General features: G+C 41.9%; 1 protein-coding gene and 1 long non-coding RNA gene across 7 annotated transcripts; one reads left to right on the forward strand and one right to left on the reverse strand.

Annotated features, from left to right (window-relative positions):
- The first annotated feature begins 4393 nt into the window (after window positions 1-4393).
- On the forward strand, window positions 4394-49487 carry LOC124038076 (mitogen-activated protein kinase 8-like). Of its 6 annotated transcripts, none has more exons than XR_006839297.1 (13): window positions 4394-4559; window positions 18011-18189; window positions 19649-19778; window positions 20182-20240; window positions 20665-20803; window positions 21681-21846; window positions 25098-25169; window positions 25464-25646; window positions 25743-25867; window positions 26050-26113; window positions 30955-31032; window positions 31321-31397; window positions 47388-47524. XR_006839297.1 is itself a non-coding variant. In XM_046353509.1 (12 exons), the coding sequence occupies exons 2-12, from the start codon at window positions 18062-18064 to the stop codon at window positions 47507-47509; spliced, it is 1317 nt and encodes a 438-aa protein (XP_046209465.1). In that variant the 5' UTR covers window positions 4394-4559; window positions 18011-18061; the 3' UTR covers window positions 47510-49487. The 6 variants fall into 6 exon arrangements, 4 of the variants coding, with proteins under 4 accessions (XP_046209465.1, XP_046209464.1, XP_046209466.1 ...); XR_006839296.1 differs by having other exon boundaries at window positions 47332-47464; XM_046353509.1 differs by lacking the exons at window positions 25098-25169; window positions 31321-31397 and adding an exon at window positions 24637-24708 and having other exon boundaries at window positions 47337-49487.
- LOC124038077 lies at window positions 34792-37924 on the reverse strand. The gene is made up of 2 exons (XR_006839298.1): window positions 36569-37924; window positions 34792-35860 (listed from the first exon to the last, which is right to left on the reverse strand). It is a non-coding gene; the product is annotated as an uncharacterized LOC124038077 (long non-coding RNA).
- Window positions 49488-52426: the final 2939 nt, after the last annotated feature.

The following is a 52426-nucleotide window of genomic DNA, read 5'->3' on the forward strand; positions in this document are numbered from 1 at the left end:
GACGCTTGTTGTAACATGTATGTTTACATTTATTTTGCAATGCTCTCACGCGCGATGCGAGTGGTGTGGTCAGCATGTAAAACTCCTGAACATCTAATAAAATGGCTACCCAGACTATTTCTATTGCCCCCCCCCTTCTACGCTGCTGCTACTCTCTGTTATTATCTATGCAGAGTCTCTTTAATAGCTCTACCTACATGTACATATTACCTAAGTTAACTATTTTCACTCTAGTGTCCAAAAGTCATTCAAGCTTTCAGGCATTCGTTTGGCAGCTAGAGCCTCTCGGTGGATGCTGCAGTGTACCTAAGTGGCGTCGGGAGCAACTGCTGGCATGTGTGTTATCACTCCATGTCTCCCTGTCATGGCTTTTAACCATCAGTACAGATACCAACACATCTTGACTACCAAAGTCCATTTGATGTCACAAAGCTGTCTGTACTTAAAAAATATCCTCTCCTGTTGTCCTGGTTTCCAACGGTTTGCAGAAGAGCATGTATTCCTTAATTGATCCCCATAAATGTAACGGACATATACCAGGAGCTGTGCCAGGCTATGTCTATTGACTCCATGTCTATTGACTCCTCCAGCTGAAACACATTGAATTCACGGGCTTGTATGCCAAGCAGTAATTGTTTCAGAACATCTCCTGCCATGTCACTGATGCGTTGTGAAACAGTGTTGTTTGATGAAGGCATTGTCTGTATAGTTTTTTGTGCCTTTTACCCCAGCACTATCCTAGCCTATCCGCGGCAGCAGGAAGAAATAAGTCCTCCACAGCTCACCATATAAGACGTTTCTAGCCCCTCAAAAATCTCCTGTGGCTTATTTTTCAAATTGACATGTTTTGTTTCGAAATGTCCGAGCAAGAGTGAAGGTTTTATCGAGTTGTGAGATATATATTTTATATGTGCAAAAGTACTATGTGAATCACATTTTTATATGGCGTGACGGCTTTGCACATACCCCAGGGAATAGCCGATATACATAAATGAGGGATCATAGCTTTCACCTGGACAATCTATGTCATGGCGGTGTTCAGGTGTTCACCATGTTTTGCACACTCAGTGTATATTTTCCAGTCTGCCTCAACAAACAACATATCAACAGATGTGCTTGTGACGACAATATTTTCACTCACATGGAGGTATGCATTATACATAGTCTGACGAATTCAGCGTTGTTTGATTTTTTTTCCCCCCGTATTTTTTCAAGCCTCTATTTGTTCTTTCTTTGTAGTGCTGTGGGGTCCTACCCAAGGATTTGGGTACAGTTTGGACATGTCTTTTTTGTTGACCCCTGAGTTTCTGAAATTGAGGACAATGTGCATCTTTATAATCTATCAATATCAACACAAAAGGCTAATTGTTTTATATCATACTCATACCATCATGTCATATTATGTGAATCATAATTCCAGAATGAGGTAGCACGTAAAGGGTTATTTTGGATATTAAGTTGTCCACGTCAGGAACAAGATCAATAAACTGATTAAGAAGGCTGATTCAGTTATTGGAGTTAGTTATTGGCAGAGAACCAGACAGAAACTGAATATCTGTATAGTACTTCCAATGACTCTGAGTACTTTTAGTAACTGGCTTGTAATGCCAAAGTGCTCAACAGAAAGATTTAGGAGGTCTGTTTTATTTTATGACTATACTTGACGGATAGCCTACTTAGACTGGGTTCCTCCATGTTTGTAAAATTTTGTAGACCTATATTTTATTGTATAGTTGCTATATATTCATAGTAAGATATGATTATTAGGCTCCCACGTCTACCCTAAAAAGTTAAAATGCAGGAACTACGCAATTGTTTTCACTGCCAAATCTAGACAGACAGCAATATCTGATAATCCATGATATATTCTGATCAACTGGCTTGTTATTGTCAGGAAACCATTACAACAGATCAAATATGTTTGACTAAATTTGAAGTTACTTCGTTTTGCCTTTGTAGGGCAGTCTTGCCAAAGTCATATAGTGTTATTGGTTGCTAAACTGTTGGATCACATCCCTGTTGCCCCTGTAGACTTGGACAGTAAGCCTTCACAGTCTCGTCCACTGATGCTGCCGTTGATGCTGTCCCAGTGCACAAACTTAGGCTACAACAGTCATTCTGTGTTTTACCTGATCGTCAATAAAGACAGTGAGCTGTGGGACAATGAACAAACAACACTTTCAGAAAGAGTTTTTATCTGATCTTAAACGGTTCAATCTGGAACCTATATTTAGAGGGTTCCCCTACAGACACAAATGGTGCCCCAAAGCACTTTTTTTCTGAGTCTACTGTGACTAACATCTCAATATACTATCAGCAAGGTTTCCTTGAGCAACTACTAAGGCTCAAATATTCTCATTTTTTCTCTCTTAATCACTTTAATGGTTGTGCAGACAGGACATACCAGTCATTTTTCAGGACATACCAGTAAACAAGCTACACTATCACAGATCTAAATAAAATGCTAAATGCTATTGTTACTTCTATTATTATACATTATATGCAGAGTAATATATGCAGAGTAATTATATTACAAAGGACAACACGGTCAATTCCGGTACTTACGAATCATGGGAGATTGAGTTTCACAGTCCATCAATCACAGCCCGCCACTTAAGTCATGACCCTGAAATAAATAAATATTTTGCTAAAAAGTATTTCCATGTGCTTACACGATTGATATTATTGATTGTCTTTTTACATAAATGATAACAACAGCGAGTATATTTTTAAACAGCTAGCTAAAAGGCCTACACTCTCACAGGAACCAACAAGCTAAGGTTAATGTACAACAACAATGCTGGCCAGAGCAAATAAAAATCACTTCCAGCATACAATATGATAAAGCATTACATAAAACTGATTAAGATAAAATAATAGTCTAGAATTATGCAGGTCGAAACACATAAAATACTAGATTATTATTAATTTCTTATCCAATAACTTATCTCACTTTTACTGTAAAATAGTTAGCTATGTCCAAATAAGCAGTTATGTTTATTTGTACTAATAGCACAAACTCCGAGAGCATTGAGTTAAAGGATTCAGAAAGGGCTGAATGTGAAATGTGGAAGTGCAAAATAGGTGGATGCAGCGGATTGAGACTCATCCAATGCAAAAAGAAACAGATATCTCTAGCTCAAACTGACACATTTTTATTGGGATTTTTGTATTATGCTAATTCGATTTCTGAGGGGGCGCGGACATCGACCTTAGGCAATATGATGTTTAGCCTTGACAAGTTTTAGGAAATACATCTGTTAGTTCATAGTAATTTGCCAAAGGAAGCAACGAAAAGGCCACGCAATGCATGCCACCAAAACCGGAATGTACTATTTATAGCTTTCATTGGAAAGGTTATCAACACAACTCAGATTTTGGAAAGCAGAAATGCCAGGGTGAAGATTATTGTGGATACAGCTACAGAGTTATTAGGGGTGACAGATGTTATTCTCAACAAAATCCTAATTCAGCATGAAGGAGGGAACGTTTGAAGAGGTTGGGGGGGGGGTGGAGGAATGGTTTTGGGGATAAGGGACCGTTTGTTAGAAGTTAGTAGGGATTTATATGTTTGTTATTATAAAACATTTTCTTTATAGTACAGAATTAGGCAAATCATGATTGATCACAAACTCCAGCACAGTAGGTGGCTGCATGCACCTTCAACGTTTGTTGGTGGAGCACCATTATAACGTAGAGGAAGAAGAAGAACCTCCAAATGTTGTCTATTATATTGATAAGATATTCGACTGGCCATTCTAACAATGGAAATGCACGTCCTCAAAGATGGAAGGCAGGCGAGAGGAGGCGAGATCAAGTGTAGCCATTCTGGTCAATGAAAGGGTAGATACATGTGCGAACAACCGGCCATAGAGATGCCCATTCTATCTTAAGTGTACAATAGTCAATTTTCTTCTTCATTGACTGATTGCTTCCAACTCATAGAACTCTCCACCCAGTTAACTAATTTCAAATGGTGGAAGCCCTCAATGGCGATGTCGATACGAAAATATGTTATAAGTTCTCTATCTATTTTTATGACAACAGGCACAACTCCTACATAAAGTCGTTTTTCGGTAAGTTGCCAAAATGCCACGCACGTCCACATATATCAGTGCATTCAGAACTAACAATCTAACCATTACGAAATGTAAATTATATCAAATAAGCCTAATTTGCAAATGATCAATTACATTTTTTGCTGACCAAATTCGACACTTTCTCATTGACTTCCAATACAAAACAATCCTCACTTTGTGGGCTTCTTTTTCCTTGGACCGATTTTGGTCGGAGTGAAACCTCTCGCTTCACCTCTTCCTCTTGGTAGCTCCGCTTTTACCCACACGTAGGGCTTGAGTGACGTGGTACGCATGTCTTCTGCAGTGCGCGCACAGCCTGGCAATGCAGAGAGAGTAGTGCATTCGAGGAGGTCATGTTTGAAGCTGGACAACATAATAGCGAAATTTGTATTATCCTTAAAAATAAACAGAATTCATCGTCAAGGACGCGGACTATTGTGGAGAATCGAGGAGTGATCATTCTGTATTTTGTTGACGGAGGTAAGCGCTAACGTTTTTGCGCCGCTGTCCATGGTATTGTTTAGCTGTGGGGGAGGGTCGTTTGCGGAGAATCGCACGCAACTACAGATGCGGTTTGTTGTCAACATACTATAATGTCTATGATTCAATGTAACAGGGAAGGCTACCACGATATATTCGATTGTTGGATTGGCATAGGATAGTGCTCAAAATAGGCTATCCCGCTATGTGTAGGTTAATAACGTATCGAATAGACTACATACAGGCTGTAAAAACAAGGCTATTACCAAAATGCCTGCTTGGGAATTATAGATATACTTGCTACATTTTTAGCGAGGTTGATATCGTCATATCATCATCATATTGTCAAGGCGCCGGTGTTTTGTTTTACCTGGCAGCTACAGCCACCGTAAGGGGCGTATAACGGTAAAAGGTCGGCTGGCCAAGGTTATTATGACGGTATTAAAACACTGTTGCTTGTCAGGGCCATTTATAGCAATTGATCACTGTTGGTTTTAAACAATCTGAATTGTAAATATCTGAATGGTCAATGTATAGCCTAAGCCTTAGAATCTTTCCTCTACCACTCTTGAAGTCTTGACAACACCATGTCTACAACATTGTTCATTCAGTGTACTGTTAATTAGGTGATAAAGACAGCTATGCCTGGGATATATTTAGGGTACAATAACTGTTGCATAGTGTAGGACTAGTATTTACATATCAAATCAAATTTATTTATAAAGCCCTTCTTACATCAGCTGATATCGCAAAGTGCTGTACAGAAACCAAGCCTAAAACCCCAAACAGCACGCAATGCAGGTGTAGAAGCACGGTGGCTAGGAAAAACTCCCTAGAAAGGCCAGAACCTAGGAAGAAACCTAGAGAGGAGCCAGGCTATGAGGGGGGGGGGGGGCAGTCCGAACATGGCCAAGATGTTCAAATGTTAATAGATGACCAGCAGGGTCAAATAATAATAATAATCACAGTGGTTGTCAAGGGTGCAAAAGGTCAGCACCTCAGTTGACTTTTCATAGCCGATCATTCAGAGTATCTCTACCGCTCCTGCTGTCTCTAGAGAGTTGACACCAGCAGGTCTGGGACAGGTAGCATGTCCGGTGAACAGGTCAGGGTTCCATAGCCGCAGGCAGAACAGTTGAAACTGGAGCAGCAGCATGGCCAGGTGGACTGGGGACAGCAGGGAGACGTCAGTCCAGGTAGGGCTCAGGTCCTGAGAGAGAGAGACTTGAATTCACACAAGACACATAAAGTACTTGCAGCATAAATACTGGAGGCTGAGACAGGAGGGGTCAGGAGACACTGTGTCCCCATCTGAGGATACCCCCGGACAGGGTCAAACAGGCAGGATATAACCCCATCCACTTTTTAATATAATATTAACATTTCAAGAACATTTTTAATACTTATCCCTATATACAGTTAAAGTCAGAATTTTACATATAGATAGGTTGGAGTCATTAAAACTTTTTCACCCACTCCACAAATGTCTTGTTAACAAACTATAGATTTGGCAAGTCGGTTAGGACATCTAATTTGTGCATGACACAAGTAATTTTTCCATCAATTGTTTACATACAGATTATTTCACTTATAATTCACTGTATCACAATTCCAGTGGGTCAGATGTTTACATACACTAAGTTTACTGTGCCATTATACAGCTTGGAACATTCCAGAAAATGATGTCATGGCATTCGAAGCTTCTGATAGGCTAATTGACTGTCATTTTAGTCAATTGTAGGTGTATCTGTGATGTATTTCAAGGCCTACCTTCAAACGCAGTGCCTCTTTGCTTGACATCATGGGAAAATCAAAAGATCTCAGCCAAGACCTCCACAAGTCTGGTTCATCATTGGGAGATGATGATGAATCATTGGGAATTTCCAAATGCCTGAAGGTACTACGTTCATCTGTACAAACAATAGTACGCAACTATAAACACCATGGGACCATGCAGCTGTCATACCGCTCAGGAAGGACACGCGTTCTGTCTCCTAGAGATGAAAGTAACGTGGTGTGAAAAATGCAAATCAATCCCAGAACAACAGCGAAGGACCTTGTGAAGATGCTAGAGGAAAAAGGTACAAAAGTATCTATATCCACAGTAAAACGAGTCCTATATCGACATAACCTGAAAGTCCGCTCAACAAGGAAGAAGCCATTGCTCAAAAACCGACATAAAAAAGCCAGAATACTGTTTGCAATTGCACATGGGGACGAAGATTGTACTTTTTGGAGAAATGTCCTCTGGTCTGATGAAACAAAAACAGAACTGTTCGGCCATAATGGCCATCATTATGTTAGGAGGAAAAAGGGGGAGGCTTGCAAGCCGAAGAACACCATCCCAACCGTGAAGCACAGGGGTGGCAGCATCATGTTGTGGGGGTGCTTTGCTGCAGGAGGAACTGGTGCACTTCACAAAAAATACATGGCATCATGATGAGGGAAAATTACGTGGATATATTGTAGCAACATCTCAAGACATCAGTCAGGAAGTTAAAGCTTGGTCACAAACAGGTCTTCCAAATGGTCAATGACCCCAAGCATACTTCCAAAGTTGTGGCAAAATGGCTTAAGGACAACAAAGTCAAGGTATTGGAGTGGCCATCACAAAGCCCTGACCTCAATCCCATAGAACATTTGTGCAGAAATGAAAAAAGTGTGCGCGAGCAAGTAGGCCTACAAACCTCACTCAGTTACAGCAGTTATGTCAGGAAGAATGGGCTAAAATTCACCCAACTTATTGTGGGAAGCTTGTGGAAGGCTACCCGAAAAGTTTGACCCAAGTTAAACAATTTAAAGGCAATGCTACCAAATACTAATTGACTGTATGTAAACTTCTGACCCACTGGGAATGTGATGTGCGCTATGTGATGAAAGAAATAAAAGCTGAAATATATAATTCTCTCTACTATTATTCTGACATTTCACATTCTTTAAATTAAGTGGTGATCGTAACTGACTTAAGACAGGTCATTTTTACTAAGACTAAATGTCAGGAATTGTGAAAAACTGAGTTTAAATGTATTTGGCTAAGGTGTATGTAAACTTCCGACTTCAACTGTAGATAATGCCACTTGTGAACAATGTATTATTCTATATTAAATGCAGGAGGAATTTTCTATTTAGGAATGAAATCAGATGTGTACTGTGTATGTTCCAGTGTTACTCAATGCTCAGTTAGTTATACTGTATTCATAGTTTGAGATGAGATTAATGATTGTGGATGTTTTGCCAGATGTAAGCTATAGTCAGTTCCCAATGGGTGGGGCTCAGGATTGACTGCCAGTGTTGAGGGGCTGTTTATCATGTTCATTATGAACACAGTTCATCAGTCATTACAATGGAGTGGAGGCTGAAATGGAGGGTCGCTTACTGTAATTGGAGGGCTGTAGAAGTGTACCAGCTGTCCTAACTCACAGGCCCCTTGATAGACTACCCAAGCCTTCTGACTGGAGGGTGGAGGTGGAGAGAGAGAGAGAGCGCAAGAGAGTTGTTCTTGGTGCAGCCAGTCACTGACTGAAATGGAAGCTAAGATACGTCAGTTATAGCCAGTATTCATCCTTTTGACTCATACTGATAACTCACAATTAACAGTTACTGTAAAACATTAGCAGGTGTTACTGTTTACAGGTGACTGCAACTCACAATAACTGACAACACCCAAGAACCAAGCACTTTAGCTCCATTGTTATAGCATAATGTTGGCTACAGAAGGTTATGCTTCATTCATTAACCATTGTGTGTTTGTAAATCATTATACAGCAATTGTTCATTTATTCATTCAGACATACAATATATAGGCATGTTAGTAACTGTAAAGGTGTCCGAGATGAATGTTATGACCCATGCAGGCATATAACCTACAACTAAAAGCAGTAAAGCTAAGTACCACACTCCATCCACCCAGCTAATCCATCTGAACAATGATCTTATGACTGCCTGGCTTCTGTCTTTTTTATTTATTTTTAAATTTTTTATTTTACCTTTATTTTACTAGGCAAGTCAGTTAAGAACAAATTCTTATTTTCAATGACGGCCTAGGAACAGTGGGTTAACTGCCTGTTCAGGGGCAGAACGACAGATTTGTACCTTGTCAGCTCGGGGGTTCGAACTTGCAACCTTTCGGTTACCAGAGGAATGGTGCGATTATACTGTGACTGTGTGTGTGTGTGTTTTGTGTGTGTGTGTGTGTGTGTGTGTGTGTGTGTGTGTGTGTGTGTGTGTGTGTGTGTGTGTGTGTGTGTGTGTGTGTGTGTGTGTGTGTGTGTGTGTGTGTGTGTGTGTGTGTGTGTGTGTGTGTGTGTGTGTGTGTGTGTGTTTATATTGGTTTATTCGGATCCCCGTTAGCTTTTGCCAAAGCAGCAGCTATTCTTCCTGGGGTCCACAAAAAGCACAAAACATGACAACAACAAAAAATACAACAATATACAGTCAATAAAAAGATAATAATACAATACAAAAAATCTTTTTTTGTGTGTTATTGTATCTGTATGCATGTGTTTGTGTGCCTCCCCCCTTACAGTCCCTGCTGTTCTATGAAATGTTGTTTGATAATTTTGAAGGTCATTTTGCTTTTTGCTTGAGTAATTGGAGATGGAAGGGAGTTCCATGCGATTATGGCTCTGTATAATACTGTGCGTTGGACTTGGGGACTGTGAAGAGACTCCTTGTGGTATATCTTGTGGGGTATGCATGGGTGTCCGAGATTAATGTTATTTGATTATGTAGAAATTCTGACATTTTCATGAAAGTAATACTTCTCATTAAAACAAGAAGAGAAGCACACAGTTTGTCTCTCATCAACCCTCAACCAGGAAAGACTGTCATGCATGTTGTTGATGTTAGTTCTGTATGTGCAGTTAAGGGCCTCCTGCTCTGTTTTGAGCCAGCTGCAGCTTTTCTAGGTCTTCCTTTGCTCTACTTGACCATATGACCGCACAGTAATCAATATGGGACGAGACCAGCACCTGAGCAACTGGTACAGTTGATTTTTGTTTTTATAACCTTCCCATCTTTAACAACTTCGTCATCCAATGTTATACCTAGAAGTTTAGCTTCCTCAACTTGCTCGAGGGTCACAGCCTTTATTACAATCCTCCAGCTGAGGTTTTGGTCTTAGAGAATCTTTTGAACCAAATACAATGCTTTTAGTTTTAGATGTATTTAAGACCAATGGGTGGGTGGGTGTGCATTTTGAGTGTGTTTACTTTGTACAAATAAGACTTTAGCAAAACAGATGGGATGTCAGAGGAAACCTAATGGGCTGAATCAGATTTAGCCCTTTAATGATGGACTTATCACAATGCATGTTTCCGTCTTACCTTCCTTGGGGAAATCACAGTTTAGACAAGATAGGTGAAAGTCAGCGGAACCCTTAATGGCTGTTACATTCAATGGTAAGGAAGGTTGTATTTCAAAATGGATGGAAATCGCTGATTTGACATCATACAATAGGTGAAAGATATATAGTGGACCCCTGCTGTTAATTAACTATCCATTGAAATATGTATTTTCAATGTAGTCAAATCGGGCCAATGTTTCTGGGATTTAGTCCGGTCCAGACTGGGCTTAAAAGACAGGAATGAATACTTAGATCAGAGACAGGATGGGAGAGGGGGAAATGAGAGAATGAAAGACAATAAGCGAGAAGGAGAAAGAGACTGCAAAGGAGGGAAAATATACAGCATATCTCTCTCTAATTACTCAAGGAGATAGAAAGAAGAGAAGATTGCATGTCACACATCTGACATCTCATAACATTTTCCCCCATGAGAAGTAACAAAATACAGAAATCACCACAGGGTGACGATCATAAACACCCATTGGGAGGTCAGTATCAGTGTGACCTCATCCGATTGGACCCTGAGCCCTGAAAAATATATTCCTAGGCTGATGGTTCATATATTAATGTGGTGTGAGATATAAACCACTAACAATCTTTGAAAATTTGGTGTCCAATGGTGTTATTTGGCTGTCCCTATTGGAGAACCCTTTTGTATCCAGGTAGAAAGAACCCTTTTGGGTTCCATATACAACCCTCTGTGGAAATGGTTTTACATGGAACCCAAAAAGGGTTCTACCTACAACCATAAGGGTTGTACCTGGCACCAAAAAAGGTTATTCAAAGGGTTCTCCTATAATACAGCCGAAGAACCCTTTCACGTTCTAGATATCACTTTTTTTCCTGAGTGTATGGTTCACACTCAGTCCAGTAGCTTCTGATTATCATGTTTGTATTGTTAAGGGGACATTACACTCAAAATGCACATTTTGTCAGGTGTTTCAGATCACAAAAGTACTCTTATGTCAAGATGAATCTACATCCCATGCCATCAGTTTAGATCCAGCTACAGTGCCTAGTATGTTTTCACATCCCTTGCATAGGTGTCACTTACTGTTGAAGTTGGAAGTTTACATACACCTTAGCCAAATACATTTAAACTATTTTTTTCACAATTCCTGACATTTAACTTCTTTGGGATAGGGGGCGGTATTTTGACATCCGATGAAAAGCGTGCCCAAAGTACACTGCCTGATACTCAGGCCCAGAAGCTAGGATATGCATATAATTGGTATATTTGGATAGAAAACACTCTCTGTCTATAACAGAACTGAAATTGCAGGTGAAACCCCGAGGACAAACCATCCCCCCCAAAAAACATTTTCATCCTACCACTGGCTCTTTTATAACACTGTGAAATGCTCGATTGCAGTTCCTAGGGCTTCCACTAGATGTCAACAGTCTTTAGAAAGAGTTTCAGGATATTTTTTTTTAAATGAGCCAGAAATTGTAGTTTTTCTAGGTGGCTCCCATTTTGGCTGTAGTGTTTCCAAGCGCGCGGATGAGAGCGTGTTCTTTGGTATTTTTCTCCGGTAAAGACCATACGATTCTCCGTCTTAAATGTTATTGTTTATTTGCGTATTAGGGTACCTATTGTTTGATTATAAACGTTGATTGACTTGTTTGGATAAGTTTATTGGTAACGTTTGGGATTTATTTTGTATGCATTTTGAAGGAGGGAAACCGAGTGGATTATTGACTGATGCGCGCCAGCTAAACTGAGTTATGTTTATATAAAAAAGGAATTTATCAAACAAAATGACCATTTGTAATGTAACTGGGACCTTTTGGAGTGCCAACAGAAGAAGATCTTCAAAGGTAAGGCATATATTATATCGCTATTTCTGACTTTCGTGTCGCAACTCCCAGGTTGAAAATGATTTGTTATGCATTTGTGTGCTGGGCGCTGTCCTCAGATAATCACACTGTTTGCTTTCGCCGTAAAGCCTTTTTGAAATCTGACATGGCGGCTGGATTAACAACAAGTTAAGCTTGATTTTGATCTATTGCACTTGTGATTTCATGAAAGTTTAATATTTATAGTAATTTAATTTGATTTTGACTCTGCAACGCTAGCGTCCCACTAATTCGCAAGTAAAAACTCCCTGTCTTAGGTCAGTTAGGATCACCACTTTGTTTTCAGAATGTAAAATGTCAGAATAATATTAGAGAGAATGATTTATTTCAGCTTTGATTTCTTTCATCACAATCCCGGTGGGGCAGAAGTTTACAAACACTCAATTAGTATTTGATAGCATTGCCTTTAAATTGTTTATCTTGGGTCAAACGTTTTTTGGAAGCCTTCCACAAGCTTCCCACAATAAGTTGGGTGAATTTTGGCCCATTCCTCCTGACAGAGCTGGTGTAACTGAGTCAAGTTTGCAGGCCTCCTTGCTCGCATACACTTTTTCATTTCTGCCCACAGATGTTCTATTGGATTGAGGTCAGGGCTTTGTGATGGCCACTCCGATACCTTGGAGTGTTGTCCTTGTTGTCCTTAAGCCATTTTGCCACAACTTTGGAAGTATGCTAGGGGTCATTGACCATTTGGAAGACCCGTTTGCGACCAAGCTTTAACGTCCTGACTGATGTCTTGAGATGTTGCTTCAATATATCCATATACTTTTCCTCCCTAATGATGCCATGTATTTTGTGACATGCACCAGACCCTTCTGCAGCAAAGCACCCCCACAACATGATGCTGCCACCCCCATGCTTCACGGTTGGGATGGGGTTATTTGGCTTGCAAGCCTCTTCCTCTTTCCTCCAAACATAACAATGGTCATTATGGCTAACAGTTCTATTTTTGTTTCATCAGACCAGAGGACATTCTCCAGAAAGTACGATCTTTGTCCCCATATACAGTTGCAAACCGTAGTCTGTGTCATGCAGGTGAAAGAGGACCCAAAAGCGACTTAACAGAAACAGAGTTTATTCAAGTCCAAACAGGGAATAACAGAAATCCTCTAGTCTGTAGAGGGGAATAACAGGAGAAGCGGCCACAGACTGCAGGTCGCTTCGGGTAGGCTCAGGCCGTAGTTGACAGAGACACCTGCTCACACGCAGCATCTGATGAAGGCAAAAAAACACGACAGGACAGGGCGATACACAATCACAGCACGGTGAATTCTAAACAAGGAACCGACAGGACAGGAACGGAACACAAAGGAATAAATAGGGACTCCAATCAGGGGAAAGGATCGGGAACAGGTGTGGGAAGACTAAATGATGATTAGGGGAATAGGAACAGCTGGGAGCAGGAACGGAACGATAGAGAGAAGAGAGAGCGAGAGAGTGAGAGAGGGAGGGGGAGAGAGAGGGATAGAAAGAGGGAAAGAACCTAATAAGACCAGCAGAGGGAAACGAATAGAATGGGGAGCACAGGGACAAGACATGATAATAAATGACAAACATGACAGTCTGGCTTTTTTTTATGGCGGGTTTGGAGCAGTGGCTTCTTCCTTGCTGCCTTTCGGATTATGTCGATATAGGACTCATTTTACTGCGGAATATAGATACTTTTGTACCTTTTTCTTCCAGCATCTTCACAAATTCCTTTGCTGTTGTTCAGGGATTGATTTGCACTTTTCACACCAAAGTACGTTCATCTCTAGGAGACAGAACGCGTGTCCTTCCTGAGCGGTATGACAGCTGCATGGTCCCATGGTGTTTATACTTGCGTACTATTGTTTGTACAGATGAACGTGGTACCTTCAGGCGTTTTTAAATTGCTCCCAAGGATGAACCAGACTTGTGGAGGTCTACAATTTTCTTTCTGAGGTCTTGGCTGATTTCTTTTGATTTTCCCATGATGTCAAGCAAAGAGGCACTGAGTTTGAAGGTAGGCCTTGAAATACATCCACAGGTAAACCTCCAATTGACTCAAATTATGTAAATTAGCCTATCAGAAGATTCTAAGCTATGACATTATTTTCTGGATTTTTCCAAGCTGTTTAAAGGCACAGTCAATTTAGTGTATGTACACTTCTGACCCACATGAATTCTGATACAGTGAAATAATCTGTCTGTAAACAATTTTTGGAAAAATCACTTGTGTCATGCACAAAGCAGGTGTCCTATCCAACTTGTAAAAACTACAATTTGTTAACAGGAAATTTGTGGAGTGGTTGAAAAATGAGTTTTAATGACTCCAACCTAAGTGTATGTAAACTTCTGACTTCAACTGTAAATATAAAAAGGGATTAAATTAGATTTTTTTTTACTGATTTACACAACCTACTCCACATTTTCAAAGTGAAAGAAAAATGATAAAATAAAATATTAAAATTAAGATGTCTTCATTGCTTATGTATTCACACCCCAGAGTTACTTGCTTGAATACACATTTGGCAGCAATAATTAAAGCTGTGAATCATGTTGAATAAGATTTCACTAACTTTGCACGTAAATATCATTTGTGTTTTTGGAAAAATTGCTGAAGCGGTCAATTTGGTTGGGGATCATTGGTGGACCGCAATATTCAAATATTTTCTCAGATATTCAAACAGATTTATGTCCGGACTAAGACTGGACTGCTCAGGAACACTCAACATCTATTAGAAAGTCATCCTGATGTGTCCTAAGAGTTAAAATGTGTGTAATCGTCCCACTTAAATAAAACTACCACAGTGTTGGGTCTTCAAAAGACTGAGGCAGGTTTTCCTCAGTTTTTACATGAGCTTTGCCCCTTTCATATTTATTTTGGGCCTGACAAAACTCCCCAGTCCCTGCCTGTGACAGGCGTACCTATAACTAGGTATGATGCTGCCACCACAATTCTTGAAAATAAACTCAGCAAAAAAAAGAAATGTCCCTTTTTCAGGACCCTGTCTTTCAAAGATAATTTGTAAAAATCCAAATAACTTCACAGATCTTCATTGTAAAGGGTTTAAAAATTGTTTCCCATGCTTGTTCAATGAACAATAAACAATTAATGAACATGCACTTGTGGAACAGTCGTTAAGACACGAACAGCTTACAGACGGTAGGCAATTAAGGTCACAGTTATGAAAAATTTATACACTAAAGAGGCCTTTCTACTGACTCTGAAATACACCAAAAGAATGATGCCCAGGGTCCCTGCTCATCTGCGTGAACATGTCTTAGGCATGCTGCAAGGAGGCATGAGGACTGCAGATGTGGCCAGGGCAATAAATTGCAACGTCCGTACTGTGAGATGCCTAAGACAGCGCTACATGGAGACAGGGCGGACAGCTGATCGTCCTCACAGTAGCAGACCATGTTTAACAACAGATGCACAGGATTGGTACATCCAAACATCCCACCTGCTGGACAGGTACAGAATTACAACAACAACTGCCCGAGTTACACCAGGAACGCACAATCCTTCCATCAGTGCTCAGACTGTCCGCAATAGGCTGAGAGAGGCTGGACTGAGGGCTTGTAGGCCTGTTGTAAAGGCAGTTCTTCACCAGACATCAGTGGCAACAACATTGCCTATGGGCACAAACCCACTGTTAGCTGGACCAGACGGGACTGGCAAAAAGTGCTCTTCTCTGATGAGTCACGGGTTTGTCTCACCAGGGGTGATGGTAGGATTCGCGTTTGTCGTCGAAGGAATGAACGTTACACCAAGGCCTGTACTCTGGAGCGTGATCGATTTGGAGGTAGAGGGTCCGTCATGGTCAGGGGCGGTGTGTCACAGCATTATCGGACTGAGCTTGTTGTCATTGCAGGCAATCTCAACGCTGGGCGTTACAGGGAAGACATCCTCCTCCCTGTTGTGGTACCCTTCCTGCAGGCTCATCCTGACATGGCCCTCCAGTATGACAATGCCACCAGCCATACTGCTTGTTCTGTGCGTGATTTCCTGCAAGACAAGAATGTCAGTGTTCTGCCATGGCCAGCGAAGAGCCCCGATTTCAATCCCATTGAGCATGTCGGGGACCTGTTGGATCGGAGGGTGAGGGCTAGGGCCATTCCCCCCAGAAATGTCCGGGAACTTGCAGGTGCCTTGGTGGAAAAGTGGGGTAACATTTCACATCAAGTACTGGCAAATCTGGTGCAGTCCATGAGGAGGAGATGCACTGCAGTAGTTAATGCAGCTGGTGGCCACACCAGATACCGACTGTTACTTTTGATTTTGACCCCCCCCTTTGTCCAGGGAGACATTATTCCATTTCTGTTAGTCACATGTCTATGGATCTTGTCCAGTTTATGTCTCAGTTGTTGAATCTTACGTTCATACAAATATTTACACATGTTAAGTTTGCTGAAAATAACCGCAGTTGACAGTGAGAAACAAATTCATTAAAAATCCTACAATGTGATTTTCTGGATTTTTTTTCTCATTTTGTCTGTCTTAGTTGAAGTGTACCTATGATTAAAATTACAGGCCTCTCTCATCTTTTTAAGTGGGAGAACTTGCACAATTGGTGGCTGACTAAATACTTTTTGCCCCACTGTACCTCACCCAACAAATTAATGGTAAAGATTAGCCCCGCAGATCTGTAAATTGCATTATGCTTATCTTCTCTAATCATTTTGGAATGTGGCTGTGACGTAGAAGTCCGTCACTGGCCGCGGGCAGCATTTGGTTCTTTAACGCACACACATATTCTTCACTCCTCCCTGCGCCATTATAAGATAAGTTAACAATGTGGGTCGACACACAAATTAACTTCTGTCTTGGTGCATGCATTTCACACCTGTCAGTGTTCATATTTGAGAGATACAATAATTATTATACTTATCAATGTTGTGGATGAGCGCATTGTTTGTTTGTTCTGTTCCTCTCTCTCCATCTCTGTAGCTTCCGGGTATGCTGGAAAAGGACCCGAGCTAAGGGAATTGGGTTGGCTTTATAGTGCCTGTCCCAAATGGCTCAGTAATGCATATGGGCATATTGAAAGATATTGTCAGTAGTGAGGTAATGTTGTAAATGTTATGTTGTGATATTGTTTAAAACCGTGTTGCAATGTATATCCTTTAGTATGTTTAGTTCATGGAAAAGGTAGGTTTGTATTGTTAATTGATTAATTAATTAGGGTTAATTGTTCTGAGGGGAGGGGCTAGCCCTACAAAAGGAGCCTCTCTTTCAGTCATGGGGAGGTTTTTTGTTTTGGATTGAGCTGTGGATGGGGCAGCATTGTTTTTAAGCTGTCCCATAAGGTAGACGTTGATGGCAGTACTGTTGTTTTTTTTGTTCCGGAATCACTTGTAAATAAACACCTTTGCACAGAAGAACTTTTGCGGTTCCGCCATCTTTTTATTTTGATAGAGGTTAGGTTATCCAGTTTAGCCTTCTGGCCTACTCTACGTGACAGTGGCATTTACATTGTAGCTCCTTCTACAAAACAGAATGCCTGGGATATGGACTTATCTGAAGAGAAGATCGCTTTTGAGGTTTGAAAATATAATCTGATTTTGGAGTGTCATGACCCTTGAGCAGTAATTTTGATAGGACTGAGTGGTTTGAGTGGGGAGGAGAGAACTGGAAATGATCTGTTATTGGCATAGAGGTTTGGAACTCGCTTATTGGTCTATTAACTCATTTCCTGCCTGGTGATGTCACCAGCAGGGTTGGGTAGGTTACATTTGAAATATAATCCATTACAGTTACTAGTTACCTGTCCAACTTTTTTTTAAATCAGTAACAGAACTTTTGAATACCCAAACCCAGTTACTTTTAGATTACTTTCACATTAGAAGAATACATAAATTCATTTTACCATTTGAACGACTTCAATTGCAGGATAAATCACTGGTAGATTTGACATAGCTGGCCATAAATGGTTGTTGCATTTTACTTGGGTTGGTTAACTAGGCTTATTCTAACCCATTGCTTTCTATCTTTAATACATATAATAATATTATTAGGCTATATCTTTACAAAATTAAAGTCTGTCAGATTTGCAATGTGATTACCATAACCAAACAAAAACAATAACAAAGGCACTGGGGCGAACAGTGGCTCTTCTTCCCCTAATGCAGATTTGATCTTTAAAGCTAAAAACATATGCACTTCAGAACATACGTAGCTACCTGTGTTCTGTATCATAAAAATATGTTCTCTCTCTCTTTCTGTGTGTATGTGTGTGTGTGTGCATGCGTTTGTGCATGTGTGTGCGTGCATGTGGGTCAATAGTCCAGAGAGCATAGTTTGGATGCCCAGAAAGCAGCTCCTTGAGGTTTCATCATGAATAAAAACAAGCGAGGAGAAGAGAGGGAGCTCTACAGTTTAGATGTCGGAGATTCCACCTTCACTGTTCTGAAATGCTACCAGAATCTAAGGCCCATCGGCTCAGGAGCACAGGGAATCGTCTGGTAAGTGTAATCACTATGCAATTACTAGTTACTGAGAAGAAAAAACAATGTGCTGGTTTAAAAAACTATATGGCCATAGGGACTTGGTACAAGATACTTTTTGAAAAGGGTAGTCTATGACTGGCAGAAGTGGTCACCTCTTAGTAAATGAAAATATTGGCATAGTATTTTTTTTCTATATATTTTTTATTTATGCTATCTTTTACATTTATGTTGCTACTTTTATTATTCATAAATAATTTACTTTAGGTTCACATCGCTGTTTCATTTTCATATGTTGTTATTTTGTTTATGTGACATGTTTTCTTATTGGTTATTGTGCCACCCAAAGGTGATTTATAGAGCTCCCATGTGGACACTCAAATCTTTAGGCCTTGATGAAGGCGGACACAATGCCAAGATGCATTGGGGTTTGTTTGTCATGCTTATATTTATTTTTGGATTTTGTTGTGAATTTTACCCCAATTTCGTGAAATCCATTTTCGAATCAATTATGATCTTGTCTCACTGCTGCGGGAGAGCCAGGTCAAGTCATGCGTCCTCTGAAACATGACCATCCAAACCACACTCCTTAAGCCAGACACACTGATGTGTCAGAGGAAACACTGTTCAACTGACGACTGAGTCGTTCAACTGGCACCCGGCCCAACTTAAGGAGTCGCTAGAGCGCGATGAGCCAAGTAAAGCCCCCCTGGCCAAACCTTCCCCTAACCCGGAGGACGCTGGGCCAATTGTGCGCTGCCCTATGGGACTCCCGGTCACGGCCAGTTGTGACACAGCCCCGGATCGGGTCTGTAGTGACACCAAAAGCACTGTGATGCAGTGCCTTAGACCACAGTGCTACTCAAGAGGCCGTTTTTATCTATTTCTAACGAAATGCCCCAGAAAATACCAGCCCAGAAATTAAGTTCATCCCTCCGTTTGCCTTGATGGGCAAAAGTCAACCCCACGATAAATGTTTCTACATTTTTCATTAACTAAGTGGTGGCCTTCATACCATTTTAGTTTTTTCTGCCTGTCATATACTAGTTAATTACTGTTTTAACAGTGGGTTGTACTAGGTAATTACCAGTAAACAATACAAAATAAAGTGTCACCATGTATTGTTTTCAAATCCTTTTTGCTTGAGGTTTTCGTCTTCTTTTTGTTGCCCCATGAAATACTTTTTTTTCCAGATTCAACTAAATTCATTAAAATGAAATGCTACATAGCAAAGTACTCCAGTTTTAATTTGTCTAAATACTGTGGTGCTTAATCAATGGAGGAAGGTTGATGCCAAAGCTGGTCCATCAATGGCACAATGGACCATGGAATGTTTCAAGGTCTCATGCTGTAAAACATCCAATGGAAAGAAACACAAATTAGACATCCATTTAAATTCCTATTTCCTACGGTCTCTATCACCCTATTGTTAGGTATGTGTTCATGTATTGCCATGCTCTTCGTCTTGCCTTTTCAGTTCAGCGTATGACCACAACCTTGAGAGAAATGTGGCTATTAAGAAGTTAAGTCGGCCGTTCCAGAACCAAACGCATGCCAAGAGAGCGTACAGAGAACTGGTGTTAATGAAATGTGTCAATCACAAAAATGTAAGTCTGCCTACCAACACTGGTCAATGACTTCTTCCTGCTGTTTTATTCTATTCCAGGTATGACTCTGACAATTATCCTCAATTATGTTTATGAATGGCCTGGCTGGAAATAGAGAGAAACTCTAAGAATATTATTTTATGAATGCATAATGGTACTTCAGAAGGAACAGTAAACAGGCATTTGCTTTGGTAGCCCATATAGTTAATATACACACAGCTAAAATGCAGATTCATTCAACCAGCATCCAGAACTACAGTTACCCGTTTTTATTGTTATATTGAATAATACATTTGAAAATTACTTGATTACAAATGTGTTATGATGAAGGACTGTTTTCCTTATATTGAGGAAACTAATTTAGCAAGCATTGTGTATGACTCGTGTGTTCATGTTGTTACAGATCATTGGCCTAATAAATGTATTCAGCCCACAAAAATCATTAGAAGAATTTGCAGACGTGTAAGTATATTATAAGAAAGGTCTTGAGCCTTTTGCGTAAAACACTGGGGGAAAATCCTCAGTGGAAATGCACATTAATTGATGTATAATAACATGATAAACCTTTGATAGTGTAAAATGATTACATGCTGTTAGGAATTAAGACATAGAAGGATCATAGACTGATATTTTAATAGGGCCTGTCTGTCATCAATTAAATAATTGCTCAGCTATTACCAGAATAACTGTCTGAAATCTCTCTGCATACTGTATCCCTCTCTGTTTAAGCCTTCCAGCTGGCTCCACAGATGTGGAAGTGTGCGCCTGCTCTGTGTGTGTGTGTGTGTTTGTGTGTACACTATGTGTGTGTGTGTGTTTGTGTGTACGCTATGTGTACACACAAGTGTGTGTGTGTGTATTTTCATCTTTCTTCCTTCCTGTGTAGATACATTGTGATGGAGCTGATGGATGCCAACTTGTGCCAGGTGATTCAGATGGAGCTGGATCATGAGAGGTTGTCCTACCTGCTCTACCAGATGCTGTGTGGCATCAAACACCTCCACGCTGCCGGCATCATACACAGGGTACAGCTCATACTGGCTCATACACACTAACGCTAAGCTAACAGGTAGACACAGGGTATAGTTCACACCAATAACAATAAGCTAACAGGTAGACACATGGCTCATACTGGGTAACACTAAACTAATAATGGGGAATTGTTGTATTTCCAAAGATTATACTGTAAACTAAAAAGATTATACAGTAACTCCTCCATGTCAGAGCTGTGATGTTGGCTATATCCACAGGAGAGCAGGAGGAACATGTTAATGATCTAAATATTCATTAAGATTTAATGACTGGGATTGCATCCGAAATGTCACCCTATTCCTGAGCTCTGGTCAAATAAATGCAATGTATAGGGAGTGATAGAGTGCCATTTGGGATACATGTTTGGCCCAATGGCGCATGTAAAGTTTATTCAAGGATGGGAAAAAAATGAGATTCTGAGATTAATCTAGATTCTAGAATAATGTAACTGGTTTGTATGTCATGCTACCAGGCCGTTTGCCGACATGCAAATCTGTGAAAGATGACTCACTACTCAGTAACTGTAGTTAAAATGGAGTGACTCATTACTGTTGTTAAGATGGTGATGAATATGGATGCTGCCCTGTTTTATAATATTATGATGACAACATTCCTATAATCCTACATAGCTTCATTGATGTCCCCCACCTTACTATAATAACTAAAATAATCTGCCAAGACGGCAAATAGTGCTCTCTGACGGGATTGTCTGCCATAATCTTTTAGTAGAAAATGCTCTGGAACAACTGCGCAGACAGTTTTCGCTGTGTCTGGGCTTTAAAATATGCTGCTGCTATTGATGATGATGACAATGATGACGACGACAAAGATCATGACAATGATGATGTTCTCTCCTTGTCCCTTCTCTAGGATCTAAAGCCCAGTAACATTGTTGTGAAGTCAGACTGTACGTTGAAGATCTTGGACTTTGGCTTGGCTCGGACGGCGGCTACAGGTCTGCTGATGACCCCCTACGTAGTGACCAGATACTACAGAGCACCAGAGGTCATACTGGGGATGGGCTACCAGGCCAACGGTCAGTACATGTCAATCAATCAAGCAAATATTCATTCACCATAATGATTTTATGCATTAACCACCACTGCAGATTCTTTCATGACATTGTTTTAATGTTGTATTACTCTTGTAAATAATAATTATGTTTATAATGACATATTGGCTACGTCCCTTCCGTCTTCAAGAGAGCGAGAGTTGCACCCCTTCTGAAAAAACCTACACTCGATCCCTCCGATGTCAACAACTACAGACCAGTATCCCTTCTTTCTTTTCTCTCCAAAACTCTTGAACGTGCCGTCCTTGGTCAGCTCTCCCGCTATCTCTCTCAGAATGACCTTTTTGATCCAAATCAGTCAGGTTTCAAGACTAGTCATTCAACTGAGACTGCTCTTCTCTGTATCACGGAGGCGCTCCGCACCGCTAAAGCTAACTCTCTCTCCTCTGCTCTCATCCTTCTAGACCTATCGGCTGCCTTCGATACTGTGAACCATCAGATACTCCTCTCCACCCTCTCCGAGTTGGGCATCTCCGGCGTGGCCCACGCTTGGATTGCGTCCTACCTGACAGGTCGCTCCTACCAGGTGGCGTGGCGAGAATCTGTCTCCTCACCATGCGCTCTCACCACTGGTGTCCCCCAGGGCTCTGTTCTAGGCCCTCTCCTATTCTCGCTATACACCAAGTCACTTGGCTCTGTCATAACCTCACATGGTCTCTCCTATCATTGCTATGCAGACGACACACAATTAATCTTCTCCTTTCCCCCTTCTGATGACCAGGTGGCGAATCGCATCTCTGCATGTCTGGCAGGCATATCAGTGTGGATGACGGATCACCACCTCAAGCTGAACTTCGGCAAGACGGAGCTGCTCTTCCTCCCGGGAAGGACTGCCCGTTCCATGATCTCGCCATCACGGTTGACAACTCCATTGTGTCCTCCTCCCAGAGCGCTAAGAACCTTGGCGTGATCCTGGACAACACCCTGTCGTTCTCAACTAACATCAAGGCGGTGGCCCGTTCCTGTAGGTTCATGCTCTACAACATCCGCAGAGTACGACCCTGCCTCACACAGGAAGCGGCACAGGTCCTAATCCAGGCACTTGTCATCTCCCGTCTGGATTACTGCAACTCGCTGTTGGCTGGGCTCCCTGCCTGTGCCATTAAACCCCTACAACTCATCCAGAACGCCGCAGCCCGTCTGGTGTTCAACCTTCCCAAGTTCTCTCACGTCACCCCGCTCCTCCGCTCTCTCCACTGGCTTCCAGTTGAAGCTCCATCCGCTACAAGACCATGGTGCTTGCCTACGGAGCTGTGAGGGGAACGGCACCTCAGTACCTCCAGGCTCTGATCAGGCCCTACACCCAAATAAGGGCACTGCGTTCATCCACCTCTGGCCTGCTCGCCTCCCTACCACTGAGGAAGTACAGTTCCCGCTCAGCCCAGTCAAAACTGTTCGCTGCTCTGGCTCCCCAATGGTGGAACAAACTCCCTCACGACGCCAGGACAGCGGAGTCAATCACCACCTTCCGGAGACACCTGAAACCCCACCTCTTTAAGGAATACCTAGGATAGGATAAAATAATCCTTCTCACCCCCCTTAAAATATGTAGATGCACTATTGTAAAGTGGCTGTTCCACTGGATGTCATAAGGTGAATGCACCAATTTGTAAGTCGCTCTGGATAAGAGCGTCTGCTAAATGACTTAAATGTAAATGTAATATTGCAAATCACAGCTATAATCAAGTTTCCATCCAACCTTTTTGGGGTGGCAGGTAGCCTAGTGGTTAGAGCGTTGGGCCAGTAACTGAAAGGTTGCTAGATTGAATCTCTGAGCTGGCGAGGTAAACATCTGCAGTTCTGCCACTGTTCCTAGACTGTCATTGTAAATAAGAATTTGTTCTTAACTGACTTGCCTGGTTAAGTAAAAAGATGTAAAAAATGTCAGTAAAGTACATCGGAAATAAAAGGTCACGAAAGGCCTGTTGGAAAATTTTTCAGTAAACTTTCCGAATGTTGACACAACAAAATATACTAGACATGGTGGGATATTTTGGTGTCTGTAACATTAATTCTGTGTGTTTAAGGTTCTGTTTTTATTTTCTTAGTCAACCTGTTCTGGAACGTAGCCCTGTCTTTCATTTTTGTTAATTGATTTCACCTGTGTTCGATTCCCACCTGGCCTCATCAGCTCCCTATTTAGTTCAGTTCTTTCTGTTTGTATGGTTGTGTGGTATTGTTTGACCATTGCCTGCCTGTGACCACGATTCCTGCCTTCTGCGACGGCTTAATAAACATCTGCTGCTCTTTGTGCGTGAATCTACACCTTGTTCACCCTGATCATTCAGTACAAAGTGGAGGTGGAAATGCCTTTATGCACAAATATATATGGAATACCATTAGCTTGTATGTTTTATTTGGTACACGGGAATTTAACCGGTAAAAGTGATTTTTATGTGCACTACGTCATCATGCACAGGCTCTTATTCGCAACAAGTCAATTTGATGGAAACACATCTTTGTTGGGAAAATGCTCATATTGTTTTTATGCAGATTATTTTCTATTCTCTTGAAAATCTGTCGCCAATTGGATGTAAACCTTGCTAATGACAACAGCACTGTTTTCATTACATTTATGTTTTTATAAATCATGGAAATTAATTCAATAACAACACCTTTTTTTGCCAGCTTGTACATTAGCCATCCACTTCTCTTCAAGCCTCTGGGAAAGTTGTTCACAATGAGAAACAAAGGTCTCCTTACTAACTACTAAAAGCTAACCCCCCTCCTCCTCTACTGCCCATGTTGTAACAGTGGACATATGGTCTGTGGGATGTATTCTGGCAGAAATGATCCGCCACAAAATCCTGTTCCCAGGAAGGGACTGTATCCTTGGTGCTTCTGGATGTAAATTGTCTCCTGCCAAAATGAAACAGTTTGCATCCTCTGTGGCCATTCCTCTTCAGTCTCTCGGTTTATGAGATGGCCATTTATTTCACGTCCTGATTTCCTTCCTTTTCCTTCCTGTGCCTGGAGACTGGCAGACCCTGAATGCTGCATCCATTTTCACTCTCATTCACCCAATTTACTCTTTCATGCTTTCATTTTTCTCCTTCATTCACCAGATGTATCCCTCTTTCCATTTTCAGTTTCATGTGTCTGATTTATTCGTGTTGTACACTTTTTGTAAATCATTCACATTCCTCTCTCATTTCCTTAATCTTTTCATTTTTTTCTCTCTGTGTTTGCATGTCATCCCTTCATTCATCGTGCAGTGGACGTGTGGTCAGTGGGTTGTATTGTGGCTGAGATGGTCAGGGGTAGTGTGTTGTTCCCAGGCTCTGACCGTATCCTTTCCTATTTTCCTGTGTTATCATTTCACCATGTCTGCGTGTTTACCTTGTTTTTACCATTGACCACCGCCCCATGGAGCACTCCTTTTGCACTATTCCCACCATCATATCCAGGTACACCCATACTCTCATCCTCCCTCCCCATAACCACTTAAGCTTCTGGCAATACACAGAGATAGTTCTAGAAAAGAGGAATAGTTCTGGAACAGTACATCTCTAGCATAGTTATGTGTGTCTGTGGAGAAGGCTATGTCTGTGTGTAGTGTTTCCCTAACTCCCCCTGCTCAGACATTGACCAGTGGAACAAGGTGATAGAGCAGCTTGGGACTCCGCCACAGGAGTTCCTGATGAAGCTCAACCAATCAGTGAGGACGTACGTAGAGAACAGGCCGCGTTACGCAGGATACAGCTTTGACAAACTCTTCCCTGACGTCCTCTTCCCTGCAGACTCAGAGCACAACAAACTGAAAGGTACTGGAAATGCAGTGTTTGTATGTGGGTAGGGTGAGTGTGTGGTGTGCGTGTGTGTGCATGCTGGTATGAATCATATTCACTTTCCACTTCCAGCGAGCCAGGCCAGAGACCTGCTGTCTAAGATGTTGGTGATTGACTCGTCTGAGAGAATCTCTGTGGACGAGGCCCTGAAACACCCCTATATCAACGTGTGGTACGACCCAGCAGAAGTGGAGGCGGTAAGTGTTTAACAAATGGTAGAATCTATTGGAGGGGGAACTTGATTGACACTTTTAGTCAGAAGAGTGAACTACGGTTGATGGTTTGATGTAGGGATGAACCTTTCTTCCCTCTCTTCTCCTTTTCCTGTGCTCTCTTCTGCTCTTTTCCTCTCTTTCTTTTTCTTTCTTTCTCATCTCAGCCCCCTCCGAAGATCACAGACAAGCAGCTGGATGAGCGAGAGCATACGGTGGAGGAGTGGAAAGGTTAAAGATTTACATTTACATTTACATTTAAGTCATTTAGCAGACGCTCTTATCCAGAGCGACTTACAAATTGGTGCATTCACCTTATGACATCCAGTGGAACAGCCACTTTACAATAGTGTATCTAAATATTTTAAGGGGGGGAAGGGGGGTGAGAAGGATTACTTTATCCTATCCTAGGTATTCCTTAAAGAGGTGGGGTTTCAGGTGTCTCCGGAAGGTGGTGATTGACTCCGCTGTCCTGGCGTCGTGAGGGAGTTTGTTCCACCATTGGGGAGCCAGAGCAGCGAACAGTTTTGACTGGGCTGAGCGGGAACTGTACTTCCTCAGTGGTAGGGAGGCGAGCAGGCCAGAGGTGGATGAACGCAGTGCCCTTATTTGGGTGTAGGGCCTGATCAGAGCCTGGAGGTACTGAGGTGCTGTTCCCCTCACAGCTCCGTAGGCAAGCACCATGGTCTTGTAGCGGATGCGAGCTTCAACTGGAAGCCAGTGGAGAGAGCGGAGGAGCGGGGTGACGTGAGAGAACTTGGGAAGGTTGAACACTAGACGGGCTGCGGCGTTCTGGATGAGTTGTAGGGGTTTAATGGCACAGGCAGGGAGCCCAGCCAACAGCGAGTTGCAGTAATCCAGACGGGAGATGACAAGTGCCTGGATTAGGACCTGCGCCGCTTCCTGTGTGAGGCAGGGTCGTACTCTGCGGATGTTGTAGAGCATGAACCTACAGGAACGGGCCACCGCCTTGATGTTAGTTGAGAACGACAGGGTGTTGTCCAGGATCACGCCAAGGTTCTTAGCGCTCTGGGAGGAGGAAACAATGGAGTTGTCAACCGTGATGGCGAGATCATGGAACGGGCAATCCTTCCCCGGGAGGAAGAGCAGCTCCGTCTTGCCGAAGTTCAGCTTGAGGTGGTGATCCGTCATCCACACTGATATGTCTGCCAGACATGCAGAGATGTGATTCGCCACCTGGTCATCAGAAGGGGGAAAGGAGAAGATTAATTGTGTGTCGTCTGCATAGCAATGATAGGAGAGACCATGTGAGGTTATGACAGAGCCAAGTGACTTGGTGTATAGCGAGAATAGGAGAGGGCCTAGAACAGAGCCCTGGGGGACACCAGTGGTGAGAGCGCGTGGTGAGGAGAGATTCTCGCCACGCCACCTGGTAGGAGCGACCTGTCAGGTAGGACGCAATCCAAGCGTGGGCCGCGCCGGAGATGCCCAACTCGGAGAGGGTGGAGAGGAGGATCTGATGGTTCACAGTATCGAAGGCAGCCGATAGGTCTAGAAGGATGAGAGCAGAGGAGAGAGAGTTAGCTTTAGCGGTGCAGAGCACCTCCGTGATACAGAGAAGAGCAGTCTCAGTTGAATGACTAGTCTTGAAACCTGACTGATTTGGATCAAGAAGGTCATTCTGAGAGAGATAGCGGGAGAGCTGACCAAGGACGGCACGTTCAAGAGTTTTGGAGAGAAAAGAAAGAAGGGATACTGGTCTGTAGTTGTTGACATCGGAGGGATCGAGTGTAGGTTTTTTCAGAAGGGGTGCAACTCTCGCTCTCTTGAAGACGGAAGGGACGTAGCCAGCGGTCAGGGATAAGTTGATGAGCGAGGTGAGGTAAGGGAGAAGGTCTCCGGAAATGGTCTGGAGAAGAGAGGAGGGGATAGGGTCAAGCGGGCAGGTTGTTGGGCGGCCGGCCGTCACAAGACGCGAGATTTCATCTGGAGAGAGAGGGGAGAAAGAGGTCAGAGCACAGGGTAGGGCAGTGTGAGCAGAACCAGTGGTGTCGTTTGACTTAGCAAACGAGGATCGATGTCGTCGACCTTCTTTTCAAAATGGTTGACGAAGTCATCTGCAGAGAGGGAGGAGGGGGGGAGGGGGAGGAGGATTCAGGAGGGAGGAGAAGGTGGCAAAGAGCTTCCTAGGGTTAGAGGCAGATGCTTGGAATTTAGAGTGGTAGAAAGTGGCTTTAGCAGCAGAGACAGAGGAGGAAAATGTAGAGAGGAGGGAGTGAAAGGATGCCAGGTCCGCAGGGAGGCGAGTTTTCCTCCATTTCCGCTCGGCTGCCCGGAGCCCTGTTCTGTGAGCTCGCAATGAGTCATCAAGCCACGGAGCGGGAGGGGAGGACCGAGCCGGCCTGGAAGATAGGGGACATAGAGAGTCAAAGGATGCAGAAAGGCAGGAGAGGAGGGTTGAGGAGGCAGAATCAGGAGATAGGTGGGAGAAGGTTTGAGCGGAGGGAAGTGATGATAGGATGGAAGAGGAGAGAGTAGCGGGGGAGAGAGAGCGAAGGTTGGGACGGCGCGATACCATCCGAGTAGGGGCAGTGTGGGAGGTGTTGGATGAGAGCGAGAGGGAAAAGGATACAAGGCAGTGGTCGGAGACTTGGAGGGGAGTTGCAATGAGGTTAGTGGAAGAACAGCATCTAGTAAAGATGAGGTTGAGCGTATTGCCTGCCTTGTGAGTAGGGGGGGAAGGTGAGAGGGTGAGGTCAAAAGAGGAGAGGAGTGGAAAGAATGAGGCAGAGAGGAAAGAGTCAAAGGTAGACGTGGGGAGGTTAAAGTCGCCCAGAACTGTGAGAGGTGAGCCGTCCTCAGGAAAGGAGCTTATCAAGGCATCAAGCTCATTGATGAACTCTCCGAGGGAACCTGGAGGGCGATAAATGATAAGGATGTTAAGCTTGAAAGGGCTAGTAACTGTGACAGCATGGAATTCAAAGGAGGCGATAGACAGATGGGTAAGGGGAGAAAGAGAGAATGACCACTTGGGAGAGATGAGGATCCCGGTGCCACCACCCCGCTGACCAGACGCTCTCGGGGTGTGCGAGACCACGTGGGCGGACGAAGAGAGAGCAGTAGGAGTAGCAGTGTTGTCTGTGGTGATCCATGTTTCCGTCAGTGCCAAGAAGTCGAGGGACTGGAGGGAGGCATAGGCTGAGATGAACTCTGCCTTGTTGACCGCAGATTGGCAGTTCGAGGCTACCGGAGACCTGGAACTCCACGTGGGTCGTGCGCGCTGGGACCACCAGAGTAGGGTGGCCGCGGCCACGCGGTGTGGAGCGTTTGTATGGTCTGTGCAGAGAGGAGAGAACAGGGATAAACAGACACATAGTTGACAGGCTACAGAAGAGGCTACGCTAATGCAAAGGAGATTGGAATGACAAGTGGACTACACGTCTCGAATGTTCAGAAAGTTAAGCTACGTAGCAAGAATCTTATTGACTAAAATGATTAAAATGATAAGTACTGCTGAAGTAGGCTAGCTGGCAGTGGCTGCGTTGTTGACTTTGTAGGCTAGCTGGCAGTGGGTGTGTTGTTGACACTACACTAATCAAGTCGTTCCGTTGAGTGTAATAGTTTCTGCAGTGTTGCTATTCGGGGGCTAGCTGGCTAGCTAGCAGTGTTTACGTTACGTTGCGTTAAAAGAACGACAATAGCTGGCTAGCGAACCTAGAAAATCGCTCTAGACTACACTATTATCTTTGATACAAAGACGGCTATGTAGCTAGCTATGTAGCTACATAGCCGTCTTTGTATCAAAGATAATAGTGTAGTCTAGAGCGATTTTCTAGGTTCGCTAGCCAGCTATTGTCGTTAGCTATGTAGCTAGCTATGTAGCTAGCTACGATCAGCTAGCCCTCTCCCACCTAGACAAAATGAACAAAATGAACACCTATGTGAGAATGCTGTTCATTGACTACAGCTCAGCATTCAATACCATAGTGCCCTCCAAGCTCATCACTAAGCTAAGGACCCTGGGACTGAACACCTGCCTCTGCAACTGGATCCTGGACTTCCTGACGGGCCACCCCGAGATGGTGAAGGTAGCCAACAATCTGCCACGCGTACCCTCAAAACGGGGGCCCCTCAGGGGTGCGTGCTTATTTCCCTCCTGCACTCGCTGTTCACTCATAACTGCGTGGCCGCACATGACTCCTACATCATTAGGTTTGCTGACGAGACGACGGTGGTAGTCCTGACGAAAGATGACGATGAGACTGTCTAAAGGGAGGAGGTCAGTGACCTGGCAGTGTGGTGCCAGGACAACAACCACTCCCTCAACGTCATCAAGACTAAGGATCTATCATGGTCCACACACACCAACACAGTGGTGAAGAGGGCATGATAACATCTCTTCCCCCTCAGGAGGCTGAAAAGATTTGGCATGGGCCCTCAGATCCTCAAAAGGTTCTACAGCTGCACCATTGAGAGCCTGTTGACTGGCTGCATCGCCGCTTGGTATAGCAACTGCTTGGCATCCGACCACAAGGCTATACAGAGGGTAGTGGGTACGGCCCTGGACATCACTGCGGCCGAGCTCCCTGCCATCCAGGACCTCTATACCAGGCGGTGTCAGAGGAAGGCCCTAAAAATTGTCAGTCTCCAGCCACCCAAGTCAGACTGTTCTCTCTGCTACCGGATGTTTGTTATGTTTGTTAATGAATGCGCACATTTTAGGCTTGAGCATTTACATTTTTATTTCTATAGTGGATGAAAATTGCTACTTGGTTCAGAAATAGGCTACATTTTCTTAGCTAAAATGCATATTATTCCATTATAATGTTGATAACGACAATTAATAAGTTAAATATGTATGTTGATAATGTCCTTAAAACATGTCATCTTTTTTCTCTCTCCTTCTTTCCCTCTCTGAACTGTCTCTTTCCCCTCCTTTATATCTCTCTCTCCACCTCTCTTCTTTTCTCTCCTTGTCCTTGTCTTTTCTCTCATTTCCCCCTTTATCTCCCCCTCTTTCTCTCTCGCTCTCTCTGTGTCTCTGTGTTTCTGTGTCTCCGTCTCTGTCTCTCTTGCTCTCTCTCTCTCTCCCTGTATTCACCCTGTTGTAGACCTGATCTGGAAGGAGGTGTATGAGTGGGACGATTGGACCAAGCAGAATGGCGTGATCAGAGGACAACCTCTTTTAGGTTAGTTTATTTTGCTTATGTGAGCTGCTGTCTGCTGTTACTGTGTTAATGTTGACTAAATCTGTATATTTCACGATGAAAAAACATGGATTAAACATTGTTTATGGTATGAGACCGTACAAAAATGACTGGCGAGGGTCCAACTTTAGGTGTCATTTTAAAAAATGCACCCCCCTCGTAAAACATATTTTCACGTGACCCTCCCCTTGTACATGCTTTTCCCTTCCTCGTCATTTAATTAACTTGAAATAATATAATAATAATTTGTATTTTTTTCTGATTTCATAGGCAAGCAAGCTTCACTTGAGAGTTAAGGGACCTGAAGGACCTTAAATATAATTGTATGTGTGGAGTACAGAGATGAGGTAGTCATTCAAAAATCATGTTAAACACTATTATTGCAGACAGAGTCCATGCAACGTACACAGTATTATATGACATGTTAAGCTAATTTACTCCTGAACTCATTTAGCCTTGCCATAACAAAGGGGTTGAATACATTTAAACTTTTCATACTAATACCATCTTAACTCATTATCATTATTGGATCCATGATGCTAGCTGGCTAAAGAAACAAGGCTTATTTTTTTGCTTACAGTACCTATTTGACCATAGGCTATTTACTCGCCTGTTCAAATATCTCATGTAAATCCTGATTAGTCAATGTGCTAAAATGGCCATTACTCAATGACTCGTGTGTCACATTCATGTTTTTGGAAATTGCATATCATGTCTAGGCTAGCCTGCCACTGTAACTACAATGCTCTGGCAGTCACGCTGAAAGGTTTAGGAGACTACTGTCAGAATATTCACGTCAAGTCCATCGAATCAGCTCGTGTTGTGGGTGTGATTTTTTAATTTTTTTTTTTTAAAGATGCTTCAGGGAATCAGAGATGCGCAACAGGCAGACTAGTCTGTGCTGAGTTTATTGATTACCCATCCCATGTGCTATGGGGGGAAATATACACACTGTATATTTATATACACTGTATATTTATTGTATATTTATGTATATTGTATACTGTATATTTATTTATGCCATGGCCCGACGGGCCTGTGGCAAGCCAGGGAAAAAACACACTACTGTCCCCTGTGCCCAATAAAACCCATGCAATCCCCCCAGAAAGCAAAAGAAAATTACAAGTAACTAACACACTTTTGTACAATGTGCAATTCTGTACAATTTACCTGATTTTAGTGCCCCAAAAACGTAATACTTCCAGGTCAACTGTAATATGAATACCATTGTAAAGCACAAATTCTCCCCTTTCCAGCAAAATCAATGACGAGACCTTCATATTACCTGTCTCTGCATGTTTGAAGAAGGCAATGAGCTCCTTTAGGTCTTTTTAAAAATGCCGGGTGGGAAAGGGAATCCTACTGGGAGATATGTTGTGTAGGGAAACAGCTTTTTTCACCCGATCTGTCCAACTTATCACATCTAAAATGTAAATAAAACACTATAAAGTGTTTATATAACATGTCATTACATACCTATTTGAAGGTTTGTGTCGAATTTGAATTGGGTTTTTAGGGCGGCGCTAAAGTTATCTTCAGAAGTAAATGGCAGCTGTCGCGGCTTTTGAGAGTCTTGATAGCTTGCAGTAATGACACAAAAAATGAATGCTTTCAGTTGTAATTTGACTAGGTATCCCCCTTACCCCTTACCCTGTCCCTTTCTTGTTTTTAATCTGCGAGAGAAGAGCTACCCCTGGTGGAAAGAGGCTGTACGGCACAAAATGAGTTACTATGTATGTTACGTAGTAACAAGCATTTCGCTAGACAAATCAAATCAAATTGTATTTGTCACATACACATGGTTAGCAGATGTTAGTGCGAGTGTAGAGAAATGCTTGTGCTTCTAGTTCCGACAATGCAGTAATAACCAACAAGTAATCTAGCTAACAATTCCAAAACTACTACCTTATAGACACAAGTGTAAGGGGATAAAGAATATGTACATAATGATATATGAATGAGTGATGGTACAGAGCGGCATAGGCAAGATACAATAGATGGTATTGAGTGCAGTATATACATATGAGATGAGTATGTAAACAAAGTGGCATAGTTAAAGTGGCTAGTGATACATGTATTACATAAGGATGCAGTAGATGATATAGAGTATAGTATATACGTATACATATGAGATGAATAATGTAGGGTATGTAAACATTATATTAGGTAGCGTTGTTTAAAGTGGCTAGTGATATATTTTACATTTCCCATCAATTCCCATTATTAAAGTGGCTGGAGTTGAGTCAGTGTGTTGGCAGCAGCCACTCAATGTTAGTGATGGCTGTTTAACAGTCTGATGGCCTTGAGATAGAAGCTGTTTTTCAGTCCCTCGGTCCCAGCTTTGATGCACCTGTACTGACCTCGCCTTCTGGATGATAGCAGGGTGAACAGGCAGTGGCTCGGGTGGTTGTTGCCCTTGATGATCTTTATGGCCTTCCTGTGACATCGGGTGGTGTAGGTGTCCTGGAGGGCAGGTAGTTTGCCCCCGGTGATGCGTTGTGCAGACCTCACTACCCTCTGGAGTGCCTTACGGTTGTGGGCGGAGCAGTTGCCGTACCAGGCGGTGATACAGCCCGACAGGATGCTCTCAATTGTGCATCTGTAGAAGATTGTGAGTGCTTTTGGTGACAAGCCGGATTTCTTCAGCCTCCTGAGGTTTGAAGAGGCGCTGCTGCGCCTTCTTCACGATGCTGTCTGTGTGGGTGGACCAATTCAGTTTGTCTGTGATGTGTACGCCGAGGAACTTAAAACCTACTACCCTCTCCACCACTGTTCCATCGATGTGGATAGGGGGGTGTTCCCTCTGCTGTTTCCTGACGTCCACATCATCTCCTTAGTTTTGTTGACGTTGAGTGTGAGGTTATTTTCCTGACAACGAGGGCCCTCACCTCCTCCTTGTAGGCCGTCTCGTCGTTGTTGGTAATCAATCCTACCACTGTTGTGTCGTCCGCAAACTTTATGATTGAGTTGGAGGCGTGCGTGGCCACGCAGTCATGGGTTGATAGAGGAATTTTAAATTCCCTTATGTTTTATTGCCAAAACCAATTTAATTCGCACTCATTTCTAATTCATGATAAGTTGTAAGTTTATCATTTGCATGAATTAGTAAGAGACCAGTCTTAAAAAACAAGTTCAGCATTTATTCTTGATGAGTACTGAATGCTCACACACATTACCACAGGTTATAAACTGAAAATGACGTCAGCGTTTTCCAAACGTTCCGTTTCACAAACAGAGGGCCCCTCTAATTCTCAAGCCTCCGCGTTATCAGCACGAAGTCAAGGCCAGTCAGCATAAATCAACATTCCCGACCATTTTGGAGATGGCCCGTTCCCACCACCTGGAGATTTGTACAACTGAATGAACTTAAAGAACAGACCTTCATTGTTACTTAACTTCCTGACTACATTATATACAATTGTGAAAGGGAGCAAGAGGGACAGTACATTATAGCATTTGGACTAGTCAGTTTCTGATTGGAATGTATACATAATTAGTCATTTCAAACATATTTTCCTCTATCAATCCTCCCTTTGATCAAATATTATACATTCAATTCTACATCTAGTTTTATTTAATCATAAAAAATGAAAGTATAAACGAACTTATCTAACCTTTTTATAGAGGTTTATCAGATTATCATATGAATAGACAAATAATCAACAAATCAATTATAAATGTTTATCCAACTCTCCACATTTCATTAATCAATTCTAACCTTAACTCCAACTGTTTTAAATCTACATCAGAATCATAACTCTTCCTTCCAGGATTCTTTTTTGTTTTTCTTTTTACAATCTTCATCAAAAAAACAGTTTAATCATTGAAACAAATTACAATCTAATTCCCCTTCATGTCAACACTATTCTCATCAAACATAAATTCCCCACAAATGACAGATCCGGATTCGTCCACTTCCTCTGTAGACATGCCTCCAGTCCTACACAGGTCAGAATCTGGAATCGGCCCATAACGCACCATCCGTTGGGTCATTGATCTTTCCAGAGTCCTGGAAACAAGGCCTCGCACACAGGGAATTAGACAACAGCCGCATAAAATTAATACAGTCATACAGGTTGATACAGCCCAAAACACCACATTTTTCCATAAATACTGTCTACCCAATTTAGTTCAGAGAAGTATCCACCCCAGAGTTTCTGCCAACCCGTGAGCCAGGGTGGTCAAACCAGCTGAGGCTTCGGGCACTGATTCGTCCGGAGCCGTGCCACCCGGGATGTAAGACATGGTCCTGATTACCACGCCCACTTCCTCCTTTTATCCTATGCAATTCTATTCTGTCAGGTCTTCCAGCTGGTTGCGTCAGTCTGTTCTACAAAACCTTTAACAACACCTTTGGTATTCCTGCTAAAGCGCTGTTGATTACCATAACTATAATTACGCACCTCGTGGAACACCAATGTTATCAATATATATACTCTGTCGTCAAAAGATCCAGATGGAGCATCTCTCTGGTTTTGGCTAACTTCACGTCTTGGTGTTGTATGAGTGTAAAAGGCATTCCTAAATGTACTAGAGCGCATAGCCCAGTCCAATCAGTCGGTAATACCGACCACAAATTCATTCCCCCGCACAACCACCAGATGTCAGCCCTGGCCACCTTCAACATTTTGAAATCTCCAGAGTTCAACCAGCCTGTCAAATCAGACATGGTCTCGTCAGTGGTAATATTCTCTGTCTTATTGCAGGTACCAACTTCCCCCACGTATTTCCCGTGTGTACTGTATCTGGCCAAACAGTAATATTCTCCTCTCGTCACGGTAAAGGGAGGAAGTCTTGATTTAAATGGAACCTGGGGATATAAATAGTGTAAATCAATACAGCTATCATTACTTGGCATTCCTGCTTTCATGAACAGCTTTACCATACATGCCATTCCCTTACTATACTTTACCTGGTCCCAAATTGAGTGTATGGGTTTACATAGCCATCCCTTTCAGTGTGAGCTATGACCTGGCTCCACGACTTACACGGTGATTTACACAAATACTTCCCATAGAGTCCCATGGTTCTAGACTGCCAAGGGGTGAATGACCCCAATTGATCTACACAAAATTCTACTGAGAGATCCTTGCCCAATTCCACCCTCACTTCCTTACTATTTTGTTTCAGTGACCTTCAGAGAATCTTAGGTAACATCCCATTTCCCTCATCTAGCACATGAGTCAAATTATCCTCTTTGGCACTTTCCGGGGGATCATGGTGAATCAGGAATATGGCCCCCACAATAAAACAGCTCAGGACAGTCAGTGCACACGTGAAGCCCCACCCTCTCCCCGAGAACATATCAACAGCAAGAGGCCAAGCCATCACTCCACTTCTATGAACGCTCACAGCTGGGGAAAGGTCAGGTATAGGGAATCTTCAGAAGGAGTTTGACCCCCGTTCCATATGGGTCACGGTTCCTCTCCTACTCCTGCGACCGTTCGACAGTGCCAGTATGACCCGCCCTCTTACAATGTGTGACATGTACCCAGGTAGCTCTTTCGGCTATTCTCACCGCGAAGGCAGTCACCAGTAGTACTTGGAATGGTCCCTCCCACCGAGGCTGCTTCCAGTTTTTTTTCTTCAATGATTGGATCCAGATCCAGTCTCCTGGTTGAATGTCGTGTGCCACCTCCCTCTAATTCTCCTGCTGGGCATAAAACTTTTGACATACGTGTTTGATTAATGAACAACCTCCTCATGTGTCCCACCATACTGCTTTCTATTTCTAATCGCCCTAATTGGGGCATTCTATAGGGTCTACCAAAAACCTTCTCAAATGGAGATAGCCCCTCCCTATCAGGGGTTATTCTAATAGTCATTAACACTATGGGCAGGCATTTTATCCCGTTCATTCCAGTACTTAGGTGTGTTTTCCTTAATCGACCTTTTACCGATCGATTCATGTTCTCGATAAGGCCAGCGCTTTGGGGGTGATAAGAACTATGTTTCTTCATATTTATATCCAATTTCTGACCTATATGCTCAATTACTTCTGGTAATCCAAATCGCGGAATTATCTCCTGACATAATGCTCTAGCCACTGTTTCTGCGTCTGCTGAGGATGTAGGAAACACTTCTACCCATTTGATTTGTAAGTCGCTCTGGATAAGAGCGTCTGCTAAATGACTTAAATGTAAATGTAAATGTAAATGGTATATTTATCAATTATTGTTAAACACCACTTCTTGTTTTCACTCTTAGTTAATTCAATATAGTACACCGTGAGCAAAAGTTTTTAAAATAGTTAGTTATTCCATATGCTACAAAGTGCTGTTTAACCATTCCTACCATCCCCCCTGTTGATACATGGCTTTGCCCATGTATCAATACAGCAGCATATTTAAACAGTGACTTAGGTAAAACAGGTAGATTCCCTTTATGCCAAATACCTCCTCTATCTACAGCTCCCATTCTGACCCATTTAGAAACTTATTTACCCACTATGTTATCTTTGCTCTTCCTGCACCCCCCTCTAACTTCTCTGCTCTCCCACCTTCAAGGTCTCTGCGGTGCGTGGGAGGGCTCCTCTGTATGTTTCTCATGTTTTCCAAATTTGAACTACATGGGAACTACAAACCCATGGACCCTCTTTTAGAAAAAAAAATGTCTATGAGCGGCTTTTCTCCAAATTCCTTAATCAATCTATCTTAATCCCAACAATAATCCTAACTCCTCATAGATGTCCTATATTCCTGTTAAATATAATACTATTTAAAAACGTATAATCTAATAGATGCTAACCATATTAAAAATCCTTCCTTCACTAACAAGCCCTCTCCTTGGGGACCCTCAGTATTCTATCCGACAATAACATGGGTTTAATATGTGTTGCAAAGTGTGGAATAAAACTTTGGTCCTGGAAAACAGAGTAAAGCAGAACAAAGCATTCTTATAACCCATCTGGTCCTCTCAGCTATTCTTATCCAGCATCAGGTGGGCACCATGCCACCCTTCACGACAGGGAGAACAAACATACATGGGTCATCCTCAGTCAGTAAATAATACAGAAATTAGGGTCAGAAATCCAGTAACCACCATACCGGTATACTTACCAAACCAGTCTCCCAACCAGGGTGGACAGTCAGACTCCTCTACCCCCGCCATGGTCCTCATCTCAGCAGATAGCCCATTTAAGGCCCTTAGATATACTACCATCTGGACTGGTGTTATTAGGGATATACGTACAACATTGTTCACTGAACATTTTGTAGACTCCCCCCCTGACTAGCAAGAAGCATATTCTAAGCAAGTCCATTCTGTATAAGACAGCCACAAATTGTCCTTACCATCAAAACCAGTCTCCGTGCCTCATTGATCAATAGCTGAATAGTCTAACATTAATTACCTGAATGGGATTTTTAGCATAGTGGTGACAGGTTCGGTCCAGGGGTGATAGAGGAGTGTGTCTGGCCCCGGTCCGTCTGAGACCTCCGGTTTTGGCAGTACCTTAATAGAAAACACACCCACCGTGTCTGTCCCGGTCCTTTGTAGTCCGGGGGTGCAAGTGCCTGCATCAGAGAGCTTAATAGTTTTGATGGTTAGTAGGATTTCATCACCTTTACAAAGTTCAACAGTGCTCCCAGGTTTCCCCCATATCATGGAAAGCCTATCCACCTTTGTGGGATCCCCTTTCTCCAGTCCCAAAACTGTCCCAAGTTGGTTATCATACGGACACCCTCCCCTATTACACAGGTAATGTCTCCCGTCTTTTGACACTCCTGTAACCGAGTGTTAAAACCAAACAAAAATATCTCAATTTCTTCCCTGCCCTGTTGGCTCTAAATATGTTATCTTCCACTATTTATTCTCAATGATAAATATGACTTTCTCTCTGTTACAATACCAAATCCCTAATAGCCCATTCAAAAAACTTCACAGCTAATGTTATAAGACAGAATCCTGAACCACTTTCTCATTTGCGGTTCAAACAGTAATTCTAACCCTCAACCAAAACTGCTTCATTTCTAATGAATTTACCTTAATACTAGTAACTCAATATGACCCCATTCATTATACAAATGACTCTCCCCCGAGGCTGATCAGACCTTGGGAGCCAGTCATGATAAAGTCAAAAGGTCATACCATATTAGGCATAAAGAACCCTTTATCTTTTGAATAGAAATAGTCACCTGTATAATTCAAACCCATAAAAAAAAACATCTCATAAGGTTCCATATGTGAGCCTGCCTCTAAAATACCCTTGCACTAAACAAACAGTTCTAACAGTTGTTCCATGTGTATAATTTGCAGACCTTTTTAAAGCTTATCTCTCCCCAAAGTTGTAATCCCAGGAGGCCTCTAAAGTGAGCCACCTCACCCCTAACTATCATTCCCTAATGCTATTTCGAATCAGAAACTCAATAGGTGAACTATAACTAAACCTAATGATAATTCCCCTTTGACTCAAATCATTAATCATAAGTTTTAAACATCGTCTACGGATATGTTTACTTAAATGACCATGCTACTTTTAGATACAATTAACCCGATAACATTATTATCCAATGAATTACTTTTTCTCTCTGCCGCAAATGCCATACATTTCACAGTGTAAGGAATTCGTAATTTAATCCCCTATATTTAATAAATATGCATTTGCATTCTCTCATGGCTCCTTTAATTTACTTATCTTGGGTAACTTTCATCCGTTCCGGAACAAAGAGTTCTACCTAAACCCGCCAGAAAACACTGTTCAACTAAGTTAAATCAAACCCAAAAATTGACTATAACCAATAAACAAATAAACAAAAACTTTTATCTCAACTTCTGAAAGGTTTACTCGAAGCCTCGATACACACTCTAATAGCCATACAGTTTGCTCCGTTATTGCCAGTTTTCTGGTGACAAAAGTGTCGCGCTAGTGACGTCATCATCAAGCGCTCAATCTGCCAATTCGTAGCGACTTCAAATGAATTGTAAATAATTATTGTTCGATTAACCAAACCTAATTTGTCACATCTGTTCAAATTCTGAATTATAATTTACCACCCCAACCAATCATCTCTAAATTCGCCAATTTTATAAAATCTTTTCGATGGGCATAAATCATGATTGTCTCTTTGTTATCATTTAGAATCCAATTTGCTCTAAATACCTGTCTCGTCTTTGACTTAGTATTTTAATTACAACTCTATTCCCAATACGTTATTCACTTGTCTAATTACAACTCAAACCACTGTGATTACCGTGCACTGTCCCTTTAAAATAAGACTTTTCCTTTGTTCCCCGCAATGAGAACGGAAACCAGATCGTTTTTAGAATACGTTACTTTTTTGTTCAAATTCACTGGCGTTACCTTAACCAAACATCAATAATCAGAAAAACAATCACAACTTTCACGATTAAACTATTCTTACCTAATTTATAGTCAAAAGCGTTGCACTATATAGCCCCATTTGAGTGTCTAGCAATTCCGTTGCTTGGCTATAGACACAAATCTGCCCGCCTTTGTAAAATATATATTCCCTATTCCGATTGAGTTCAGTTTTAAATTATAATCAGAGTAAACCCAACCGAACTTCTCAATTTAATTTACCCTAACATTTAACGTACCCTGTTTTTGTGTTAAACTTCTCATGTCAATTGATTCATAAATAGCCATAACGTCCAGGCAGGCTGGAATTGTATTGTATCTCTCCGTTATCCCCTTTTTCACAGTTAATTGTATTTGTTACTCCGACATCTAGACAACAGAAAATAGCCCAAATTTGAACGCCCAAAGTTTTCCCTCAGTTCCCTTTCTTTACTCGATTGTCGCCTCTGACTTCCCCACAGTTAAATTACAACCTGTTGATGATTTTTTCGTGGAGTGTTACACTCCCAATTTTGTTACAATTAAAACATCTTGTATTTTTCTTTTTCACATTATTACCACATTCCTTATGTATTTGTTTTACCAGGAATTCTAACTTTTCGACATCTAGGCGTCCGTCAAAACCATACCCTTTTCCCCATTTAGGACAGAAATCTACATTCCTTCTATCTTTTTTTGTTTCATATAACGGTAATCTTCCGTCTCTTCAGAAAGCAGTTTAGAAGGGTTACTACCCATTATAATACATTCCTGCCCCAAAATAATTCCAATCTCCAACCCTTTATGTTAATTTCTCTTTATTGGAATCCTTATCTACTTACGCCTAATAATTCCAATATTTAACACCTTATGGTTAATATCTCTTTTATTGGGATCCTCATCTACTAAAGTCTGACATTAAGTCTCACCCGTATACGATACATTACTGTTCCTTTAGGACTTTTGCTAAGATCGTCGCTCCAAATCAGCCTACTTGTAGGGTTGACCGAAGACAAATAGACCGAGTCTCAAGAGTCTCCGTCCACTCGTCGTTCAATCTGATACTAGTTTTCACCCGTATACAGCGATCAATGTTCCTATAGGACTTTGAACTTAAAATATCGCCCCAAATATAGCTTAATCTGTAGAGTTGATTGAAAATGACCAACGGAAAAGCAACTCAATTGTTCCCCATAATCTAAAAAATAAGGACCACCAACCTGCAGTGTCTATTTCCAAGATCTATATATCTATGGGGTCACTTGTTCCGTCTCTCCGCTGGATACATTGTTCAATCTGACATTTAACTCACCCGTATACAGTAATCCTCGTTCCTTTAGGCCTTTTAACTTAAACTATGTCGCTCCAAACCTAGCCTACTTGTAAAGTTGACCGAAAACAAATGGACCGAGGCCAGTCCCAAAACCAATCCTGCAGTGTCTATTCTTGAAAGCTGATGGCATAAAATCACCTGTTCCGTTTCTTCCCACGGAACCTCAACCACACGATCACTTTTCACTATCAAGAACACCGACTACTAAAAACCGGGAAAGACCCCCCCCGTCCATTCATCGCTCAATCTAACATTAGTTTTCACCCGTATACAGTGATCACTGTAGGACTATACAGTAATCCCTGTTCTCTATAGGACTTTGAACTACAATGTTGCTCCAAGCATAGCCTATTTGTAGAGTTGACTTTTAAACTGAGAACAACTTAAATCACTCTATGATAATTTAAATCATTCCCCCTTAATCAAGAATAAAACATACTGACCTTATCGCCGACTGGGAAAGCAATGTTCGTTGTATCTAGTCACTCTCTCTGTTCTCTGTGATAATACACAGGCCTGTTTAAGTTAACCTCAATTCAGAGGTCAGGTCTTTAGTAAAACGAGTCAAACTCGTCCGTGCACGATTTTCAGCGTATTACCTTCAGATAACAGATAAAGATATTTAGATCCGGCTTCGAAGGACCAAATTGATAGAGGAATTTTAAATTCCCTTATGTTTTATTGCCAAAACCAATTTAATTCGCACTCATTTCTAATTCATGATAAGTTGTAAGTTTATCATTTGCATGAATTAGTAAGAGACCAGTCTTAAAAAACAAGTTCAGCATTTATTCTTGATGAGTACTGAATGCTCACACACATTACCACAGGTTATAAACTGAAAATGACGTCAGCGTTTTCCAAACGTTCCGTTTCACAAACAGAGGGCCCCTCTAATTCTCAAGCCTCCGCGTTATCAGCACGAAGTCAAGGCCAGTCAGCATAAATCAACATTCCCGACCATTTTGGAGATGGCCCGTTCCCACCACCTGGAGATTTGTACAACTGAATGAACTTAAAGAACAGACCTTCATTGTTACTTAACTTCCTGACTACATTATATACAATTGTGAAAGGGAGCAAGAGGGACAGTACATTATAGCATTTGGACTAGTCAGTTTCTGATTGGAATGTATACATAATTAGTCATTTCAAACATATTTTCCTCTATCATGGGTGAACAGGGAGTACAGGAGAGGGCTCAGAACACACCCTTTTGGGGCCCCAGTGTTGAGGATCAGCGGGGTGGAGATGTTGTTGCCTACCCTCACCACCTGGGGGCGGCCCGTCAGGAAGTCCAGTACCCAGTTGCACAGGGCGGGGTCGAGACCCAGGGTCTCGAGCTTGATGACGAGCTTGGAGGGCACTATGGTGTTAAATGCGAAGCTGTAGTTGATGAACAGCATTCTCACATAGGTATTCCTCTTGTCCAGATGGGTTAGGGCAGCGTGCAGTGTGGTTGAGATTGCATCGTCTGTGGACCTATTTGGGCGGTAAGCTAATTGGAGTGGGTCTAGGGTGTCAGGTAGGGTGGAGGTGATATGTTCCTTGACTAGTCTCTCAAAGCACTTCATGATGACGGAAGTGAGTGCTACGGGGCGGTAGTCGTTTAGCTCAGTTACCTTAGCTTTCTTGGGAACATGAACAATGGTGGCCCTCTTGAAGCATGTGGGAACAACAGACTGGGATAGGCATTGATTGAACATGTCCGTAAACACACCAGCCAGCTGGTCTGCGCATGCTCTGAGGGCGCGGCTGGGAATGCCGTCTGGGCCTGCAGCCTTGCGAGGGTTGACATGTTTAAATGTTTTCCTCACGTCGGCTGCAGTGAAGGAGAGTCCGCATGTTTTAGTTGCGGGCAGTGTCAGTGGCACTGTATTGTCCTCAAAGCGGGCAAAAAAGTTATTTAGTCTGCCTGGGAGCAAGACATCCTGGTCCGTGACGGTGCTGGTTTCCTTTTTGTATTTTGTAATCCGTGATTGACTGTAGACCCTGCCACATACCTCTTGTGTCTGAGCCGTTGAATTGGGATTCTACTTTGTCTCTATACTGACGCTTAGCTTGTTTGATTGCCTTGCGGAGGGAATAGTTACACTGTTTGTATTCGGTCATGTTTCCAGTCACCTTGCCCTGATTAAAAGCAGTGGTTCGCGCTTTCAGTTTCACGCGAATGCTGCCATCAATCCACGGTTTCTGGTTTGGGAATGTTTTAATCGTTGCTGTGGGAACGACATCTTCAACGCACGTTCTAATGAACTCGCACACCGAATCAGCGTATTCGTCAATGTTGTCGTCTGACGCAATACGAAACATATCCCAGTCCACGTGATGGAAGCAGTCTTGGAGTGTGGAATCAGATTGGTCGGACCAGCGTTGAACAGACCTCAGCGCGGGAGCTTCTTGTTTTAGTTTCTGTCTGTAGGCAGGGATCAACAAAATGAAGTCGTGGTCAGCTTTTCCGAAAGGAGGGCGGGGCAGGGCCTTATATGCGTCGCGGAAGTTGGAATAGCAATGATCCAAGGTTTTTCCAGCCCAGGTTGCGCAATCGATATGCTGATAAAATTTAGGGAGTCTTGTTTTCAGATTAGCCTTGTTAAAATCCCCAGCTACAATGAATGCAGCCTCCGGATATATGGATTCCAGTTTGCAAAGAGTCAAATAAAGTTTGTTCAGAGCCATCGATGTGTCTGCTTGGGGGGGAATATATACGGCTGTGATTATAATCGAAGAGAATTCCCTTGGTAGATAATGCGGTCTACATTTGATTGTGAGGAATCAGGTGAACAGAAGGACTTGAGTTCCTGTATGTTGTTTTGACCACACCACGTCACGTTAACCATAAAGCATACGCCCCCGCCCCTCTTCTTACCAGAAAAATGTTTGTTTCTGTCGGCGCGATGCGTGGAGAAACCAGCTGGCTGCACCGTCTCCGATAGCGTCTCTCCAGTGAGCCATGTTTCCGTGAAGCAAAGAACGTTACAGTCTCTGATGTCCCTCTGGAATGCTACCCTTGCTCGGATTTCATCAACCTTGTTGTCAAGATACTGGACATTTGTGAGGAGAATGCTAGGGAGTGGTGCACGATGTGCCCGTCTCCGGAGTCTGACCAGAAGACCAGAAGACCGCTTGTGGTCCTTCTGTAGCTCAGTTGGTAGAGCATGGCGCTTGTAACGCCAGGGTAGTGGGTTCGATCCCCGGGACCACCCATACGTAGAATGTATGCACACATGACTGTAAGTCGCTTTGGATAAAAGCGTCTGCTAAATGGCATATATTATATTATTATTATATTATTTTCCCCTTTTTCGAAGTCGTTTTTTGAGGTCGCCGGCTGGGATCCATTCCGTTGTCCTGTGTGAAAGGCAGAACACAGGATCCGCTTCGCGAAAGTTATATTCTTGGTCGTACTGATGGTGAGTTGACGCTGCTCTTATGTTCAGTAGTTCTTCTCAACTGTATGTAATGAAACCTAAGATGACCTGGGGTACCAATGTTAGAAATAACACGTACACTTGCATTAACATCTGCCAACCATGTGTATGTGACAAATAACATTTGATTTGATTTTATTTATTAGTAGTAATGGTAGTAGGGATTAGGGATTTCATATAGGCTATGTGTTAGTTATATTGACCTATTTTGGGGTGGTTTGTAAGTGTGGCATAATTATAGTTGGTTATACTGGGCTAGTATAGTAGGTCAGTACTATATCATAAGCCATATGCATTTTGAAGCACACAAAATGTTTTAGTTTGAGCATTGTGAAAAATTTGTGGCACTGTTTAGAATGTTTAAGCCTGCAATCCGCCATTTAATTTATTTTTTATTTTTGTACCTTATTTAACTAGGCAAGTCAGTTAAGAACAAATTCTTATTTACAATGACTGCCTACCCCGGCCAAACCCTATCCCGGACGATGCTGGGCAAATTGTGCGCCGCTCTATGGAACTCCCAATCACGGCCGGTTGTGATACAACCTGAATCAGGGTCTGTAGTGATGCCTCTCGCACTGAGATGCAGTGCTAGAGGCATGATAGCAAAAAGCTGAAGCCATTTAAGTTGACTCTGTCTGCACATGCCAATGTTGGGGTGGTGTTTGTAGCTGAAACTGACCAAGAGCAGTGGGGAATCAACACTTTATGTAGCCCTTCACCGTCGTACCCATGGAAAATGGCAGATTTGGATGAAAGAAAAATGGCAGATTTGGATGATTAAGCACCTAAATTGGACCGGAGTGACTGTACATGAACATGCTATACATGATGTCAGAGCTCAATGTCTCTCCACAGCTCTGTATGGGTTTTACTGAGAGAAGTTCTGAACTTGAGCACTGCACTGCACGTGACAATAAGTTACCCCCATTCCTCCCAGAAACTGGGCAACTTTAGCAAATGTTCTGTTGTCTGAGTGAGGCAAATGCTGTAAATTAAGAGGACCCATAGTATTTTGAAAGATGAGACGTTGAGGATTACAATAAATACCACTTTGATGTCATACAAGCAGCCAGACACCCTTGAGTCCAAATGTGCACTTCACATTTCCATATCATAAAACTCATGTCATATACAGTGTCAATGTTTATGATCAATATGTTTGATGTACAGTTACAAGATGACATTGCGTCATACCCTGGGTAGTGTTATGCAGGTGAATGAGGACCCAAAAGCGACTTGGCGAAAACAGAGTCTTTAATCCAGTAAAGTAAATAATCAATCATAAAGCACAATTCCACTCGTAATGACGAGAACAGACTGGAGACTCGATCATGAACTGCAGGTTGCCTCGGGAAGGCACTTGACCGTAGCAGACTCAGACACCTGCTCACCACGCAGCATCTGAGGGAAACACGACATGACAGGGCGATACAAAGACACAGCACGGTGAACAATATACAAGGATCCGACAGGGCAGAAATGGAAAACAAGGGGAGAAATAGGGACTCTAATCAGGGGAAAAGATAGGGAACAGGTGTGGGAAGACTAAATGATTGATTAGGGGAATAGGAACAGCTGGGAGCAGGAACGGAACGATAGAGAGAAGAGAGAGAGGAAGGGAGAGAGAAAAAGGGGAACGAACCTAAAAAGACCAGCAGGGGGAAAACGAACAGAAGGAAAAGCAAAATGACAAGACAATATAAGACAAAACATGACAGGTAGTCCTGAACAGAGTGAGCCTGTTTCTTGTATTGTGAAGACAATTTGCCACGGAACACGCATCTGAATGCCCATGACGCCATTCTATACGCACCAATATTACGATCTGATTTTCTGAATTGCCTTGTGAAAGCCTAAAACTGAAAGATAATATTATATAAATTAGCTAGTGATGTTGGCAATATAACAAGCTTTCAAATGATGACGACCTGACCCAGATTTAGATTTAGAATGGACCGTTTTTGGATTGCGTAAACAACAACAATAATTGTGTGATGGCGCGGACGCAGGGCTGTGTTCCAAACAAAACAACTACAAATGCGCTTCCTCTAACTCATAGAAGGGAGGTGAATAATGTAGTAGGCTGCTGGCTCCCTATGGTGTGTGTGACTTATGTGTGTATGTTGCAGGACTGTGTGTTTGTTTGTTTGTTTGTTTGTGCATGTGCATGCTAGTTCCTAGTACAGGTGTATCAGTCATCCTGTGTGTTTTCGCAGCACAGGTGCAGCAGTGATTGACAGCTCCCCTCAATACCCCTCGTCCTCCTCCTCAGGCAATGACGTATCCTCCATGTCGACTGACCCCAGTGGCCCTAGTGAACCCACCATGAACTCTGACACGGACAGCAGCCTGGACAGCCACACCTCTCTGGGAGCACTGGCCTGCTGCAGATAACATGCACACACATACACTTCTGTCACAGTATATAGTTTAAAACACTTAAAGGGGCAATCTGCGATGGCTACATTTTTTTCCTGCTTTTTTTATTGAATGATATATACCAATTGATTCTTGAAGAATATAATATATAAATGCTTTTACTCCATTGTTTGTAAACAAACTCTGTATAGTCTCAAAACACGATTTCATTGTGTTTCCTCCATTGTTTGAAAACAATGCAATTGTAAACAAACACTGTGTATAGCCTCAAAACATGGTTAAAATTATACTTTTGATACTGTATCATGGATGGTCAGTCCTTGCATCCATAGCTTTGTTTATGAATTTCAGAGCGATTACATTTCTCTAGCCCCAACCCTAAGTTGCTTACCAAAAACAGTGGCGGGGTGACTGCTTTATTGTTGTTTAAACTGCAGATTGCCCCTTTAAGAGTCCGTAATAAAATAAAAATGTTTTTATTTATTTTGTAAATGCACAGCTTTCATTTGTTATGTCCCTTATATCAGGCATTGCCGATTGTGTACATGCTGTAAATTACTATATTTATTTATTTTCTTGTGTCAGCTTCTGTCCCACCAAGCTGTGTATGTCTATGCTGTAAATGATAGTGGTTCAAATCTCACAGTGGATGGAACTTTTCCCCCTTTTCCCTATAAGAAAGTGTTTTCTTACAAACACATATTTATTTTCTATTATAAACTGGGTTGTTCGAGCCCTGAGTGCTGATTGACTGACAGCTTTGTTATATGAGACCGTATACCACAGGTATGACAAAACATTTATTTTGCATTAAATTAAACCATTAAAAAACCTGGCCCAAATACCTTTGTCACTTAGCCATCTTTGTTGCTTTGTTTCTTCAACCAGTGGCCCATCCCACTTGGCTCTAACCCTTCAATGTTTGTAGTTCTTTAGGTTTTGGATAGGTATGTACAGGTCTGCAAACAGCAAAGGGTTGGGGCCAAGGGGACGGGACAAAGGCTGCTTATGTTTTATTGGCGGAGCCAGGAGTCTTTCCTCAGGTCACAGGACCAGGAAAATCTCCCAGCCCCATTGATTTGATTTAAGTGCTCTTACAGTTCAGGGATTTTTGAAAGTCGGGACAATCCTTGACCGGCAGATAAACTTTATTTTTAATGTTTATTTTGTTGCATTATTTGATCCTAAAAATTACATTTAGGGGAATTTTATCAGGGGAAAGATTTGCTTTTGGAATTTTCTAAATATTTTCAATATTACAAATTTCCATGTTGTCTCTATGCCTGGAAATGTCCTTTTCGGTAGCCAAGGGGGGCAATTTCAAACTCTCCAAAAAAGTGTTTAAAATTCTTAACGGCAATAATGAACATTAACTGAAAAGGGATCTTAGGTAGTTTTTGCATTAGACCTCTAAAGGAATATTTCTCTCAAAACTGTGATTCCTAAAATAAATTGTTAGGAGATTTGATGAACTCCGTCAGATTTGTCTACAATCATTAATTAATCAAGAATGATCCGGGTCAGCTCCACCTCATGGACCTTTTCTTAATGTCCTCATTACATATAGTGCAACAAAACCACTCATGGTCTGCAAAGTGATCTACTTTTGATAGATTTAAAGAAACAATATTGAAATCAGTCAGTCACATTTTTGTCTAACGTCAACTCCGCCAGAGTGCTGAAATATATTATATAATGGTTATATTTTTATTGGGAATTTTCAAATAAATCATTTTCTATATTTTACAAATGTTTGTATTGAAGTTTTTTTTAAATGCAAAAATATGTATTTTGTTGTCAACTCCATCAGTGGCTTGTCATCTTCATCACTGATGGCTAACCCTCTTAAAGTCAATATTTTGTCAATATTCTGAAAATATATACAGCTGAAGTCAGAGGTTTACATACACCTTAGCCAAATACATTTAAAGTCAGTTTTTCACAATTCCTGACATTTAATCCTAGTAAAAATACCCGGTGTTAGGTCAGTTAGGATCACCTTTATTTTAAGAATGTCAGAATAATAATAGTATAGAGAATGATTTATTTCAGCTTTTATTTCTTTGATCCCATTTCCAGTGGGTCAGAAGTTTTACATACACTCAATTAGCATTTGGTAGCATTGCTTTTAAATTGTTTAACATGATCAAACGTTTCGGGTAGCCTTCCACAAGCTTCCCATAAAAAGTTGGGTGCATTTTGGCCCATTCCTCCTGACAGAGCTGGTGTAACTGAGTCAGGTTTGTAGGCCTCCTTGCTCATACACACTTTTTCAGTTCTGCCACAAATTTACTATAGGATTGAGGTCAGGGCTTTGTGATGGCTATTCTAATATCTTGACTTTGTTGTCCTTTAGCCATTTTGCCACAACTTTGGAAGTATGCTTGGGGTCGTTGTCAATTTGGAAGCCCAAGCTTTAACTGATGTCTTGACATGTTGCTTCAATATATCCACATAATTTTCCTACCTCATGATGTCATCTATTTTGTGAAGTGCACCAGTTCCTCCTGCAGAAAAGCACCCCCACAACATGATGCTGCTACCCCCCATGCTTCATGGTTGTGATGGTGTTTTTCGACTTGCAAGCATACCACTTTTTCCTCCAAACATAACGATGGTCATTATGGCCAAACAGTTCTATATTTGTCACCATGTGCAGTTCCAAACCGTAATTTGGCTTTTCATGGCAGTTTTGGAGCAGTGGCTTCTTTGCTGAGCGGCCTTTCAGGTTATGTCAATATAGGACTCGTTTTACTGTGGATAGAGATGCATTTTTTCCTCCAGCATCTTCACAGGGTCTTTTGCTGTTGCTCTGGGATTGATTTGCACTTTTCGCAACAAAGTACGTTCATCTCTAGGAGACAGAACACGTCTCCTTCCTGAGCGGTATGACGGATGCGTGGTCCCATGGTGTTTATACTTGCGTACTATTTTTTGTACAGATGAACATGGTACCTTCAGGCATTTGGAAATTGCTCCCAAGGATGAACCAGACTTCTGGAGGTCTACAAATGTTTTGTTCTGAGGTTTTGGCTAATTTCTTTTGATTTTCCCATGATGGCAAGCAAAGAGGCACTGAGTTTGAAGGTAGGCCTTGAAATACATCACAGTTCATGTCATGATGTCAATTAGCCTATCAGAAGCTTCTATAGCCATAACATAATTTTCTGGAATTTTCCAAACTTCTGACCCACTGGGATTGTGATACAGGGAATTATAATTGAAATAATCTGTCTGTAAACAATTGTTGGAAAATAACATGTGTCATGCACAAAGTAGATGTCCTAACCGACTTGCCAAAACTATAGTTTGTTAACAAGAAATTTGTGGAGTGTTTGAAAAACGAGTTTTAATGACTCCAACCTAAGTGTATGTAAACGTCTGACTTCAACTGTATATATCACTGTTCTGCAAGATATGGTTAAACTATTGAGATATTTGTTGTGCTTAGATCTAATGGATAATGTTTACTTTTTAAATGTTGTTTTATATTCTGAATCAAGAAAAACATACTAGCAAAATTTTCCCTGGAGCATTATACAGTATGGTGCTATAAAATAAGTTAAAAATAAGTTTAAATGACATTTCTATAATATACTGTTAGAATTAAACTATCAATACTTTTAAACACTTGTTGAACAATACATGTACAAATTAAATGGTTTTTATGGTGTCTGGCGGGGTAGACAATCCAGTTAGTTGCATTTTATGATTTTGTTTTTCTTGAATTATGAGGTTTTTCCTTTACATGGTGTGATGACTGATACTTTAAAGTTTTATTAGCCATATGTACAGGATACACATGGTATACACCATCCAATGAAATACTTAGGTTTTTTCTTTACAATGCAACAACAATTAGAAATAATAAAATATTGGAATACGAACATGAAGTAAATGTCTCTGTAGAATACAATAAACATTTGAGCATAAGTATAAAACAGGATGGCACAATTTATAGTCCAATATTTACATGTGTTATGGGGGATCAAGAGTTTAAATTGTGAAGTATTTAGCAATCATATTAAGTCTGGTAGAAGTTGTGATGTGTGTGAGTATATCTGTGTGGGTGTGTGCTGAAATGCGGAGAGTCAGTGAAGGTGGTCAGTCCAGTTCAAGTGTTGAGCAGTCAGCAGCTGGCTTGTAGATAGAAACTGTCTCTGAGCCTTTTGGTATTAGACATCATGCTCCGATACCATCTGTCCAACGGTAAGGGAGTGAACAGCTCGTGGCTGGGGTGTGTGGGGTCCTTGAGGATGATGCTGCAGGCCTTCCTCAGGCACCGTTTTGAGTAGATGTCCTGGATGGGTGGCAGCACGGTCCCAGTAATGTACTGGGCCATCCTCACCACTTGCTGGAAAGCCTTGCAGTCGTGGACGGCGCAATTCCCATATCAGGCCTTGATGCAACCAGTCAGGACGGTATTTGAAAATATATATTTCAAATGTTGTTAATATTAAGAAAAATATTTGTGAAAATAAATTTGAGATTTTCCCATCCCTTAAGAATCCCTGAGTTCTGTTTTTAACCCCTCTATATTTATCTCTAGAGTAGAGGCACTCAAGTGTTTAGTTAGCTTAGTTAGTATCAGCTCCTCTCTCTGTGATGTCTCTGTTAGAGGACTTGGCTTTTATTAACTACCTCACCGATATGAGTTTCTGAATGACATAACAGTCCACAGCATATGGTCTAAAAAAAACGAATGTGAAAGTTTTTTTTTAATTATTTTTTTAAAAATGTATCATTGTCAATGTTTAGAAGACTGCTAGATTTGTATGTAATGTATATTTAATTCACAAGTACTATGTCTTTTCATTTCTCTATTTTTTGTAATATGATGTAGACCATAGAGTAGGTAATGAGTGGTTGAATTGTATGTTAGATGGATGTTCCCCAGGGGACTGAAAAGGTTTGCTGCTCGACATTTTTTCC

The sequence above is a fragment of the Oncorhynchus gorbuscha genome, linkage group LG06, assembly GCF_021184085.1.
Source record: "Oncorhynchus gorbuscha isolate QuinsamMale2020 ecotype Even-year linkage group LG06, OgorEven_v1.0, whole genome shotgun sequence".
In the NCBI taxonomy this organism is placed as follows: Eukaryota; Metazoa; Chordata; class Actinopteri; order Salmoniformes; family Salmonidae; genus Oncorhynchus; species Oncorhynchus gorbuscha.

Coding starts and splice junctions, on each gene's coding strand:
- LOC124038076 (XM_046353509.1), top strand. CDS start 18,062: ATGAATAAAAACAAGCGAGGAGAAGAGAGGGAGCTCTACAGTTTAGAT. Junction 18,190..19,648: donor GGAGCACAGGGAATCGTCTG/GTAAGTGTAATC, acceptor TTGCCTTTTCAG/TTCAGCGTATGACCACAACC. Junction 20,804..21,680: donor CTGCCGGCATCATACACAGG/GTACAGCTCATA, acceptor TCCCTTCTCTAG/GATCTAAAGCCCAGTAACAT.